Below are 69,301 nucleotides of genomic sequence, written 5' to 3'. Positions count from 1 at the left end.
ATAATTGTAATATATGTTTTTTTTTGTGATCATTAGAATGTCTAGAACATGTTTTATTCATTATTGTGAAAGATATCCCCCAAATGTAAAATATTAATTTATTATATTATATAATTATTATAAATCTTTCATCAAACTTTTTTTTTTTTTTTTTTTAACACATTGTTTAGTCTTAGCCCTAGTAGTACAAAGTAGTAGTAAGGTTGAAATCTATTTTTTTGCAAGTAGAAATTAATGCGGGTCTTTAGAAATAACGATAACACCAGTAAGACGCGCAAACGCGGGAAGCGAACGCAGCTCGTACATATTTGGGTTTTGGACGTATAGCTGCTTTGGGGACTCCTTATATGGTTATGGCTGAGTCATGGTGACGTAATCACTCAGCTCCATATATGGGCACAAAAGCGGGACACACACACACACACACAGACATGATCTGCTAGGTCTCATAGTAAGTGCTCACTGCGTTCGCAAAACAATGTAGAAAAACTAGAAATATACAATGTAGAAATACTACAAATATCTGATTAAGCTCGCAACATCCACAACGTCACACCAGACTTCCCGGTCCTTCATCGCCATCCCCAGTTCCATGTACTATACTGAAGCATGTGCACTTTGGTCAACTAGCGATGACATCATGTGTCCCCTATAGAGCGCCGCAGTCCCTCCCCCTTTCAGAAAAAACGCGTGGCCCAGGAAATGGAAACCCCAATGCATTCTCCCATCGGCACTTCTTATTTGATTTATTTAAAGACGGTTACGCCGCGGACAAAGCCAACTCGGATCGTGACAAATCATGACAATGAACACAATGTTTTGGTTCCGATCTTGTATCCCTGCTAGTGTGCACTAAGGGCATCTTGTATCCCTGCTAGTGTGCACTAAGGGCATCTTGTATCCCTGCTAGTGTGCACTAAGGGCATCTTGTATCCCTGCTAGTGTGCACTAAGGGCATCTTGTATCCCTGCTAGTGTGCACTAAGGGCATCTTGTATCCCTGCTAGTGTGCACTAAGGGCATCTTGTATCCCTGCTAGTGTGCACTAAGGGCATCTTGTATCCCTGCTAGTGTGCACTAAGGGCATCTTGTATCTCTGCTAGTGTGCACTAAGGGCATCTTGTATCCCTGCTAGTGTGCACTAAGGGCATCTTGTATCCCTGCTAGTGTGCACTAAGGGCATCTTGTATCCCTGCTAGTGTGCACTAAGGGCATCTTGTATCTCTGCTAGTGTGCACTAAGGGCATCTTGTATCTCTGCTAGTGTGCACTAAGGGCATCTTGTATCCCTGCTAGTGTGCACTAAGGGCATCTTGTATCCCTGCTAGTGTGCACTAAGGGCATCTTGTATCCCTGCTAGTGTGCACTAAGGGCATCTTGTATCCCTGCTAGTGGGGGGGAAGTATTCAGTGCGGGTGGGTGCCTGTCTGGGTGGGGTCTTCAATTATCTACAACCTTGTGGTCCTGGCAGGACATAAAACCAGCAGTACTAAAGGTCCTGGCAGGACATAAAACCAGCAGTACTAGAGGTCCTGGCAGGACATAAAACCAGCAGTACTAGAGGTCCTGGCAGGACATAAAACCAGCAGTACTAGAGGTCCTGGTAGGATATAAAACCAGCAGTACTAGAGGTCCTGGTAGGATATAAAACCAGCAGTACTAGAGGTCCTGGAAGGACATAAAACCAGCAGTACTAGAGGTCCTGGAAGGACATAAAACCAGCAGCACTAGAGGTCCTGGAAGGATATAAAACCAGCAGCACTAGAGGTCCTGGTAGGACATAAAACCAGCAGCACTAGAGGTCCTGGAAGGACATAAAACCAGCAGTACTAGAGGTCCTGGTAGGATATAAAACCAGCAGTACTAGAGGTCCTGGAAGGACATAAAACCAGCAGCACTAGAGGTCCTGGTGACAGAGGACAAGGGGGATGACAGATTAATTATAGCCAGAGAGATGCTATTGGCTGTAACACACACACACACACACACACACACACACAACCAAACATAACCACAACCACACACACACACACAAACACACAACCAAACACAACGACACACACACACACGTCCCTATAGAATTGTCCCACAGGCAAAGCAGGGCTGATGTTAATGACATTTCACACTAATTGGTCTCCCTCAGACAGACAGACAGATTAAAAAGTTTACATTTGGTTACATTAAAGTTTACCTTAATTGAACTACATTTTCCCCCAAAAAAAAAAAGTATAGTGTAGACAGTAGATGAATTTGAGTAATTATGTAATTTGTTTTACTGGTTTGGTTTTACTCCACTGGCACAGACTGTAAATGGAAAACTACAGAAATCGACATCCATAAATTATCCACATATTTCCCCATCATGCTGCACATATTCTGACCCAAGAGGGCCAAGACCATCACAAACAACAGTCTTTGTATCGAGTTGTGCTTGAAATGTAGGCCTACTGTAATTCTGCAAACTGTAAACTGTAAATATTTCAATCAATCAAACAACAACCTCCTCAATCACCCAACAAGATGACATGCACTGCACTGCATACATTATAGGCTAGTTAATCAATAAACGGGTATATGGACCTGCCTGGGTGGCAATGCATCACGTCCTCAGAACTCAGAATGGAACAACAACCACAAGAGTAGACTGTCTGGACCCTAGCTCTGGTCCAGAGCTATCTGGACCCCAGACCCAGAACCATGAAGCCAAGAGAAAGAAAGGGATCGGCCTAGCCGCAATTTGCAACTCTAGATTTGTTATAATAATGGGATGAATGAATCTAGAGTTGCAATACCCTCCATTGTCTCCCCACTCTGCGTTTGCGACCTGCTCGTCTTAAACGACGTTAAACTCACCAACATTACAGCTGTAGGGCAAGCTTGAATTATCCTCTTTCAATCTGCCGAGCTTGTTTTTCATAACAATCCCCCGTAGACATTGTTGTTATGAGATACTTTCCGTAAAGAAATGCTGTGCAAGAGTTTGGAAGCACTCGTCGTATGTCACTGAACGGCCCTGCGTAACACCTGTTTCGAATTTGCACATAATGCAGGAGGCAGCGGCGCGACCAGTTAACAAAAACGAGTGCTTCCAAACTGCAACACAAAAAGAATCACCTGCAGAGGATGTCTTGACAGAAAGTATCTCATAACATGTCTAATTTTTATGAAAAACAAGCTCGGCAGATTGAAAGAGGATAATTCAAGCTTGCCCTACAGCTGCAATGTTGGTGAGTTTAACGTCGTTTAAAGACAAGCAGATCGCAAACGCAATTGGATGAAATGGGGAGTCAATGGAGGGGACCGTATTGCAACTCTAGATTAATCCCATTATAAAACAAATCTAGAGTTGCAAATAGCGGCTTAGGGATCGGCCCTATAGAATCAGTAGAATGACATGCGTTATGATGCGTATAGCAGGATAGAGAAGCAGAACCATAATAATAGATAAGACAGTGTTGCTGCCCCATATGTACATGCGCCAGCTGGCGTAATGAAAGTAAACGTGACTGTAGTGTAGTGTAACCATGGTGTTGTTGATATAGTGCAGGAGAGCTTGTATCATTTCGTGTATGCTTTTGTATTATCAATGGTGCTTCTTAATGTTATTATTTCTTACCTTTGTATTGTTGTGTCTCAGACAGTCTCACACAGCTGTATCTTTCTAAATCAAACTGCTGTGCTGCCTCTGTGTGTGGGCGACCGACTACTAATTACTATAGCCTCGCGTCACCTGGTTTTCCAACATGGCCCGGGCGACTCAATAATGAAGATATAAATCAATGTGGAACTACGTTGTGAGCTTGTATATCTCATTCTCCGCAGTAGGAGACTACAAATGAACGCATGTAGTCTATAGTTCTGTTTGTTTGGGACAGCTCGGAAACAGCAGCGTTTTGACACAGAGAAATGTTTGTGAAGGTTGAGGCTTGACAGAAAGCAGCCGTCCCTATGCTGCCCTCATGTGGAGAGAGCCTGCAGTTGCAACCTGTAGACAAGCCTGACAACAAACAGCACAGATTGTTTAAACTTTAAAGGGATATTTCACTTAAAAAAAAAAGATTTACTGTTTTTAGACACATATCTGAGACCCTGTAGTGTAGATTGACTGTTTTTAGACACATATCTGAGACCCTGTAGTGTAGATTGACTGTTTTTAGACACATATCTGAGACCCTGTAGTGTAGATTGACTGTTTTTAGACACATATCTGAGACCCTGTAGTGTAGATTGACTGTTTTTAGCTGGATGTTCACCTGCTGTGATGTGAATTGGGATGCCAGGGTTCCTGTATATGTGGATTATACGTTTCTAGCAATTAACACAGTAAAATCCTCAGTGTTTATTTAATTCATCAGAGTGCACAAATATAACCAAATGGACCCCTTTCGGTTACATTTGTACAGTTAGATTTCAATTAACATTGAGGATTTTTACTGTAACCAGAGAGTGAGTAATGATTGTGCTGGTTAAATCAGTCTTTCCCAAAATTAGATTAAATCTGCCTCATTTGTGTCTGTTTCCTACAACATCTATATATATATATATATATATATATTTAAATAAATATTAAAGACATGTTTAAATAAATATTTAAAATAGCCGATTTGTAGATCGGCTATAGTATTTTTTCACAGTTTTTTTAATTGGGCTTACGTGGTTTTGGTGTTTTAACTAGCATTACGATATACTTTAGCTTTAGCTATTGAAAAATAACAGATTTACAAGCCGGTGCCGAACCACTGGCCTATAGTATCGCTTATTACATGGCTTGGTTGAATGCTTGATTCTGATTGGTCAATGGCTGAATTCAGCAGGTCTGTTTGTGAGTACATACAGGTTTAATGTTTGTTTTTAGTTCAGTGTTTGTTTTAAAAACGCCATTAGTACTAACGCCACTAACCCTAACCCTTGACAACGAAGGGAAAATGTACGTCATCTTGTCCCTAAACACAAACATTAAATGCCATTAACAATAAAGAGAATGCCAAATGTGAATCCAGCCTGCGACAGATGTGGCCAGTCGCCGGCCACTCTAGCTCATATGTTCTGGCATTGCACAAAACTAAGATCATATTGGCAAAGTATATTTAAATCACTGTCAGACATTGTTGAAAGACCTTTTGACCCGGATCCACTAACAGCAATTATGGGAGTCACAGGGCCCGGGGTCAAACTGTCTACTTTCCAATATAACATGGTAAAATATGTGACTACTGGCTCGCAGACTGATACTGTTGAATTGGAAACAAGCACAGGTTCCAACTCACACTTCACTTATGAAGGATGTTATGCATTACTTACAATTGGAAAAGATTAAATTTGAATTGAGAGGGAGTGAAGATAGGTTCTACCAGACATGGCAACCCTTTATTGAATATTTTAATAGGTGCACGCTAACCCCTCCAACACAATAGATAGCACAATAGAAAATTGGAAAGAAAGAAAAGGAACTGAGTATTTTTTATTATTTAAAAAAAGAATGTCTAAACTTACTTAATTCACAACATGTTGGAAGTTTGAGAGCAAGAGTGTCTGTCCTGTTGTCTGTTTTGTTTGTCTGTTCACACTTGTCATTGTTTAACTGTTTTTTTGTTTTACACTTATGTCTTTTTTATTATACTGTATGTGGAACATTTACATTGCCTGTTATTTTTTTCATTTTTAATTAACTGAATTACTTATTATCATTGTCTAAATCTGAAATTGTCTTACAAAAATGCCTAATAAAAACAGTATTAAAAAAACCAATAAAGAGAATGTAATGTTTGTTTTACATCACCTATATAATCAACATGAGTTTTGATTACTTTAATATATTAGCGCCCCTCACTTCACACGGGTGTGATTAAGTTCTTACGGACCGTAAGAAATAAGTTCTTACGTAACCGTAACACAGACCGATGCCTAATCAAAGCCTCGGAGCACCAGCTGCGCCCGCTTGATTTACTGCCGTTTCCAGCATGACAGCCACGACGTAAACACACACGCAATGTTCATTTACAGCTGAACAATGTTTATGTTTATTATAATCAAACATTGCTCTGAAAAGTGTTGTTGAAAACCTTTGAGCGAGAAGCTGGAGTTTAAAGTGTAACAACGCCTGGTATGATGGTTACACATGGAAGTCATCTGGAAGTAGAACATCTTTCATTAAACTATTATGTTATACTTTAGCTATTGAAAAATAGCAGATCTATACAAGCTCATAGCGCGGCACCGCCATGAGCTTGTAGATCTGCTACTTTTGAAAAATGGTGAAAATGTTTGAATATATATTATTACAGAGTGAACATTTTAACTCAAGTCTTTGCTTCTGAGGGGTCCCTGGAACAACATGTTTTCAGAGGGGGGTCGGTGGCCAATTACATATTATTTTGGGGTCCTTGACATGAAATATTGAGCACACAGAAACATAAGGTTTTTCAGGATTTTGACGTCAGGCCAAAATGGGTTAGGAAAAAGACAAATCACACCCGTGTGAAGTGAGGGGCGCTCTTATCATTCATCATACGTCACTTTCCGTGTTCAACCAATCAAATCATCCGGAATGTCATTCCGGCCAATCGCAATGTTGTGTCCTCACCGTTTCCGTCTTCAATCTTCCTGCCCTCACTTTTAGTCACACTAACACAGAGTGTGTTCTGGTCACACTCACCCTGAACAGCTGCTCATAGGAGGGTCACACTCACCCTGAACAGCTGTTCATAGGAGGGTCACACTCACCCTGAACAGCTGTTCATAGGAGGGTCACACTCACGCTGAACAGCTGTTCATAGGAGGGTCACCCTCACCCTGAACAGCTGTTCATAGGAGGGTCACACTCACCCTGAACAGCTGTTCATAGGAGGGTCACACTCACCCTGAACAGCTGCTCATAGGAGGGTCACACTCACCCTGAACAGCTGCTGATAGGAGGGTCACACTCACCCTGAACAGCTGTTCATAGGAGGGTCACACTCACCCTGAACAGCTGCTCATAGGAGGGTCACACTCACCCTGAAAAGCTGCTGATAGGAGGGTCACACTCACCCTGAACAGCTGTTCATAGGAGGGTCACACTCACCCTGAACAGCTGCTCATAGGAGGGTCACACTCACCCTGAAAAGCTGCTGATAGGAGGGTCACACTCACCCTGAACAGCTGTTCATAGGAGGGTCACACTCACCCTGAACAGCTGCTCATAGGAGGGTCACACTCACCCTGAAAAGCTGCTGATAGGAGGGTCACACTCACCCTGAAAAGCTGCTCATAGGAGGGTCACACTCACCCTGAAAAGCTGCTGATAGGAGGGTCACACTCACCCTGAACAGCTGTTCATAGGAGGGTCACACTCACCCTGAACAGCTGCTCATAGGAGGGTCACACTCACCCTGAAAAGCTGCTGATAGGAGGGTCACACTCACCCTGAAAAGCTGCTGATAGGAGGGTCACACTCACCCTGAAAAGCTGCTCATAGGAGGGTCACACTCACCCTGAAAAGCTGCTGATAGGAGGGTCACACTCACCCTGAACAGCTGTTCATAGGAGGGTCACACTCACCCTGAAAAGCTGCTGATAGGAGGGTCACACTCACCCTGAACAGCTGCTCATAGGAGGGTCACACTCACCCTGAACAGCTGCTGATAGGAGGGTCACACTCACCCTGAACAGCTGTTCAGAGGAGGGTCACACTCACCCTGAACAGCTGCTGATAGGAGGGTCACACTCACCCTGAACAGCTGTTCAGAGGAGGGTCACACTCACCCTGAACAGCTGTTCATAGGAGGGTCACACTCACCCTGAAAAGCTGCTGATAGGAGGGTCACACTCACCCTGAAAAGCTGCTGATAGGAGGGTCACACTCACCCTGAACAGCTGCTGATAGGAGGGTCACACTCACCCTGAACAGCTGCTGATAGGAGGGTCACACTCACCCTGAACAGCTGTTCAGAGGGTCACACTCACCCTGAACAGCTGCTGATAGGAGGGTCACACTCACCCTGAACAGCTGTTCAGAGGAGGGTCACACTCACCCTGAACAGCTGTTCATAGGAGGGTCACACTCACCCTGAAAAGCTGCTGATAGGAGGGTCACACTCACCCTGAAAAGCTGCTGATAGGAGGGTCACACTCACCCTGAACAGCTGCTCATAGGAGGGTCACACTCACCCTGAACAGCTGCTCATAGGAGGGTCACACTCACCCTGAACAGCTGCTGATAGGAGGGTCACACTCACCCTGAACAGCTGCTGATAGGAGGGTCACACTCACCCTGAACAGCTGTTCAGAGGAGGGTCACACTCACCCTGAACAGCTGCTGATAGGAGGGTCACACTCACCCTGAACAGCTGTTCAGAGGAGGGTCACACTCACCCTGAACAGCTGTTCATAGGAGGGTCACACTCACCCTGAACAGCTGTTCATAGGAGGCTCACACTCACCCTGAACAGCTGCTCATAGGAGGGTCACACTCACCCTGAAAAGCTGCTGATAGGAGGGTCACACTCACCCTGAAAAGCTGCTGATAGGAGGGTCACACTCACCCTGAACAGCTGCTCATAGGAGGGTCACACTCACCCTGAACAGCTGTTCATAGGAGGGTCACACTCACCCTGAAAAGCTGCTGATAGGAGGGTCACACTCACCCTGAAAAGCTGCTGATAGGAGGGTCACACTCACCCTGAAAAGCTGCTGATAGGAGGGACTAGCGCCCCTCAAAGAAGGGTCATAGGAGGGTCAAAGAAGGCGTTCAACAGCATGAAATGTAAATATGTTTTTAATCAACACATCTCAAATATAACAACAAATATATAGTTATATAAGATAACAGCATTGTTGTTTTGGGCACATTTCTATTTTAGTTTTAGTCAGTCTTTGGAATAAAACATTTGGCGGGCCTTGATGCGGTCGTAATGACTGTTTTTACACAAAATAGCCGATCTACAAGCTCACGCTGCGACACACTGGACAACACTGGACAGCTTCTCAAAGTCTTTGTCTCTCAGGGCACGACTCAGGTGGAGAGAAGTGGATTGGGTGGATGTTTATCGGAGGTGCCGTGCCCCGTCGCGGTCCATTTGGTTCCATTTGAACCATCTGGATGTGTGTGTGTGCGTGTGTGTGTGTGTGTGTGTGTGTGTGTGTGTGTGTGCGCGTGTGTGTGTGTGTGTGTGTGTGTGTGTGTGCATGTTTCCTTTTATAGAATAGAAAAGCCAAAAACGAATCTTAAGGTGAGACACCCCAGGTGAAATCATGATTTTTCATTTTTTTTTTTTTTTGCTATTTTGCTTCCTAAACATGTTTTCTTTCAAACTAAAGCAAAATACACATTAAAAATACAGATTTAGATGTTTAGTTGGATAGTTTATTTTAGCCAATGACAGCTCGTTTTTCGGGGTGAAAAGCCACCATCTCTATTTTCATGATTGGTTGTTGGTACAAAGGAAGTGACCATATTTGGATCAGACCACAGTCAGCTTGAGGTCCAGACCTTTCCAATGATATATGCCATTATATGTTGTTGCCAAGGTTTGGATGAGATATTTTGTCTCAAAATAGTGGCTTCAAATAAAACGTTTTGGAATTTTACAATACAAATCTTTAAAGGCCGTTTTCTCAAAATGAGTTTTCCTCATACTTGGGACAAAGAATTTCCACTTCAGTTGAACTCACATACACCAAACTTTCCAGTCTTATTCATAACTATATTCCGCAGACATTTACACATGGATTTGTTGATATATCATTCACAGCCTGATTTACATCACATTTTATACCAAAAAAATGCCGAAAATTGGGTTTTTTATGCCTGTTGACACTATTTTCTGATTTGTGGAGTGATAATTAGAGATATCAAAAATCCCATGTGTAATTTTCTTTGTCTCTAATGTGTCAACAAAATGAAATGATCATTTTGAACCTGGCTTTATCCGATCTTCAGATTTATCGTCCCGAAATGTATGCAAATTAGCGCATATAATGCCTAATTTGCATATTTAAACATATAATTTCAGAAAACTTGTAATACAAAAAATCTTAGTTTTAATATAAGTAATCAACTGGAGAAGTTTCATTGTGATAGCTATTATTTAACTTTTTTTCCCTATTCACCTGGGGTGTCTCGCCTTAAGAAAATAAGAGGGTCTCGACCCACAGGTTGAGAACCACTGTGCTACTTTTACATGTCAACGACCCCAGATGACCCTAACGGTGACCCCAGATGACCCTAACCGTGACCTCAGATCACCCTAACGGTGACCCCAGATGACCCTAAAGGTGACCCCAGATGACCCTAACGGTGACCCCAGATGACCCTAACCGTGACCTCAGATCACCCTAACGGTGACCCCAGATGACCCTAACGGTGACCCCAGATGACCCTAACGGTGACCCCAGATGACCCTAACGGTGACCCCAGATGACCCTAACGGCGACCCCAGATGACCCTAACGCTGACCCCAGATGATCCTAACGGCGACCCCAGATGACCCTAACGGTGACCCCAGATGATCCTAACGGTGACCTCAGATGACCCCAACAGTGACTCCATGGAAACCAAAACATATTGATTATGTAAACACCCCCCCCACCACACCTGGTCCTGATTATTACATTATAATACAACACACTGTCTGTCTGTCCTCACAGCCTGTCTGTCTGTCCTCACAGCCTGTCTGTCTGTCCTCACAGCCTGTCTGTCCTCACAGCCTGTCTGTCCTCACACAGAGACACAGAGGAGTCAGTGTTAACATAGAACCCAGCGTAGAGCGGTTGAGTGAAGGTGGTCTGGGCGGTGTACAGGTGAGTCAGAGTGTCCTCTAACACTCTGTAGAAGGACAGAGTCCCAGCGGGACGGTCCAGATAAACGGCTACTCTGTTGGAGCCAGAGGGACGGATAGGAAGGAAAGTCTGCTTACTATTGTGTCTGACAGAGTAAAGGTCACCACGCTGAGCATCAGCACAGAGCAGACACCAGGACCGTTCATTCCCTCCAAGCTGACCGTCCAGACCGTCTCCTTTCCTCCTGATGTCTCCGTCAGTCACTCCTATCCCAACCCCTCCACTGAACTGTACCTCACTGTAGCAGCGTTCCTCTAGACTCTCTGAACTCAGGACCTGAGGCCATCCATCAAACCTGTCAGGATGGTCAGGATATGAATGACGCTGACCATCCTGACGGGTCACCTTCCTGTTGTTCTCAGACAGAGAGAGGACACAGTGTGCTGTGTTTGTGTCCAGAGTGAGACGCTGGAAATCTGATGAGAAAACAACACAGTACACATTAAATACATCCTTCACTGAATGATACGTGCACGGAGCACGACCACACACACACGCACGCACGCACGCACGCACACACGCACGCACGCACGCACGCACGCACGCACGCACGCGCGCACACACACACACACGCACACACACACACACACACACACACACTTAAATAGCCAACGTATAAAACATGGATAAAGTGTTTAACCCATTTTTGGGCGGGAACCCCTTTTGGTGTTAGCATCATGTTATGCTTTAGCCATTGAAAAATAGCAGATCTACAAGCTCATAGCGCGCCACCGAGTGGCGCGCTATGAGCTTGTAGGTCTGCTATTTTTGAAAAATCGAAGAACGACCCACGATCCACGGACCCCCTGGAACCCTCCACGGAACCCTGGAACCCTCCACGGACCCCTGGAACCCCCCAAGGACCCCCTGGAACCCCCCACAGACCCCCTGGAACCCTCCACAGACCCCCTGGAACCCCCCACGGACCCCCTGGAACCCCCCACAGACCCCATGGAACCCCCCACAGACCCCCTGGAACCCTCCACAGACCCCCTGGAACCCCCCACGGACCCCCTGGAACCCCCCACAGACCCCTGGAACCCTAACCCTAACCCACGGACCCCTGGAACCCTCCACAGAGCCCTGGAACCGTCCACAGACCCCCTGGAACCCTCCACAGACCCCCTGGAACCCCCCAAGGACCCCCTGGAACCCCCCACAGACCCCCTGGAACCCCCCACAGACCCCCTGGAACCCTCCACAGACCCCCTGGAACCCCCCACGGACCCCCTGGAACCCCCCACAGACCCCTGGAACCCTAACCCACGGACCCCTGGAACCCTCCACAGACCCCTGGAACCGTCCACAGACCCCCTGGAACCCCCCACGGACCCCCTGGAACCGTCCACAGACCCCCTGGAACCCTCCACAGACCCCCTGGAACCCTCCACAGACCCCCTGGAACCCTAACCCACGGACCCCCTGGAACCGTCCACAGACCCCCTGGAACCGTCCACAGACCCCTGGAACCGTCCACAGACCCCCTGGAACCCTCCACAGACCCCCTGGAACCCTCCACAGACCCCCTGGAACCCTAACCCTAACCCAAGGACCCCCTGGAACCGTCCACAGACACCCTGGAACCGTCCACAGACCGCCTGGAATCCTCCACGGACCCCTGGAACCCCCCACAGACCCCCTGGAACCCCCCACGGACCCCCTGGAACCCCCCACAGACCCCCTGGAACCCCCCACGGACCCCCTGGAACCCCCCACGGACCCCTAACCCTAACCCACGGACCCCCTGGAAACCTAACCCTAACCCACGGACCCCTGGAACCCTCCACGGACCCCTGGAACCGTCCACAGACCCCCTGGAACCCCCCACGGACCCCCTGGAACCGTCCACAGACCCCCTGGAACCCTCCACAGACCCCCTGGAACCCTCCACAGACCCCCTGGAACCCTAACCCTAACCCAAGGACCCCCTGGAACCCCCCACAGACCCCCTGGAACCCTCCACAGACCCCCTGGAACCCTCCACAGACCCCCTGGAACCCTCCACAGACCCCCTGGAACCCCCCACAGACCCCCTGGAACCCTCCACGGACCCCTGGAACCCCCCACGGACCCCCTGGAACCCCCCACAGACCCCCTGGAACCCTCCACAGACCCCCTGGAACCGTCCACGGACCCCTGGAACCCCCCACCGACCCCTGGAACCCCACAAAGACCCCCTGTAACCGCCCAAGGACCCCCTGGAACCCTCCACAGACCCCCTGGAACCCTCCACAGACCCCTGGAACCCTCCAAGGACACACACACACACACACAGTATCAGATGTACAAGCTCAAAGCGTGGCACGCAGTGATGCGCTGTGAGCTTGTAGATCTGCTATTTTTAAATAGCCAACGTATAAAACATGGATAAAGTGTTTAACCCATTTTGGGCGGGAACCCATTTTGGTGTTAGCATCATGTTATGCTTTAGCCATTGAAAAATAGCAGATCTACAAGCTCATAGCGCGCCACCGAGTGGCGCGCTATGAGCTTGTAGATCTGCTATTTTTGAAAAATCGAAGAACGACCCACGGACCCCCTGGAACCCCCCACGGACCCCCTGGAACCCTCCACGGACCCCCTGGAACCCCCCCACAGACCCCCTGGAACCCCCCACAGACCCCCTGGAACCCTCCACGGACCCCCTGGAACCCCCCAAGGACCCCCTGGAACCCCCCACAGACCCCCTGGAACCCTCCACGGACCCCCTGGAACCCTCCACAGACCCCCTGGAACCCTCCACGGACCTCCTGGAACCCCCCACAGACCCCCTGGAACCCCCCACAGACCCCCTGGAACCCTCCACAGACCCCCTGGAACCGTCCACAGACCCCTGGAACCGTCCACGGACCCCCTGGAACCGTCCACAGACCCCCTGGAACCCCCCACAGACCCCCTGGAACCCTCCACGGACCCCCTGGAACCCCCTAAGGACCCCCTGGAACCGACAGACAGACAGACAGACAGACAGACAGACAGACAGACAGACAGACAGACAGACAGACAGACTCACAGCGTTGAGCTTTAGTCCAGTGTTCTCCTCCATGATTCACACTGTAGGAAGTAGAACAACAATGAATCAAGTCAAAACCTGCTGCTTAATGTCTCACATCGGCCTGTTTTAGTCCCACCAAATATTTACTAAACACATTTTGTCATCATTCTCCCACAGACTCTGTCCAAACATCACACACATTGGTACCATATCTCTGTGGTCATGTGATTAAGACTCTGTCCAAACATCACACACATTGGTACCATATCTCTGTGGTCATGTGATTAAGACTCTGTCCAAACATCACACACATTGGTACCATATCTCTGTGGTCATGTGATTAAGACTCTGTCCAAACATCACACACATTGGTACCATATCTCTGTGGTCATGTGATTAACACTCTGTCCAAACATCACACACATTGGTACCATATCTCTGTGGTCATGTGATTAAGACTGTCCAAACATCACACACATTGGTACCATATCTCTATGTGATTAACACGTATCTCTCAGATTTGGATTAGATTGAGGAACAAAATGCTCTCTCTCTAGAACCATGGAACATAGACACTATCTACTGTATATTAATCTATGTTATAGAAACATGGAACATAGACACTATCTACTGTATATTAATCTATGTTATAGAACCATGGAACATAGACACTATCTACTGTATATTAATCTATGTTATAGAACCATGGAACATAGACACTATCTACTGTATATTAATCTATGTTATAGAACCATGGAACATAGACACTATCTACTGTATATTAATCTATGTTATAGAACCATGGAACATATAGACACTATCTACTGTATATTAATCTATGTTATAGAACCATGGAACATAGACACTATCTACTGTATATTAATCTATGTTATAGAACCATGGAACATAGACACTATCTACTGTATATTAAATCTCTGCTAGAATGAACCATGGATCATATGGTAATATGATATGATAATATGGGAAACTGCATTTATAAAGCGCTTTACATTACAATGTAGTTCACATTCACCCACCGATGGCAGAGGAAAACATGCATGCTCATCGGGAGCTGTTAGGGGTTCAGAGAGTCTTGCTCAAGGACACTTTGACATGTAGCAGCCAGGAGGAGCCGGGAATTTAACCTGGAACCTTTGACGGCCGCTCTACACAAGTCTACTCACTTGACAGTCTCCAGGGCAGCAGACAGCTTCTTCAGAGCAGAGTCTCCTAAGTGGCTGAAGTTCAAGTCCAGCTGTTTCAGCTGGGAGGAGGGGTTGGAGGTCACAGCTGAAGCCAGAGAAGAACAGCCTTCCTCTGTGACTCCACAGCCTGACAACCTGCAGAGAAATACACATTTAACAAAGTGCTGTGTTGATGTTCAAGTAGAGATCCACACAGAGAGAACACACATTCTTTACCCCAGGATCTGCAGTCCACACTGTGGACTCTTCAGTAACGCAGAGAGCTGGAGCAGTTGTGATTCCTGCAGGCAGATGAAACTGAGGTCCAATTCTTTCAGATGGAGAAGATTAGAGCTGAGAGCTGAGAGCAGAACTTCAAATCCTGTCTGTGTGAAGGTACAGCCAGCAAGTCTGTAATTACACATGAAATATCTGGACTGAATATCACAGTTTTGGAGTAAAGACCCCAAGAGATGGAAAGAGAAGGCAGGGATAATGTGAAGTAAATCATCATAATCTTAATCTTCCAACATAGGAATTGTGTGTGTGTGTGTGTGTGTGTGTGTGTGTGCGTGCCAACATGACTACTGTACATACTGTAATCACTGTACCCCATTAGTTCACATAATGATAATCCCCTAGCAGCCATGATGGATCACATATTGTAGTTACTGTACCGTAGCATTGATAATGATAATCCCCTAGCAGCCATGATGGATCACATATTGTAGTTACTGTACCGTAGCATTGATAATGATAATCCCCTAGCAGCCATGATGGATCACATATTGTAGTTACTGTACCGTAGCATTGATAATGATAATCCCCTAGCAGCCATGATGGATCACATATTGTAGTTACTGTACCGTAGCATTGATAATGATAATCCCCTAGCAGCCATGATGGATCACATATTGTAGTTACTGTACCGTAGCATTGATAATGATAATCCCCTAGCAGCCATGATGGATCACATATTGTAGTTACTGTACCGTAGCATTGTGATGTGAGAGTGTGAACTAGACAACACAAACTCTGACCATATTATTATTCTAATCAGTGGGATACCATGATGTCAACTTTATTAACACTCTTATTATTAAGAATCAAACTATAAATAATAAAACAGAACTATTAATAATAATGTGACCTCAGTATCTCCAGATGACAGTTTGGACTCTTCAATGCAGCAGAGAGCAGGTCCATGTATGGATCATCTATGTCATTATAACTGATGTCCAATTCTCTCAGATGTGAAGGATTAGAGCTGAGAGCTGAAGCCACAATCTCATGTTCTGCCTTTTGGAGGTCACAGCCAACAAGTCTGTAAATGTAGATGATGTAAAATCAGTGATCATCAACACAGATTAGATCAAATTCATGTTCAATGAAATGAACTATAAAGTGTAATGTAAATGTACCAATGTGTAGTTGGTCAGATATTTACAGGTCATATAAGAACAGTCTAGATGGTCAGATATTGACAGGTCATGTTTCTATGTCAGTCGTTCTTCGATTAAAATAGCAGACCTACAAGCTCATAGCGCGCCACTCGGTGGCGCGCTATGAGCTTGTAGATCTGCTATTTTTCAATAGCTAAAGCATAACATAATGCTAACACCAAAAGGGGTTTCCCGCCCAAAATGGTTTAATACTACAGTGTGTAACTTGCATTGATTGATCTATGAATGTTCTCTTTTTTTTTTTTTTTTGTTCTCTGTGAGTGTCAGTCAGTTCCATTTAGGCAAAACACACACACACACACACACACACACACACACACACACACACACACACACACACACACACACACTTTGAGACCGATTATTATTATAGTAATTAGGTGTGATGGTAGATTGATTCTAACAGGTTTTCTATCCACATGAATACTAACCGAGCCTTTCTGCTGTTCCTCACAGCTGGGAGTAGTCTGAATCTCCCCCCCCATTCTGATAGTGGTGTCTTGTATTGGTGCAGGTCAAACTCCTCCAGAACCTCCTCTGACGTCAGCAGAATGAAGGCCAGAGCTGAACACTGGCTCTGAGACAGTTCTGTCTTTGATCTGTCCGCTGACTTCAGGTACTGTTGGATCTCCTGATGTACTGAGAGGTCGTTCATCTCCATCAGACAGTGGAAGATGTTGATGAATCTGTCAGGAGAGAGACTCGGATCTTTCATTTCCATCTTCTTCAGGTTGTTGATGACTCTCTGGATGCTCTCTGGACTGTTCTCTGTGTGACCCAGCAGGCCTCCTAACAGACTCTGGTTGGACTCCAGCGAGAGGCCATGAAGGAAGCGGACAAAGAGGTCCAGGTGGCCGTTCTTACTCTTCAGGGCTTTTTCGCTGGCTCTCTGCAGGAAGTCCTCCAAGGAACTGACATCATCTCCCAGGAATGTCTTCAGTACCTTCATGTTCTTCTGTGTGTCTTCTTCTTCTCCTCCTCCTCCTCCTCCTCCTCCTCCCAGGGATGTCTTCAGTACCTTCATGTTCTTCTGTGTGTCTTCTTCTCCTCCTCCTCCTCCTCCTCCTCCTCCTCCCATACTCTTCAGGGATTCTTCAATGGCTCTCTGCAGGAAGACGTCGTCTCCTCCTCCTCCTCCTCCTCCTATTTCCATGGCTCTCTGCAGGAAGTCGTACTTCAGGGATTCTGCGATGGCTCTCTGCAGGAAGACGTCGTCTCCTCCTCCTCCTCCTCCTCCTCCTCCTCCTCCTCCTCCTCCTCCTCCCAGGGATGTCTTCAGTACCTTCATGTTCTTCTGTGTGAAACAGTGCATCAGGTAGACTGCAGCCAGGAACTCCTGGATGCTCAGATGAACAAAGCTGTAGATCTTTCTCTGAGATTGAACGGTCTCTTCTTTGAAGACCTCTGTGCACACTCCCGAGTACAGCGCGGCGTGGTTCACATCGAGACCACACTCTTCCAGGTCTTCTTGGTAGAACGTGAGGCTGCCTTTCTTCAGATGTACAAACGCCAGCAGGCACAGCTGCAGAAGAACATCCCTGTCAGTCTCATCATACTTTGTCATCATCCTTTTTATCATGAGCGATATGAAGTGGCTGTACATCCCGGTCAGGTTCTTGGGCATCTGTCCTCTCTTGCCTGTCTTCACCAGGTCCTCCACAACGGTAGCGGTCATCCAACAGAAGACTGGGATGTGACACATGATGTGGATGCTCTTTGATGTCTTCACGTGTGAGATGATGGTGCTGGCCAGCTCCTCATCATCACTGAACATCTTCCTGAAGAACTCCTCCTTCTGGGGCTCTGTGAACCCTCGTATTTCTGTCACCATGTCAACGCATTCAGGAGGGATCTGATTGGCTGCTGCAGGTCTGGTGGTTATCCAGAAGAGAGCCGAGGGGAGCAGATTCCCCTTGAAGAGGTTCGTCAGCAGCAGGCCCACCGATGATGTCACCGTGACATCAGAGACGACGTCATTGTTGTCGAAGGCGTCAGAATCGACGTCAACGTTCTGGAATTTCAGCGGAAACCTGCTTTCATCTAGGCCATCGAAGATGAAGCCAACTTTCCAGGCAGCGAGCTCCTCTGCTGTGAGCTTCTCTAACGTTGGATGGAAAACATGGATCAGTGAGAGAAGACTGTGCTGCTTATCTCGGACCAAGTTCAGCTCCCGGAATGCGAAGAGAACCAGGAGATCTATATCTTGGTTCTCCAAACCTCTCGCCCAGTCCAGAGCGAACTTACGCACGGAGAATGTCTTTCCGATGCCAGCGATGCCATTGGTCAGAACTCTGCTGCTGGGTGTGTCTCTGCCAGGGAGGACGGTCTTAAAGATGGAACGGCACTTGATTAGGACGTCATAGAGGGTCTTCATGCTGGAGGCGGTCTCAAGCTGCCACACCTCATGTTGCTGATTAACCCCTTCACTCACTCCCGCTGATAGGTGGAGGTCTGTGTAGATGTTGGAGAGGGAGGGATGTTCAGTGACGAATGTCACATGTTCAAGACCGTCCAAAGTGACCCTATAGACCTTTAAATACCCCGGCAGACGGACATCTGATATGAGGAGACAATTAATACATGTTAAACATTATGCTTAATTTACAACTTTACATTGAACAATCCATAGCATTAAAACTACAAAGTAAACTAAAAGTAAAACAAATGAGAAAATTGGCTAAAATAAACAACATTGGATGGTTTTTTTAGTCTAAATGTATGTGTTTATCGTCAGTATTTGTATTTGGACAATGAGACAGGAATACAACGAGTATATTTAATCTGATGAGTCTGCTGCTATTTAAACATTTCATTCATTGAAATAAAAATTTGGTGTAAAATGTGTCCAGTCTTACTGTGTCCAGGTGTGGTTCTGAATTTCTTCTGTCCAGGTGTGTTTCTGAATGTCTTCTGTCCAGGTGTGTTTCTGAATGTCTCTCTGTGGAGATGAAGACAATAGAATATATACATATAGATGAAGACAATAGAATATATACATATAGATGAAGACAATAGAATATATACATATAGATACATATGTATCCAACAGTTAATTGGCGGTGGCAACACTGCTAGTGAGTCTCTCGGCCGATCTGATAAACCTTTTCCTGCTGAAGCTAAAAGTAATTCTAATGGCAGTGGTAATTTGCGTGAGCCAGACAACAAGGTGTGCAATTACTGTCATAAACGGGGCCATTGGAAGTCTGAATGTTTTAGGTTGAATGGAAACCCCAGGACTCATAATTTTGCAGGACATTCGCAACCAAAAGGGGCTGGCGCAGCCGCTCCACGTCCGGTGTCCACTTGTGCTACACCAAATTGCGGCCCAAATAGGGACACGTCAGTTGCAGCACTGGAATCTTACCGCCCGTTCATCATGAAAGGCTCTGTGGCTTTGCTGCAAAATGGAAAAGAAGTGCCAGTAACTACTTTGAGGGACACAGGTGCTTTTGACTCATTTATTCAGGCTGGTGTTCTCCCTTTAACTCAGGATTCTGACACGGGTGACAAGGTGCCTATCCGTGGCATAGATATGAATATTCTGTGGGTTCCCTTGCATAACGTTTTGCTCAAATGTGAATTATTCCAGGGGGAAGCGAAGCTTGCTGTGCGCCCAGCGCTGCCGATCCCAGGGGTGACGGTGATTCTGGGAAACGACCTGGTTGGTGCTCGGGTGTGGGCAACAGTTCCTCCACCGGCAGTGGTGACGTCTATTCCTTTGCTAACTGGGGGGATGGATAAAAGTGAACGTGACTTTCCGGAGGTTTTCTCAGCATGTGCGGTGACACGTGCAATGGCTAAGTTAAAGGGGAACTCTGAGGCAAAAGAATCCGTTAAGTCTAAGTCTGCGCACAGTGCTGTGTGTGTGTAATAAAGACTGTGTGTATGCATCTGACTGCGCACAGTGTGTGTGTGTGTGTGTGTGTGTGTAATAAAGACTGTGTGTATGCATCTGACTGCGCACAGTGTGTGTGTGTGTGTGTGTAATAAAGACGGTGTGTATGCATCTGACTGCGCACAGTGTGTGTGTGTGTGTGTGTGTGTGTAATAAAGACGGTGTGTATGCATCTGACTGCGCACAGTGCTGTGTGTGTGTAATAAAGACTGTGTGTATGCATCTGACTGCGCACAGTGTGTGTTTGTGTGTGTGTGTAATAAAGACTGTGTGTATGCATCTGACTGCGCACAGTGTGTGTGTGTGTGTGTGTGTGTAATAAAGACGGTGTGTATGCATCTGACTGCGCACAGTGTGTGTGTGTGTGTGTGTGTGTGTGTGTGTGTGTAATAAAGACTGTGTGTATGCATCTGACTGCGCACAGTGTGTGTGTGTGTGTGTGTAATAAAGACTGTGTGTATGCATCTGACTGCGCACAGTGTGTGTGTGTGTGTGTAATAAAGACGGTGTGTATGCATCTGACTGCGCACAGTGCTGTGTGTGTGTGTGTGTAATAAAGACTGTGTGTATGCATCTGACTGCGCACAGTGCTGTGTGTGTGTGTGTAATAAAGACGGTGTGTATGCATCTGACTGCGCACAGTGCTGTGCAGTGTGCTTTGTAGTGTGCACAGCGTGTTATACTCATAGACTGTAAAAAAATATGGACAAAGCGTTCCGCGGGTCTAACATGAACGTAAAATGAAGCCTGTCAGTCCTTGCAATGGAAGTCGCCATCTTTCTAGATCCGTTTGGGCCCAGCTGGCCCATTGGCTGGCCCAGACAACGAGGCGGGACTTCCCCCCTTCTTCTCCGTTGGTTTTTATTTTGACTCGAGTGGGAGGGGAATCCCTATCATAGACTGTAACGGTAGCCACGCCCCTCAGAACATACACGACTTTATGGTCATTTTTTAAATTAATGGGACCATAATTTTCCAAAAAGAATATTATGACATTAGAAATGAGACTTTAAACTAGTGACTGGAAGAAGAAAGTATTCATGACCATGTTTATTAAGGTAATACAGTCTAGGTGAAGTTGGGCCCAAATACATGGACTTCTATGGGGCTATGGGTTTTTCTGGGTCCAATGACAGCGCCACAACAGGCCATTATATGAACTTTCATTTCCTTAGTGGCTTCACAAAATATCTGTCTGACTGCCCCCCTGGTTATACTATAGCTATATTTATTAATCAACGTAGTTACTGAACATGTGAGGGTACTATACCCTAGGGGACACGGGGAGAACATGTGAGGGTACTATACCCTAGGGCTAGGGACACGAGGAGAACATGTGAGGGTACTATACCCTAGGGGACACGGGGAGAACATGTGAGGGTACTATACCCTAGGGGACACGGGGAGAACATGTGAGGGTACTATACCCTAGGGGACACGGGGAGAACATGTGAGGGTACTATACCCTAGGGGACACGGGGAGAACATGTGAGGGTACTATACCCTAGGGGACACGGGGAGAACATGTGAGGGTACTATACCCTAGTAGTTACTGAACATGTGAGGGTACTATACCCTAGGGCGGTGTTTCCCAACCTGTGTTTCCCAACATGTGAGGGTACTATACCCTAGGGCGGTGTTTCCCAACCTGTGTTTCCCAACATGTGAGGGTACTATACCCTAGGGCGGTGTTTCCCAACCTGTGTTTCCCAACATGTGAGGGTACTATACCCTAGGGCGGTGTTTCCCAACCTGTGTTTCCCAACATGTGAGGGTACTATACCCTAGGGCGGTGTTTCCCAACCTGTGTTTCCCAACATGTGAGGGTACTATACCCTAGGGCGGTGTTTCCCAACCTGTGTTTCCCAACATGTGAGGGTACTATACCCTAGGGCGGTGTTTCCCAACCTGTGTTTCCCAACATGTGAGGGTACTATACCCTAGGGCGGTGTTTCCCAACCTGTGTTTCCCAACATGTGAGGGTACTATACCCTAGGGCGGTGTTTCCCAACCTGTGTTTCCCAACATGTGAGGGTACTATACCCTAGGGCGGTGTTTCCCAACCTGTGTTTCCCAACATGTGAGGGTACTATACCCTAGGGCGGTGTTTCCCAACCTGTGTTTCCCAACATGTGAGGGTACTATACCCTAGGGCGGTGTTTCCCAACCTGTGTTTCCCAACATGTGAGGGTACTATACCCTAGGGCGGTGTTTCCCAACCTGTGTTTCCCAACATGTGAGGGTACTATACCCTAGGGCGGTGTTTCCCAACCTGTGTTTCCCAACATGTGAGGGTACTATACCCTAGGGCGGTGTTTCCCAACCTGTGTTTCCCAACATGTGAGGGTACTATACCCTAGGGCGGTGTTTCCCAACCTGTGTTTCCCAACATGTGAGGGTACTATACCCTAGGGCGGTGTTTCCCAACCTGTGTTTCCCAACCGGAGCTTTGGTGCTCCGTTTGATGTGTCCAGGTGTTCCTCCTGATAACCCTGATTTGACCCAAATTATCACTATCCCTGCCCCGAAATAGCTACTGAGCTGCAGGCTTCATATTGTTGCGTCGACAACCTAATCAGACGTGCGACGACAACAACAACAACGGCGGAACAATAGACTCTAACGACCATCGGCCATAGGAATGTTAAAGGAACGTTAATGCTAATCGCCATAACCTGTACTCGCCGGTGCTACTTATTGCTTTCACTCCCAGCCTCAACCATGAAGCACGGGCGTTAGCGCGATAATAAAATGCGATGCCACTAACCTTGATGGATAAAGTTATGTATATTATTGTTATGTATGTATGTATATGCATATCTTTTATTTTCTCTGGACTTGTTAACCCATCTAGACTTTCAAGCACCAAACTGCACCAAACTGCAAATGTGTCCATATTTGTATATTGTTTTTGTATTTAATGTTTTGGTATGTGTATAACTGTGTCCTTTGTTCCACAACATGCCTGAGCTGAGCTGTCTGTTTTTGTTTGTTTGTTTTGTTTTTCCTGTCTTGTCTTTGTCATAAAATGTGAAAATCAATAAAAATATTATTGAAAAAAAAAAGAAAAAAAGATTATTGCAAATTTGCAACTCTTTGTATATTGGCATCGACCAGGCGTCACTCAGGTGTTTACAGCTAGTGCAGAACACAGCTGCCTGCCTTCTCACCGGCACTATAAAATATGTTATAGTGTAATAGTGTATATTGTATAGTGTTACAGTGTCATAGTGTTGTATATATTTATAGGAGGGTTGACATACTGTGAATCAGGAGGTCCAGGTTCGTTACTGAAGTCAGGAGGATTTCCTTTAGACCAGTCACTCTTCACAGACAGAAGGCTGGGAGTTGGAGACTCTGCTCTGTGGTGGACACTTCTGGAATCATACAGACAGAAATACCAATACATAAACAACAGAGACAGTGAATAATACTACTAGAAATAATACTAAGTAAATAACATACAGTAATTAGCATAACAGTAGCTTGTATTCCATGTAGTACAAACGGTGCAATGGAATGATTTGCCCAAGCAGATAAAGACAAGTGCCTCAGTATTGAGAAGGCGTTTTTAGAATGGGTTAAAGGTGTCTGTTGAATTGAGCAATTGTAACAGTTATCTCCTTAACACATTCCGACCAGGATTACTGCATGTTTATGTAAGGGTACTATACCCTAGGGGAAACGGGGAGAACATACAAACTCCACACAGAAAGGCCCTTTCGTCAACCCCGCCTCGGGTATGGGCACTGATGACGCAGAGGAGAGAACACGCCCCCAGCGCCCACAGCGGGAATCGAACCCAGGATCTTCTAGCTGTGAGGCGACAACACTACAGACTGTGCCACTGTCCCCCCTCTTGGTTTTATTTTTGATAAAGATTTTAAACTTAATAAACAAATCAGCTCCGTCGTTAAAACTCTCTTCTTCCAATCATCACCACGGTCAAATCCTACCTCCCCCTAAAAACAGCTGGAGATGGTTATCCATGCTTTGATTTCATCAAGAATAGATTATTGCATAGAGCTTGGTCGATTCAGCTAAGAACCATACACCGATTACAGATCTCACCTAGCCTTCGCCATAAAATGAATCCTACTCTATCTCCGCTCTGTCTTAAGTGTAAAACTGAAGAGGGAAATTATATTGACTGTATATGGTCATGTCATAAGATTAAACGATACCGGTTGGGTATCGTGCAGCAGTTGAATGAGATCTTTAATATGGAGTTTGAACCCGACCCTGTGTTTGATTCTTGGGCTGCCCGATGAAAAGATTGTTAACAAGTTCCATACACGTCTGTTTAATCTCTTAATTTATGCTGCTAGGAAAAATATTCTGTTGTCTTGGATTAACGAGAAACCACCAACAAAAAAAGATTGGAACAAAATAATCATGCAGTGCATGCCGTTGGAATTCCTAACCTGCCTGCTACGCTCCACCACAGATACCTTCTATAAATATGGGACCCATATTTGAGATTTGTTGGCCCTCAGTTAGCTACCACCTTGACCATAGGGTTCCTGGACAGAAGCGATGCCACTAACCTTGATGGACAAAGTTATGTATATTATTGTTATGTATGTATGTATGTATATCTTTTATTTTCTTTAATTTTCTCTGGAGTCGTTAACCCATCTAGACTTTCAAGCACCAAACTGCAAATGTGTCCATATTTGTATATTATTTTTGTATTTAATGTTTTGGTATGTGTATAACTGTGTCCTTTGTTCCACAACATGCCTGAGCTGAGCTGTCTGTTTTTGTTAGTTTGTTTTGTTTTTCTTGTCTTGTCTTTGTCATTGTCATAAAATGTGAAAATCAATAAAAATATTATTGAAAAAAAAAAAGAATAAAGATTATTGCAACTCTTTGTATATTGGCATCGACCAGGCGTCACTCAGGTGTTTACAGCTAGTGCAGAACACAGCTGCCCGCCTTCTCACCGGCACTATAACATATGTTATAGTTTATATTGTATAGTGTTATAGTGTTATAGTGTTGTATATATTTATAGGAGGGTTGACATACTGTGAATCAGGAGGTTCAGGTTCGTTACTGAAGTCAGGAGGATTTCCTTTAGACCAGTCACTCTTCACAGACAGAAGGCTGGGAGTTGGAGACTCTGCTCTGTGGTGGACACTTCTGGAATCATACAGACAGAAATAACAATACATAAACAACAGAGACCGTGAATAATACTACTAGAAATAATACTAAGTAAATAACAGACAGTAATTAGCATAACAATAGCTTGTATTCCATGTAGTACAAACGGTGCAATGGAATGATTTGCCCAAGGAGATAAAGACAAGTGCCTCTCTAAACACTTAAAACTTAGGTCAGGATTGAGAAGGCGTTTTTAGAATCCTGAATGGGTCTGTTGAATTGAGTAATTGTAACAGTTATCTCCTTAACACATTCTGACCAGGATTACTGCATGTTTTTGTGAGGGTACCTACCCTAGGGGACATAGGGAGAACATGTGAGGGTACCTACCCTAGGGGACACGGGGAGAACATGTGAGGGTACTATACCCTAGGGGACACGGGGAGAACATGTTAGGGTACTATACCCTAGGGGACACGGGGAGAACATGTGAGGGTACCTACCCTAGGGGACAACATGTGAGGGTACCTACCCTAGGGGACACGGGGAGAACATGTGAGGGTACTATACCCTAGGGGACACGGGGAAAACATGTGAGGGTACCTACCCTAGGGGACACGGGAGAACATGTGAGGGTACCTACCCTAGGGTACACGGGGAGAACATGTGGGGGTACTATACCCTAGGGGACACAGGGAGAACATGTTAGGGTACTATACCCTATAGGGACACGGGGAGAACATGTGAGGGTACCTACCCTAGGGGACACGGGGAGAACATGTAAGGGTACTATACCCTAGGGGAAACGGGGAGAACATACAAACTCCACACAGAAAGGCCGTTTCGCCAACCCCGCCTCGGGTATGGGCTCTGGTGACGCAGAGGAGAGAACACGCCCCCAGCACCCAAAGCGGGAATCGAACCCAGAACCTTCTAGCTGTGAGGCGACAACACTACCGACTGTGCCACTGTCCCCCCTCTTGGTTTTATTTTTTATATAGATTTTAAACTTAATAAACAAATCAGCTCTGTTGTTAAAACTCTCTTCTTCCAATCATCGCCACGGTCAAATCCTACCTCCCCCTAAAAACAGCTGGAGATGGTTATCCATGCTTTGATTTCATCAAGAATAGATTATTGCAACTCTTTATATATTGGCATCGACCAGGCGTCACTCAGGCGTTTACAGCTAGTGCAGAACACAGCTGCCCGCCTTCTCACCGTCACTATAAAATATGTTATAGTGTAAATTGTATAGTGTTATAGTGTTGTATATATTTATAGGAGGGTTGACATACTGTGAATCAGGAGGTCCAGGTTCGTTACTGAAGTCAGGAGGATTTCCTTTAGACCAGTCACTCTTCACAGACAGAAGGCTGGGAGTTGGAGACTCTGCTCTGTGGTGGACACTTCTGGAATCATACAGACAGAAATAACAATACATAAACAACAGAGACCGTGAACAATACTACTAGAAATAATACTAAGTAAATAACAGGACAGTCTGCTAAATGCCTAAATTGTAAATTGTAACAGACAGTAATTAGCATAACAGTAGCTTGTATTCCATGTAGTACAAACGGTGCAATGGAATGATTTGCCCAAGGAGATAAAGACAAGTGCCTCTCTAAACACTTAAAACTTAGGTCAGGATTGAGAAGGCGTTTTTAGAATCCTGAATGGGTCTGTTGAATTGAGCAATTGTAACAGTTTTCTCCTGAACACATTCCTACCAGGATTACTTCATGCTTTTGTGAGGGTACCCTATGGGACACGGGGAGAACATGTGAGGGTACCTACCCTAGGGGACACGGGGGGAACATGTGAGGGTACCTACCCTAGGGGACACGGGGGGGAACATGTGAGGGTACCTATCCTAGGGGACACGGGGAGAACATGTGAGGGTACCTACCCTAGGGGACACGCGGAGAACATGTGAGGGTACTATACCCTAAGGGAAACGGGGAGAACATACAAACTCCACACAGAAAGGCCGTTTCGCCAACCCCGCCTCGGGTATGGGCTCTGGTGACGCAGAGGAGAGAACACGCCCCCAGCGCCCAAAGCGGGAATCGAACCCAGGACCTTCTAGCTGTGAGGCGACAACACTACCGGCTGTACCACTGTCCCCCCTCTTGGTTATTTTTGATAAAGATTTTAAACTTAATAAACAAATCAGTTCCGTTGTTAAAACTCTCTTCTTCCAATCATCGCCACGGTCAAATCCTACCTCCCCCTAAAAACAGCTGGAGATGGTTATCCATGCTTTGATTTCATCAAGAATAGATTATTGCAACTCTTTGTATATTGGCATCGACCAGGCGTCACTCAGGCGTTTACAGCTAGTGCAGAACACAGCTGCACGCCTTCTCACAGTCACTATAAAATATGTTATAGTGTATATTGTATAGTGTTATAGTGTATATTGTATAGTGTTACAGTGTCATAGTGTTGTATATATTTATAGGAGGGTTGACATACTGTGAATCAGGAGGTCCAGGTTCGTTACTGAAGTCAGGAGGATTTCCTTTAGACCAGTCACTCTTCACAGACAGAAGGCTGGGAGTTGGAGACTCTGCTCTGTGGTGGACACTTCTGGAATCATACAGACAGAAATTACAATACATAAACAACAGAGACAGTGAATAATACTACTAGAAATAATACTAAGTAAATAACAGACATTAATTAGCATAACAGTAGCTTGTATTCCATGTAGTACAAACGGTGCAATGGAATGATTTGCCCAAGGAGATAAAGACAAGTGCCTCTGGGCCACATGAACATGTGAGGGTACCTACCCTAGGGGACACGGAAGAACATGTGAGGGTACTATAACCTAGGGGACACGGGGAGAACATGTGAGGGTACCTACCCTAGGGGACACGGGGAGAACATGTGAGGGTACCTACCCTAGGGGACACGGGTAGAACATGTGAGGGTACCTACCGTAGGGGACACGGGGAGAACATGTGAGGGTACCTACCCTAGGGGACACGGGGAGAACATGTGAGGGTACCTACCCTAGGGGACACGGGGAGAACATGTGAGGGTACCTACCCTAGGGCAGGGGTAGGCAACCTTTTTGACATGAAGTGCCATGATATTTTTCCTTGATACTCAGAGTGCCATAGTAATAAATTCCCTTAGTCAATAGTACATTTCCACGGTTTCCACATATTTCATTGTCCATTTTGTGTTGCTACATGTCATGCATATTTCCACATTAGAACAGTTATAAACTCAGTGCAATATGTCCACATTAAAACAGTTATAGACTCATAGTTTCACATCATGACAGAACAGACTCTTTTTGTTTTAAATAAAATAAATTAAAACTAAAAACTCAGTGCAATATTTTCAGAACAGTCTCTTGCTCTCCTTTTTAACTAAAATAAAATAAACATGAGTCATAGATCAGTGCAATATTTTCAGAAGTCTCTCTTTCTCTCTCTCTCTTTAACTAAAATAAAAAAACAGGACAGTGCAATATCTTGTTCAAAAAAAATAAGGCCATGTTGCAGCCTACAGAAAATAAAGAAAGCCTACCAGTCAGTCATTGTGATCCCTGGCCCTGTGTCCCTTTGCTAAGCTCTAGCTGTGAGGCGACAACACTACCGACTGTGCCACTGTCCCCCCTCTTGGTTTTGCTTTTTCATAAAGATTTAAACTTAATAAACAAATCAGTTCCATCGTTAAACCTCTCTTTTTCAATCATCACCACGGTCAAATCCTACCTCCCCCTAAAAACAGCTGGAGATGGTTATCCATGCTTTGATTTCATCAAGAATAGATTATTGCAACTCTTTGTATATTGGCATCGACCAGGCGTCACTCAGGCGTTTACAGCTAGTGCAGAACACAGCTGCCCGCTTTCTCACCGGCACTATAAAATATGTTATAGTGTATATTGTATAGTGTTATAGTGTATAGTGTTACAGTGTTATAGTGTTGTATATATTTATAGGAGGGTTGACATACTGTGAATCAGGAGGTCCAGGTTCGTTACTGAAGTCAGGTGGATTTCCTTTAGACCAGTCACTCTTCACAGACAGAAGGCTGGGAGTTGGAGACTCTGCTCTGTGGTGGACACTTCTGGAATCATACAGAAAGAAATAACAATACATAAACAACAGAGACCGTGAACAATACTACTAGAAAAAATACTAAGTAAATAACAGACGGTAATTAGCATAACAGTAGCTTGTATTCCATGTAGTACAAACGGTGCAATGGAATGATTTGCCCAAGGAGATAAAGACAAGTGCCTCTCTAAACACTTAAAACTTAGGTCAGGATTGAGAAGGCGTTTTTAGAATCCTGAATGGGTCTGTTGAATTGAGCAATTGTAACAGTTTTCTCCTTAACACATTCCTACCAGGATTACCTCATGCTTTTGTGAGGGTACCCTAGGGGACACGGGGAGAACATGTGAGGGTACCTACCCTAGGGGACACGGGGAGAACATGTGAGGGTACCTACCCTAGGGGACACGGGGAGAACATGTGAGGGTACCTACCCTAGGGGACACGGGGAGAACATGTGAGGGTACCTACCCTAGGGGACAGGGGGAGAACATGTGAGGGTACCTACCCTAGGGGACACGGGGAGAACATGTGAGGGTACCTACCCTAGGGGACATGGGGAGAACATGTGAGGGTACCTACCCTAGGGGACACGGGAAGAACGTGTGAGGGTACCTACCCTAGGGGACACGGGGAGAACATGTGAGGGTACCTACCCTAGGGGACACGGGGAGAACATGTGAGGGTACCTACCCTAGGGGACACGGGGAGAACATGTGAGGGTACCTACCCTAGGGGACACGGGGAGAACATGTGAGGGTACCTACCCTAGGGGACACGGGGAGAACATGTGAGGGTACCTACCCTAGGGCAGGGGTAGGCAACCTTTTTGACATGAAGTGCCATGATATTTTTCCTTGCTACTCAGAGTGCCATAGTAATAAATTCCCTTAGTCAATAGTACATTTCCTCGGTTTCCACATATTTCATTGTCCATTTTGTGTTGCTACATGTCATGCATATTTCCACATTAGAACAGTTATAAACTCAGTGCAATATGTCCACATTAAAACAGTTATAGACTCATAGTTTCACATCATGACAGAACAGACTCTTTTTGTTTTAAAAAAAATAAATTTAAACTAAAAACTCAGTGCAATATTTTCAGAACAGTCTCTTGCTCTCCTTTTTAACTAAAATAAAATAAACATGAGTCATAGATCAGTGCAATATTTTCAGAAGTCTCTCTTTCTCTCTCTCTCTTTAAGTAAAAAAAAAAACAGGACAGTGCAATATCTTGTTTAAAAAAATAAGAGCGAGGCCATGTTGCAGCCTACAGAAAATAAAGAAAGCCTACCAGTCAGTCATTGTGATCCCTGGCCCTGTGTTCCTTTGCTAAGCTCTAGCTGTGAGGCGACAACACTACCGACTGTGCCACTGTGCCCCCTCTTGGTTTTGCTTTTTCATAAAGATTTAAACTTAATAAACAAATCAGTTCCATCGTTAAACCTCTCTTTTTCAATCATCACCACGGTCAAATCCTACCTCCCCCTAAAAACAGCTGGAGATGGTTATCCATGCTTTGATTTCATCAAGAATAGATTATTGCAACTCTTTGTATATTGGCATCGACCAGGCGTCACTCAGGCGTTTACAGCTAGTGCAGAACACAGCTGCCCGCCTTCTCACCGGCACTATAAAATATGTTATAGTGTATATTGTATAGTGTTATAGTGTACAGTGTTATAGTGTTGTATATATTTATAGGAGGGTTGACATACTGTGAATCAGGAGGTCCAGGTTCGTTACTGAAGTCAGGAGGATTTCCTTTAGACCAGTCACTCTTCACAGACAGAAGGCTGGGAGTTGGAGACTCTGCTCTGTGGTAGACACTTCTGGAATCATACAGACAGAAATAACAATACATAAACAACAGAGACAGTGAATAATACTACTAGAAATAATACTAAGTAAATAACAGGACCATAGCCCTTACCCTACCGCCTACCCCCTTAGATAGCATTTCTGTAGACTTAGATAGCATTTGATACAGACTTATAGCATGTTATGTAGACAGCACTATAATTGCATTGTATGTAGTCATAGCACGCCATAGTACTAGGGCTGGGCGATTAATCGAATTTTAATCGAAATCGCGATTTTTGGATTTGGACGATTTAAAAAAAAGTTAATCGAAAATCGTTTTTCCCTTTAACTAGGGCATTTACGGTAAATCTCTCTCGCACCTGCCTGCAGGCTGCCGGGCTACCGTAGTTACTTCCTCCTCCCTCTGCCGCGCAGAGAGAAAAGCAGCGTTAGCATGTCTGCCAGGGGGAGCGATAGGAACAAGGATTTAGTTGCTAAAATAGGCTAGACAATGTCTGTCGTCTTGAAATGACTCGGCTTCTCCGTTTCGGATGTGGAGCAAACTACTCAGCGTTGTAAAAGTTGTGGATGCACACGCCGCTGTGCTTGTGTATGTTTTCCGGGTGCTGGAGCAGGTTGGGACGCTCGTGTTGCCTTCTCTCACAGGCACAGACTTTTTACGGGGACAGGTTTTAGTTCCGACATAGTGGAGGGTCGGTCCCTGTGGGAGAGTAGTGTGGGAGACGGCAGCACGCATGGAGAATGGACAGGCATAGTGGCGAGAGTAGCTCTGGTCCATAGCCCTGATGCTAATTCTACCCTAGCATTAGGGCTATGGACCAGAGCTAATCGGGCGAGTGGGACAGCTTTAATATCAATACCGTGTCCCGACCTACTGTCCCTTATTATCGTAAAGTTGGGTAGTGTACACTACTGTTTATTTTGCATCGAGGAGCCAATAGCCATGTGTGTCTGACTGTACGTCGTCTCGGCTAAAAACAAAGGGAAAGCCTGTCTTATGTTTCGCCGTACGACCTGTTGCATCAGCGTGCAAAAAAATAGCTGATCTGCAAGCTCACGACGTGTCGCCTCCGCAACACGCTGTGAGCTAGTAGATCGGCTATTTTCAGCACACGTAAAAATGGAGGATGAGACGTTCAGAAACTTTTGCCGTGACAGTACAAGCATCAGCTGTCACAAGTTGAAGAGATGATCATTATTTTTCACATGGCCCATATGACGAGACAGAATAAAAATGAAAAAGGATTAGGCCTACAGATTCAGTGGCATTTCACATTGCAAAGGGTGCAGGAAGAGTGGGCACCTAAACATTAAATTGGCTATTTTTTAAGAATTAATTTGGACATTTTGTAAACGTTTTCACTTTAATCCCAAAGGGGATTTATCTTTCTTTGTTTAAAAGGATCCCTGGCCAGACAAATATGCCTTAAAACACTATACTTGCCCTCTATAACTAAAAATAAAAACACCTTCAATATTGGTATTTCTTTCATAAAATAAAGTTGGGTAGTGTACACTGTTTATCTTTCACTCAATAGGAACTGCTCCTGTCCAAGTTGAGGTTGTCATATGACATACTGTATGTCCATGTGTGGTCCAGCCCCAGGGAATGCATGGCATGCACATGCTAATAAAAAGTATTTAAATATTGCTTTGATGCTCATATTATTCTTAGGAAGTATTAAGTTGTTTTTATTAGCATATGCATTCCATAGGGCTGGACCACACATGGACATATATCAACCTGCGATGGGAGCAGTCCCTATTGATTGAAAGATTATCCATTTATGAAAGAAATTAAATAGTGTTTTTATTTATTTTTATTCATAGAGGGCAAGTGTAATGTTTTAAGGCATATTTGTCTTTAGCCAGGGATCCTTTTAAGTTTTGGACTTTATTCCAATAGGAAAATTCACATTTGTTTGCGTAGTTAAAAAAAAAAAAAAAAAAACATTTTGAGACAATGTATTTATTTTACTGAAAAATAATCGAAACCGAAACCGAAATCGAGGTTTCAGAGAAAATAATCGAGGTTATTTTTTTGGGCAAAATCGTGCAGCCCTACATAGTACATATGTATAGTTTATATGTATAGCTTCATTATATAGATATTCCACTGTTACTTTCTTAGCTTACGCATGTTTCATGATAAATGGTTTTTATGTGACGTATTCCCATGCTTTTTTGTTCTTGCTTAATGTAAATCGCTCTGGATTAAGAGCGTCTGCTAAATGCCTAAATTGTAAATTGTAAATTGTAACAGACAGTAATTAGCATAACAGTAGCTTGTATTCCATGTAGTACAAACGGTGCAATGGAATGATTTGCCCAAGGAGATAAAGACAAGTGCCTCTCTAAACACTTAAAACTTAGGTCAGGATTGAGAAGGCGTTTTTAGAATCCTGAATGGGTCTGTTGAATTGAGCAATTGTAACAGTTATCTCCTTAACACATTCCGACCAGGATTACTGCATGTTTTTGTGAGGGTACCCTAGGGGACACGGGGAGAACATGTGAGGGTACCTACCCTAGGGGACACGGGGAGAACATGTGAGGGTACCTACCCTAGGGGACACGGGGAGAACATGTGAGGGTACCTACCCTAGGGGACACGGGGAGAACATGTGAGGGTACCTACCCTAGGGGACACGGGGAGAACATGAGGGTACCTACCCTAGGGGACACGGGGAGAACATGTGAGGGTACCTACCCTAGGGGACACGGGGAGAACATGAGGGTACCTACCAAACGGGGAACGGGGAGAACATGCAAACTCCACACAGAAAGGCCCTTTCGCCAACCCCGCCTCGGGTATGGGCACTGATGACTCAGAGGAGAGAACACGCCCCCAGCGCCCACAGCGGGAATCGAACCCAGGACCTTCTAGCTGTGAGGCGACAACACTACCGACTGTGCCACTGTCCCCCCTCTTGGTTTTATTTTTGATACAAGATTTTAAACTTAATAAACAAATCAGCTCCGTCGTTAAAACTCTCTTCTTCCAATCATCGCCACGGTCAAATCCTACCTCCCCCTAAAAACAGCTGGAGATGGTTATCCATGCTTTGATATAATCAAGAATAGATTATTGCAACTCTTTGTATATTGGCATCGACCAGGCGTCACTCAGGCGTTTACAGCTAGTGCAGAACACAGCTGACCGCCTTCTCACCGGCACTATAAAACCATTTCTGCCCCTCCCCATTAGATCTGCTCAGATAGATGCTATATAAATAAAGTTTGATTTGATTTGACTTGACTTGGAGTACACAATTCAGACACCAGATGGAGCAGTTGGTTGTAAAGGAGTTAATGTTCCAACCTTTGATCAGTAGAGTGGTGTCCATCTTTGAAGTCAATAAGTCCATGCATGGACGAGTCACTCTTCATGGAGACACAGCTGGGTACAGGAGAGACTGCTCTGTGACGATCAACCCTGTTAAAGATAAAGACAAAGAAAACTTTATTGTCCATTACATTTACCGGTACATAAAATGTAAATGTGTCTTTGGCACACCGGCAGTCAGTTACAACAATCACACATTACATAAAACACACAGATGCATTAAAAAAATACTATTTAAAATGCATTCACATAAACACAGCAACAGTGATCATGAACAGTGGGATTCAACGAGAGGATTTAGTTTATTTATAGCGAGTCATATCAGGCGTGGGCCGTGCAGAGAGACTCAAACCAGGATGTATCAAATAGATATAATACAGGTAGTTCTTCTGACCAAGCAATTGGTTGCAATAGGCTCTCCGGCCGTGCTGAAATTAGCACGACAGCACACCTAGCCGTAATATATTTTTAGAAAGGATCAGATTATAAATGTATCAGTTGTGCATCAGAGCAGCAGCAACATTGTCTTAGGAAACAATTTAAAGAATACATTACATGTTCAACTCGACTTCGTCTCGTTCAATAATCATAATTCAATAATCACGTTAAACCACACCCTCTCGTGTAATATTGCTTAATTAAACGTCATGCTATAATTATCCATACTAAATGCCTCCAAGCACCATTTGTGTTGTTTTTACTTTTACTGTCCACTACTGTCGTATAGGACCTTATATGTGACATTAATTTGCGTATTTATTGTATGTTGATTTTCTTGTATTTTATGGTATGACATATTTTATATATTTGTCCCTGTATTATATTGTATTTTGTTATTTTGCAATAGTATTTGCAAGGAATGTCACAGAAGCACTGTAACTTTAACCCATTTTGGGGCGGGAACCCCTTTTGGTGTTAGCATTACGTTATGCTTTAGCTATTGAAAAATAGCAGATCTACAAGCTCATAGCGTAGGTCTGCTATTTTTGAAAAATCGAAGAACGACTGACATAGAAACATAGCTTTTTCAGAAAACTGTCAGGATGTAGAAGACATTTTTTTAATCTGATCTCAGGTCAGAATGGGTTAAGAGTCACATGACTATGCAGCTGCTATCTGTTAAGATGATTACGTGCTGCTTTCCGATTGGTTGTTCTATACCTATGAAATGTATTTAGTGATGTCAGCCTATTCCGAGTCAGGTCGAAAGAGCCAAACGTCGTTGCGTTTGACATTAAATAAAAAGCTCTTGAATCAGCAGGTGACAGTGTGCGGGTTTGCAGAGGTCTCCCCTTCAAACAATGTCATTGGACAGTAGAATAAGCAATACGTTATCTGAAACTAAAACTGACTGATGGCAGGCAGAACATATTAAATCAGTGGTTGGGCAACTTTGACGATGGAGAGGGCCACTACATTTCCACACTCACTCCAGAGGGCCACATTGCTGTTGTAGCAAAAATAGTAGATCTACAAGCTCAAAACGCGTCGCACTGTGACGCGTTTTGAGCTTGTAGATCTGCTATTTTTTGCTATATTAGAATTGAAATCTTGATTTTCTTTTTTTGCTATTTTTTGAATTGGAATCCTGAAAATGTACATTTTTATGTCATTTCAAATGCCTCTAATTGCTTGTAATTAAAGCGGAATTGTAAACAGCTGAAACCAAAATTATCTCAGTATTCTGATATGTACCTGAGGGCCGCATTAAGTGAAGATGGGGAGGCCGCATGTGCCCCCCCCCCCCCCGGGGCCGCCAGTTGCCGTAATTATACATTACAATAATTAAACGTATAATTATAAATCTTGACTTGACTTCGCAGCGCCCCCGTTGAGGGCTTTTATGGTGGGGTAGGGGAAATAGCCCATAATGCGAGTGCGCTCCCGGTGTGCAACTGTGGATTTCCCAAACGAACCCAGTTTGAAAAAAGTAGCCGGGGCGCTCGGATAAAAATGCTTTTTATTAAACAACGCAACGAAAGGTAATGTTGTTCCTGAATGCTTGATCTGCTGTGAGAAGTTATCATATTGAATGAATGCTCATTATCAAACATGTATTTATTTAATCATTTTAAACCCCTTATCCCTAAACTTATTTTTTTTTACTATTTTGCTTAACATTTTTGAATAATTTAAATGGCCAGTCTACAAGCTCACAACGTGTCAATGTAGATTGGCTAGTTGAACTATTCAAAAATGTTAAATGGCAAAATGGCAAAGAAGTTTAGGGATAAGGGGTTTAGCAGTGACTGAAATGGAGCCCCTTATATCTAAACCACACCGAAGAGTCGGTTCGGGACAAAAGTTCTCTCATTGGCCTCACTCACACCTTTCGATCTAGCATGCAACATCGATGCAAGCTAGATGCAAGTGTCATGGCCGCCCCGATGCATTTCCAATGGAAGTAAGAAAGGAAAGGTACTATGTTTTTACCCAGGGTAAGGGCCGATTCATACTCCTATTTTACCGCTGTTTCGGCGCTGTAGTGCCGAAATGATTTCGGCTCGTCAGAAATTTTCAGTAGCACCGAAGAGCCGACTTTAGGACGGTACCCGCCCCCCCCGAACCTCAAATGACGTCACATTGTAGGCTCTACAGCGCCGAACCGACTTTTATTCGGCTCTAAAATAGGAGTATGAATCGGCCCTAACTGGACTAAGCTCAAGAACTTGTTTACAACCAGGCCCTGCTCATAGAACATTTCATGGTAGAGGTTCAATGCCTTGCTCAAAGGGCACTTCAGCGGTGGTAATTGTAATGTTCCTGTTCTATTTGATGTTTTTAATGGTGTGTTGTTTCTTTTGCTTTTATTCACTGCTGTAGCACTTTGAGATTCTTGCGAATGTAAAGTGCGTTATAAATAAAAACCATTATTATTATTATTATTATAAATGAGTGAATTCAAACCTTTCATCGCTCGGGTCGTCTCCGTCAGAAGCAGAACTCCCACTCATTTTCTCCATAGTGATATATTGTATTATCAGCTACAGTCAAATGTCGTCACAATCCAGTATTTAGTAAAGAGAACTTTTCTTCAATCATTGACAGCTAAAAAGTTTAAAACCTGTCAAGTAGACTTAGGACTAGTATACCTAGTAGTCAGTAGACTTAGGACTGAGTAGACTTAGTACTCAGTAGACTTAGTAGTCAGTAGACTTAGGACTGAGTAGACTTAGGACTGAGTACACTTAGTCAGTAGACTTAGTACTCAGTAGACTTAGGACTGAGTACTTTTTACTTGCTTGTAAGCTATGCTCCTCTAGAACCCACACTGTCTGTATGCCAATAATGTCAACCAGCGGTGGACAATTAAGTCCTCCGTTACAAGTAAAAGTATTTTTTTTGTGTGTATAGTCCACGTTGGTGTTTTCCTAACATTCCCTGACATTGTTGTGATTTGTTTTGTCTAGTATGAAGCTAAATGAATGGGACATTCTCCTCTGGCTCCATGCAGTGCTGCTCATCTCCTGATGACTCCTGGTAGAAAAGAGAAGATGAACAATATTTAGTGAATCATTTTAATCCATGTTGAATCTACAGTCCATATCTCTCATATCATAGCACTCTAAATTTAAAACACATTAACCCATTCTGGTTGGTGTTTTAGGGCGCACCGGAGCGCACTCGACCTATTGGTTTGCATTGCAGTGCGCGCCCTTAAGCATTATGTTATACTTTAGCTATTGAAAAATAGCAGATCTACAAGCTTGCGAGTGCCGCGCTTACGAGCTTGCAGGTCTGATATTTTTGAAAAATCGAAGAGCGACTGACATTTTTAGAATCTGATCTCAGGTCAGAATGGGTTATAAATCAGACCAGTGTGTGTGTGTCCAGTGGAAACCTCGTATGAATCCGATCTCAGGTCAGAATGGGTTAAACTATAAAAGTGTGCTCTGTGCCAGGCCAGGTTTTCTACCCTGGGCACACACATTCTGGAAGGCAGGTGTAGACAATTGGAATTTGTAATGGTACAGTATATTATTTGACTGACATGACTTCACATAAGTATAACTATTTCTGTGAGTTTTGGACACAAGCTGTAGTTGTATTTCAACATATTTTATTTACCATCCCTGTTCATAATAAATCCATAAAAAAATGCATCAAAACCTGAGGGCTCTATTGCGGGCTAAACCCCTTATCCCTAAACTACTTTGCTTTTTTGAAAAACATTTTTTAATAGTTCAAATAGCCGATCTACAAGCTCACAACGCCTCGATGTACAGTAGATAAATGCACATACATACATTTGGAGCATTGTCATGTTGGTAGTTGACAGTTAACAGCACACAACTTTGACCACTTGGGTGCGCACTTGAGTCTGTTTTCTTTTTTTGTCTGTCTCAGACTAATCATTGTGTATATTCCTGCACTATACCTGCATCGAGTGATCTTGGTACACAGAAGTTGATCTATTGAAGATTCTGACCTTCAAAGTACATCATTTTTGTTTTGATTGTATTGCTGTATTGTTGTATTGTTCTTTCTGCTTTGGCAATGTAAACGTATGTTTTCTCATGCCAATAAAGCCCTTTGAATTGAATTTAATTGAATTGTCTCAGTAATAAACTATGACATTCAGCCTACTGCTCAAGTAGTGTTGTTTTCGTCGGCTAAAACTGAGACGAAAAATGTTCATCGACTGCCTTTTTCCACTGACGAAAGTGAAAAACAGACAGGAAATATGTGTGAGTGTGTGAGTAATATAGTTTATAGTATGCATAGTTATCAGTAGGCTATTTGCACTGAACTTGGTACACAGTGTTGAAATCAAACACAGAAAATGGCTACTGCTACTGCAGCAGTAAACTAACACGCAGACGTGTTTACACAATTTCCAAACACATAATAACCAACTACAAAGGCATTCTGCAAACATCACATACTAAATTAAATATACTCTTTGAACCGATTAACTAGAACTTCAAAGTACTTACAGACAATATATGTCCAATTAAGGCAAAAGCATTAAAGAATAATTATCAGCGGACCATGCGCACGCAGCTCACTGTTCCGTCAGTACTGGGAAATGAGTTTCGTTTTACTGGAAATGCTCTGCTGAAGTTTCGTTTCACTTTCAGGGACTCACTTCCACCACTGGAGGGCAGTAAAAACCGTAAGAACTGTTACAATACACTTCACCTTTTAACTATTAACTTAATTAATTAAATGACAGGATTATTAAACATTTTTAAACTATGCATTTTAACCAAACTGCCATTCCAAAGGCAGCACAACAAATAAAAAGTAGACTAAAATGTAAGAAGGGACTAGTGGACAAGAGATCCAGTATAAGTTACAAGCTCACAACACGTTGTGAGCTTGTAAATCAGCTATTTTCAGCAATGAAAACACTACTACTACTACTACTACTATGCATAAATTAAGTTTAAATAAGAAGTAAGGCAAACCAAAATGTGCACACAAATAGATGCAATTAAAAAGCAATTTTCCTTTTAACAATCATTGTGAAATCACAGCAATCTGTTAATAAAGCATTAAAAAATAAAATAAAAATGAATTCCCTGCTTACTGAAATAACCATTATATGGCAACCTTTTTGGGCCGTGCACTGAAAATAGCCGATCTAGCGCGACACGTTCTGAGCTTGTAGATCTGATATTTTCAGCATGCAACCAAGTGCAAAATTACTTTTACTGGATCTCTTGTCCACTAGTCCCTTCCTAGCATTTTAGTCTATGTGAAGCCTTTACCACTATGCTAAACTCAATGAAGCACGGGCGTTAGCGCGATAATAAAATATTACTTTATTCTCACTCATTCCGCGCCTCCTCTCTCTCTTTCTCCCTCCCTCTCTCTCTCTCTCTCTCTCTGCCTGTCTGTCTGCACCGGTCTGCACGCGACACGCGTGAGTTCAACAGCGGCGGCGCGCTCACTGATCAACCCCGAAAAAAAGGAAACTGATTTCAACATCGGCTGTACATAAGTTTCCCTGGAGCTTTTTACAACTATGATGATGCATGCTGTGCATTGCTGTCGCTGAATCCACGGAGACAGCAGACACAACATAATATGGGGGACTGCGCCTCGTCCCCGACCCCAAACACGGTAAACTTGTTGAAAAATAGCTTCCAATAGCTTGTTATTTTGCGTGGAGTAGCGCTGTGTGCAGGCCATAGACTGTATGCAGGCCAGGCTACATACATGATCACCTCTGAGTAGCGCTGTGTGCAGGCCATAGGCTGTATGCAGGCCAGGCTACATACATGATCACCTCTGAGTAGCGCTGTGTGCAGGCCATAGACTGTATGCAGGCCAGGCTACATACATGATCACCTCTGAGTAGCGCTGTGTGCAGGCCATAGACTGTATGCAGGCCAGGCTACATACATGATCACCTCTGAGTAGCGCTGTGTGCAGGCCATAGACTGTATGCAGGCCAGGCTACATACATGATCGCCTCGAACAAAATACATCTCCCACGTGAAACCTGGTATATTCTTCGTCGTACGACGTGGTGTTGCGTGCTGAAAATATCAGATTTACAAGCTCACAACGCGTCGCGTCCACCACACGTTGTGAGCTTGTAGATCAGCACATGGAAATATGCAGGCTGAGACCTTTAGAAACTTTCCCCTTCACAATAAAAGCATATCAGCTTTCACATGTTCATTCCATATAAAGAAAAGACAGGAGGAAAGTGGGCAAAGATCATGAATTCGGTGGCATTTCACATTGCAAAAGGGTGCAGGAAGAGTGGGCAGTGGGCACCTCAGTGTTAAATATCCTTATTGGCCATTAGGTTGAACATGCCCATGCAGAAGGTAAGGGGTGTGTCTCATTTCTGTTTCATATACAGTAGCCAAATGATAATAACGATATGGAAAAATGCACTATAGGTTTATTCATTATAATATTGTCCTATAGAATGTGTGAGTGAGAAATATAACATGTTATCTGCTTAATTTAAGGCATTTATGCTTCAGCCAAGAAAGCCTTTGCTAGCCTTGGTGATGAGGTCATGTATTAATACAGCGCTGAGGCGCTATACAAAAAAAAGGTTGGTGCTACCTAATTTGTGGTGGCGCTACCAACTGAAAAGGTAGGTGGCGCCAGTGCTACCTACCTAAAGTTAGTCTGGAGCCCTGATTGTATACAGTATAAATATTTACAGTGTATATATTTATATCTCTCTCCCCAGCCCGGGGGTCGAACCTCGACCTCCCGGTGTCAGGGCGGACACTATAGTCTAACTGAAGGTGTGTGTCACCTTCACTCCCTGAAGGTGTGTGTCACAGTGTGTGTGTGTGTGTGTGTGTGTGTGTGTGTGTGTGTGTGTGTGTGTGTGTTTACGTGGCTGTTACGCAGCTGGTGCTCAGAGGGTTTGATTAGGCAACTCACCGCTGAATTCAGCGATTGACCAATCAGAATGAAGCATTCAACCAAGCCATGTGATAAACTGGTATAATGTAGACCTGCAGCAAGTCATGAAAAATGTTTGTTTGAATCTTTACCCGTCATGAATCCTGTCCGTCCATGGTTCTGGGTTCTGGTTCTGTTCTGTAGACTCTGGACTGGATCATAGAATGACTTCTGTGTCCTGGTTGGATAAAGTGGAGATGGGCGGAGAGACAGAGAGAGAGAGCCAGAGAGAGACAGAGAGAGAGAGACAGAGAGAGAGAGAGAGAGACAGAGAGAGAGAGCCAGAGAGAGACAGAGAGAGAGAGACAGAGAGAGAGAGAGAGAGAGAGACAGAGAGAGAGAGAGAGAGACAAGCAAAGAGAACCGGTTGTCAAACTGGTTGGTTACCTGTTTCACACAAACAACAGATCACGCCACGTCTACACAGAATGACAACAAGCCAAATGACGGCCCTTCCCACACTTAGAACGGTTGTATCTGCAGGTGTGTCTCGTCATTACCAAGCTAGATTTAGCTAGATTTCAATTCAATCCGTCTCTCTGTGTCTTACTTTGTTTGAGCACATAAAATAACAGTTAAAAAAACGATTAAAAAAAATACAAGTATAGTATACAAGACTGCATGGTGTATTTGAATTGCAAATTTTTATTTGCTACTTATTTGAGTGTGTGTGTGTGTGTGTGTGCGTGCGAGCGAGTGTGTGAGAGAGAGAGAGAGAGAGTGAGTGAGTGAGTGTGAGAGAGAGAGAGAGAGAGAGAGAGAGACAGAGAGAGAGAGAGAGAGAGAGAGAGAGAGAGAGAGCGCGTCCAAGCGTGTTTGAACTGTGAACACATGCAGAGTAATAAATACTGTGTTGTTCAAACTGTAGGTCAGTAATTATACCGTCTGTATCAGAGGTCAGTAGTTATTCTGTCTGTATCAGAGGTCAGTAGTTATTCTGTCTGTATCAGAGGTCAGTAGTTATACTGCCTGTATCAGAGGTCAGTAGTTATTCTGTCTGTATCAGAGGTCAGTAGTTATTCTGTCTGTATCAGAGGTCAGTAGTTATTCTGTCTGTATCAGAGGTCAGTAGTTATTCTGTCTGTATCAGAGGTCAGTAGTTATTCTGTCTGTATCAGAGGTCAGTAGTTATACTGCCTGTATCAGAGGTCAGTAGTTATACTGCCTGTATCAGAGGTCAGTAGTTATACTGCCTGTATCAGAGGTCAGTAGTTATTCTGTCTGTATCAGAGGTCAGTAGTTATTCTGTCTGTATCAGAGGTCAGTAGTTATACTGCCTGTATCAGAGGTCAGTAGTTATACTGTCTGTATCAGAGGTCAGTAGTTATTCTGTCTGTATCAGAGGTCAGTAGTTATTCTGCCTGTATCAGAGGTCAGTAGTTATTCTGTCTGTATCAGAGGTCAGTAGTTATACTGCCTGTATCAGAGGTCAGTAGTTATACTGACTGTATCAGAGGTCAGTAGTTATTCTGTCTGTATCAGAGGTCAGTAGTTATTCTGTCTGTATCAGAGGTCAGTAGTTATTCTGTCTGTATCAGAGGTCAGTAGTTATTCTGTCTGTATCAGAGGTCAGTAGTTATACTGCCTGTATCAGAGGTCAGTAGTTATTCTGTCTGTATCAGAGGTCAGTAGTTATACTGCCTGTATCAGAGGTCAGTAGTTATTCTGTCTGTATCAGAGGTCAGTAGTTATACTGACTGTATCAGAGGTCAGTAGTTATACTGTCTGTATCAGAGGTCAGTAGTTATTCTGTCTGTATCAGAGGTCAGTAGTTATTCTGTCTGTATCAGAGGTCAGTAGTTATTCTGTCTGTATCAGAGGTCAGTAGTTATTCTGTCTGTATCAGAGGTCAGTAGTTATTCTGTCTGTATCAGAGGTCAGTAGTTATACTGCCTGTATCAGAGGTCAGTAGTTATACTGCCTGTATCAGAGGTCAGTAGTTATTCTGTCTGTATCAGAGGTCAGTAGTTATTCTGTCTGTATCAGAGGTCAGTAGTTATTCTGTCTGTATCAGAGGTCAGTAGTTATACTGCCTGTATCAGAGGTCAGTAGTTATACCGTCTGTATCAGAGGTCAGTAGTTATTCTGTCTGTATCAGAGGTCAGTAGTTATTCTGTCTGTATCAGAGGTCTCAGTAGGATGTTAAACTCCGGAATGATTACAATCCATCTGATAAAAGTACTGGACATAATCCGTTTTAATGAAAGCTAGCATAACAAAACTCACACAAAAGGTCTAGTGAATTTGTATCGCTGCTGTATAATTGAAAGTGTCTTAACTGGCTGTATCACAGTGTGGTACGGTAACACGACCGCTCAGGATTGCAATAGGTTGCAGAGGACCGTTAAAACAGCAGCTAAAATCATCGGCACTACAGAATTACCACAGTCTCCATAACATCTACACCACTCGCTGTATGAAAAAAGCCCACAACATCATGGAAGACACCAGCCACCCCGCAAATACCCTGTTCAAACTACTCCCTTCCAAAAAGCGCTACCAGAGCATCACATCTCGTACCGCCCGTCTCAGTAACAGTTTTTACCCCCAGGCAGTCAGGCTGCTGAACAGCTGACCTCGAACTGTATTGCACTTCACTTCACTTGCACTTTTCTTTTCCTGTCTTTTTCTTGCACTATAGATGTTTGTTTATGTCCTGTGTATGTAAGACTGAGAGTGCTCTGAGCAAAATAAATGTCATTGTATGCACTCTGTATCTATACACATGACAAATAAACCTGAACCTGAACATATACGCTGAAGAAGTTAATCGACGTCGATACATAATATACTGTTAACTTACCTCGGATTGACTTTATCTTTTTATCCCAGGTGTAAAAGCGGAACACAGCGGTGGTGGGTGGACTTCCTGGTTCCCTGTGTGTGTCAAACAAACAGAAAGAGAACAAAAAGGGTCATAGTTTACTGAGGCCCGGGAACCCCTTTTGGTGTTTACTTTTAGCTATTGGAAAATAGCAGATCTACAAGCTCATAGCGCGGCACTCGAGTCGGTGCTTGTAGGTCTGCTGTTTTAGAAAAATAGGCAAATCTTTAAATACCGGTATGTATTCTTTTTTTTTCATCCCACGATTTTGTAACTAATTTTTCACCCCTGTGTCAATCATCTAATGTGATCCTGGGCTCTACACACCCAGAGCAACCTAGTCCCCATATATGGGGGACAAGGGGAGAGCAACCTAGTCCCCATATATGGGGGACAAGGGGAGAGCAACAGACTTGAACTCATGCTTCCTTCATGCCTGAGAGTCCAAGTTGCTCCTTTACACCTGACAGTCACAGGGGGGAGGTTCCCCTCCATCAGGCGCCCCGGCTAGCCAGGGGGAGGCAGTTTATGTATTCTTAACTCAAATCTTTGCTTCCAAATCACGAGCGCATATATTGGGCAACACGACCAGCGCAAAACATGATGTCAGCAAAACTGCTCAAAGTGTTAGTTCAGATTGTTGGACTCAAAGCATTTGTATTGTATTGTTGACCTATTTCTACCAGAGAGCAACTTTGGTTCAACTTTGACCCCTGCTCTGTCAGATGCAACTATAATATGTTGTTGTGCTGCTGGGGGCGTAGACTAGTTCTCTTCTTTAGACCAAATGCACGTTATCTCAGAGGATACTGATGCACTGATACATGGACACAACAAAGAGTTCCATGTGACAGAGGGCTCAAAGGGTGAATTGTTATGTTCATATCAAATAAATAAACGTAAACATAAATTAGATTTTCCCTTATATATATATATATATATATATATATATATATATATATATATATATATATATATATATATAGACCATAGGGCAGGGGTGGGCAACTGGCGGCCCTGGCGACCTTCACATAATGTGGCCCTCAGGTTAATATCAGAATACTGATACTGTATATTGGTTTCAGCTGTTTACTATTCAACAACATGCAAACATGACCCGCTTTTATTACTTCAGTCTAAAGTAGTAGTCTTAGTAGCTCATTGCTTCAACCCAAGTATAATTAAATGCATTTGAAATTGCATAAAAATGTTAATTTTCAGGATTCCAATTCAAAAATAGCAAAAAAATCAAGATTGCAATTTGAATATAGCAAAGATTGTAGATCAGTATTTTTGCTACGACAGTAATATATGGCCCATATATTAATATATGGCCCATATATTAATATATGGCCCTAGGGAGTGAGTGTGGAAATATAGTGGCCCTCTCCATCGTCAAAGTTGCCCAGCCCTGCCAGGGGTGGGCAACTTTGACGATGGAGAGGGCCACTGTATATTTCCACACTCACTCCAGAGGACCACGTTGCATAATTGTTGACGTGGCAAAAATAGCCGATCTACAAGCTTGTAGATCTGCTATTTTTGCTACATTTGAATTGAAATACTGGAAACAGAAATTGGCATTTTCTCTTTATTGGAATCCTGAAAAATTCAAATGAATTTAGTTATGTTAACTTTGTGTGAACTAAACATGTTGGGAGCATGAGCTGCATTAGCTGCATGAACATGTTATGTTAACTTTATGAACTAAACATGTTGGGAGCATGAGCTGCATGAGCTGCATGAACATGTTTGGAATTGTAAACAGCTGAAATCAATAACACATATTCTGATATTAACCTGAGGGCCGCATTAAGTGAAGCTGGGGGCCGCATGTGGCCCCCGGGCCGCCAGTTGCCCCATGTATACCGGCATAGACCTATATAAGGGAAAACCTTATATAACAATTAACAATTAACAATTCACCCTTTGTCAAGTCAAGTCCCGCCCATGGGAGTTAAATGCTGCAATTTATAAAAGTAGGTGTTCATTACATTGAGCATGACCTATACTTACATCACTGAGGTAGGAAATAGGAATACAAAAATGTTACGGTCACCTTATAGGTGAATCTGGCTCGGCCTCTGAACTGATAGGTCAACAATATACAAATGACACTAGCTTTGTGGAAGTGATACTTTTATTTTTAACCGTGACCCGCCCCCACCCCGTAAACCATTTTGGTGTTTTAAGCATTATTTATGTTATACTTTAGCTATGGAAAAATAGCAGCTCTACAAGCTCATATAGCGCTATATGTGAACAACTATAATGGGCTTATATACAGTTTACACAAAATGGTAGCCCCTCTCGGAACCCTCCGTAAAGCTTTGGACTTTAAGCTTTAAAAATGTCAGAAACTTTACTACCATTGGGTTCTGCTTGTGGGGCTAACAAAATGGCTGCTCTTGAAGAAGGCCTTGTTATGAGTTCTGAGTGACGCACATACATTATACGTTGTGTAAATAAAACGTGATAAATATAAACCCTTGCTCCGTTAAGTTTGTAAGCCTATATGGAACATGTATTTTAAGGATATATAGGCTATGGCTTATAGTTTAGTATACAAGGCTCCAGACCTCCCAAAACAAACTGGTCAGGCTCCTACTTGGCCTCACCCCCCGAACCCACCTCACCCCTGCCCACTTTGACAGGCTGGGATGGCTTAGGGTCGACGACAGAGTACAGCATCTTGCAATGGGTCTGGTCCACAAGATTAGATACACCACCAAGATACCCATGTACCTGTCTAAATACTTCCTTAATGTAAACGAAGTCCACACCCACAACACCAGAGGCAGTGCAACAAACCATGTACAACCCAGATTCGGCACAAACAAGGGACTAAATTATTTTCGCTCCTATGCGACCAAAATGTGGAACGCCCTACCAACAGTCATTAAGACATGTGAATCCCTTGACTCCTTCAAAACTGCTCTCAAAGGGCACCTACGGATGGCTGCAATTCGAAACTGGCCTCTGTAAAAGCTGAATGTTTATCTGGATTGTACTATGTTTTTGTATGGACGTGGTGTGTGCCTGCACATATGCACACATGGCATCAACGCATGGTGTTGTGTGCAGGCGCCCTACACTCTGTCTTTGTACTATGGATTGTACTATGTTTTTGTATGGACGTGGTGTTGGGTGCTTGCACATATGCACACATGGCATCAACGCATGGTGTTGTGTGCAGGCACCCTACACTCTGTCTTTCGTTTTCTTTTCTTTTATCCCCCTGTTCCCCTCACTGTATATATATATTTTTCCCTTTTCGCTTCCTATATGATGAATTCCTGTTCTGTTCTTTAACTACATAGAAGTGTCTATTTGTTTGTCTCTAAATGTTTTGATGAATTGAACAATGTGGACCCTGTTGTAAACAAGTGTAAGGCTTAATTGGGTCGTCCACTCACAGTTAACAGTCTTTGTATTGAGTTTGTGCTTGAAATGTACTGTAATTCTGCAAACTGTTAATAAAGATTTCAATCAATCAATCAATACATTTCATACATGCATGTATACAGTATAGGCTATTGTTAATCACGTTATACAGTGAACAGTCAATACTAACACAGTCCTTAAGTTATAAGCGCCGGTCCGGTCCAGCGCGCCCTGATCACAGCTATAAACTATAAGGTTTAAAAGTAGCTTGTATATATTTTAGCTACCTGTAGCTTAATTGTTGAGCAGAGCAGAGAGGACTCAGTCTCAGAGGAGGACAAAAAGATCGGTGAATGTTCTGTCTGTTTGTGTTTGGGGCGAGTCAGGGAACTAGGGAGGGAGGAGGAGACACGTAATGTAATCTGAGACTTCCTCATTCCTTGATTCCTCCCAAACTAGAAGAGCAGATCTACAAGCTCACAGCGCGTCGCGCCGCGCCGCGCTGTGAGCTTGTAGATCTCAGTAAAGGCTGGCTGGCTGGCTGGCTGGTTGGCTGACTGGCTGGCTGACTGCCTGGCTGCGACGGACGGTTAAAAACGACCTGCAGCACACAGTCATATATGATGAATTCCTGTTCTGTTCTTTAACTACATAGAAGTGTCTATTTGTTTGTCTCTAAATGTTTTGATGAATTGAACAATGTGGACCCTGTTGTAAACAAGTGTAAGGCTTAATTGGGTCGTCCACTCACAGTTAACAGTCTTTGTATTGAGTTTGTGCTTGAAATGTACTATAATTCTGCAAACTGTTAATAAAGATTTCAATCAATCAATCAATACATTTCATACATGTATGTATACAGTATAGGCTATTGTTAATCACGTTATACAGTGAACAGTCAATACTAACACAGTCCTTAAGTTATAAGCGCCGGTCCGGTCCAGCGCGCCCTGATCACAGCTATAAACTATAAGGTTTAAAAGTAGCTTGTATATATTTTAGCTACCTGTAGCTTAATTGTTGAGCAGAGCAGAGAGGACTCAGTCAGTCAGTCTCAGAGGAGGACAAAAAGATCGGTGAATGTTCTGTCTGTTTGTGTTTGGGGCGAGTCAGGGAACTAGGGAGGGAGGAGGAGACACGTAATGTAATCTGAGACTTCCTCATTCCTTGATTCCTCCCAAACTAGAAGAGCAGATCTACAAGCTCACAGCGCGTCGCGCCGCGCCGCGCTGTGAGCTTGTAGATCTCAGTAAAGGCTGGCTGGCTGGCTGGTTGGCTGGCTGGCTGGCTGGCTGGCTGGCTGGCTGGCTGGCTGGCTGACTGACTGGCTGGCTGGCTGATACTGCGACGGACGGTTAAAAACGACCTGCAGCACACCTAAATGCTCAGTATGTGACTGACTAGTACGGACGCGTTCGGAAATACCACACCGGAGCACACTCGCCTATTAGTTTGAGAGAGAGAGGGGAGGGGGGAGAGAGAGGGGGGGGGGGTGAGGGGGAGAGAGAGAGAGAGGGGGGTAGAGAGAGAAAGAGAGAGGGAGAGAGGGGAGGGGGGAGACCCGGGAGAGAGAGAGAGAGAGAGAGAGAGAGGGGGGGAGGGGTAGAGAGAGAAAGAGAGAGAGGGGGGAGAGAGAGAGAGAGAGAGAGAGAGGGGGAGGGGTAGAGAGCGAAAGAGAGAGAGGGGGGAGAGAGAGAGAGACCCACTGACCCAGTGACCCACTGTTTGAAAACATGACTAATGACAAAAAACTCCCATATCTGTTGGGTGAAGAACAACAATATGGCTGCGTCCGAAATCATTCCCTATGCCCCATATAGTGCACTACTTTGAGGTTCCGCCATTTTGTTATAGTGTCCGAATATGTAGTGAGCATTTTTGCACCCTAATCAAAGAGATTCTATATAAAGAGGCGACACTCTCATTAAACCCCATAGTAACAACCAGCGCCCAGTGCCTCCGCCATATTGGTGTGATGACGCAACTTCCGGTTGCTCTAAAAAACATGGGTGCGTTCGCAAATGCTCACCGGGAGCTCATTCTCGTATTAGTTTGCATTGCACAGTGCGCTCTTTCCGAACGCTTCCAAAAAGAGTCTTTGAAGTCATTCTATTCCACTTCTAAGATTATCCTCTCCCGCCGCCATCTTGGTGTGATGACGTCAAAGCGCTACCGATGCGCCATCTAGTGGTGATTCCAAATATTTGAGAGTGTCGCCTCTTTATATAGAATCTCTTTGCCCTAATGTAGTGGACTGAAGTATCCCACAATGCACCGGGAATTGTAGGGAGCATCCGATGGTCACTACAAAAACACAGCGAAGCAAATCTGCCCCATAATGCATTGCGCAAGCTCGCTCTTGAGCGCACATGCACGCGTTTGCGCACGTGCGCTGCTTCTGCATGCATGCGCTCATTGCGCTCCAACTCAGAAGATGCAGAAGTTGTACCAGCGAAAGAAATCAACACAAATGTACTTTTTAAACTTTCGTTTTCCCCTCTTTTCTTCCCTGGCGGATCTCGAAGCTACAGATCTCGAGACAAATGATCTGTGCATTTATTTGAAATTGTTTTATTTTATTTATAATAAATCTACTCATTTGCAATAGTATTACTAATCTGATTCATTGTATCACCCAGGCCCAGCGCATGACGTTAGGAGAGGAATCAGTTGCTTGCTGTAGAATATATTTGTGAGATTCTTTATCACAAACGTAGGATACATGCATGTGAGACACATATTAATTGTGTCCGAACATATGTTTTATTAATATTCATTAATTCCTGCCATGAAAATATAAAAAAAAAGATGCTATCTAACATTATTTCATTGAATTGCGATAAATGCATTAAAACTTCATTGTGTAGGCAGTCATTTATTGGACTGCTGTTTCTGTTAACACCAAACGTCCGTATTGTGAGCAGAGCTTGTAGATCGGCTACTTTTGGTAATTCTTTACCAAAAGTACCCAAGTAAAAGTATACAAGCTCACAACACGGACGTCGAGCGTTGCTTATAGATCGGCTATTTTTGCCGTATCCCCCCCGCCCCGGGATTAGCGGGGGTTCATGTGGTTAAGATTCAATCATGCTGCTGATATTTTCATATTATTGTCAAGGTTGTGCACTGTTTTCATATTGCTGGATAATGGATATAGCCTAATATTAATGTATTGATAATAATCATAGTACCATTAAAATAACCTTTTTATCATAGATATATAGGCCTAAATGCCTGCAAACATATTTTCATTAACTTATTTTTTCTTTATTCATTCATGAATTTAAAAATAACTTTACAAGCTGTCCTTGCAGGGAGGTGACAGCCTGCAGTCACTTATTTGATACAGTCTGTTCCTAGCGGAAATTCAGCAGCAGCGTTTTGATTGGTTTCTTGTTGTCAGTTGATTCTTCATATCCAAATGAGTGAAACGGCCGGGATGATTTGTTTATTTTTCAAACAGTTCTTTATGAGGCGATCTGAAAAAACCTAATGGGGATTTCATGCAAATAAAAAGTACATGAACCCGCGGAACTACAGCGCCCTCTATCGATATTGACGTCAGAGTCGGTGCTCCCCATACAGGGAGTATTGTCCGAAATCATCACTATGGGAGTAGGGAGTAGGGAACAACCCTAGCAATTCGGACGCAGCCTATGACTACATGTCACAACATGAGGGACAAATAAAAAAGCAACACTAAATGTGACCATTATCTTCACACACACACACACACTACACACACACACACACACACACACACACCACGGACACTTTAATACTGTACATTTTGATCATTTGCATGTTGTATTGTGTAAGCCAATGTTCTATTTGTATATTGATATTGTTTTGTGTTATATTTTGTATAGTTATTGTAGTTATACATTCATATCAATAAAGCTAATTGAATTGAAATTGAATTGAGAGGGAGAGAGAGAGCCCTTATTGGCCCCCACATAAACCCCTACTTGATACCAAACAATCAAGTTATAATCTTTTCAAAACAACAGGTTCTCTTTTTAACCATTCTTGATTTTAAACATTAAACGATTAGGGTTTTAACAATAGTGTTTTTAAACAAATACCTACATTAAATTATTGTAAACACTAATGTATTAAGGTCAACACTTTAAATATTTTTAAGAGAACATTATTATCTTACAGCAGTCTCAGCGTCAGTATCCAGATGATAATTATGTTTTGCAGCCAATTATTTCTACCACAACCAACCTGACTGTTAAACTACTGGGACTCGTAGTCTACAACATGGCTGCCCCCATTTGGAGGAAAAGTGTAGGAATTCAACGGCACAGTTTCCTTGTCAAAATGGAAGAGGGGAAACTGAAAAGGAGGGAACAGACTATCTAACTAATAAATCTCCTTTATTTCTTATACTTGTATCTTCTTTCTGTTAAATTTATTCACGCATTGTTGTATAATTTCTACAGAATTCTTGTTGATTGTTTAAATGGGGGCCGTTTGCACCAAGAAAGATTAAATAAAGTTTAGTTTAGTGTTAGGGATTTGTTGATCAAGGATTAATTTTAATTCGAGTTGTGTTGCACCACTTAATTTTAAGCATTGCTCAACAGATCTGTGATTAAATCCTTAACCTGTGATTAAAATCCATTAAACTGTGATTAAAACTTTAAACTGTGATTAATTCATGGATTAAACTTTGTTGTGTGTCCGCCATCTTGGTTTTGCGCTGTAAATAAACAGCAGCAGTCGTGAGCATCATTAGCATTACTATTTCATTCATATTTGAGAATGTTTAAATTATAGTGCCTGCAGCAAAAATATATATAATAATAAAAGTTGTCTCGCTCGCTAAAAAAAACAACAGACGTATGGTCACTCCGTGGTGCGTGGTAGGTTTATAGATCTGTTCCGTCGATCACACACACCACCACTTCCTCCGATAGTTTCCCAAACAACAATAAACATGTAGAGGTATGCTGCCATGTTGTTTTCAATTAAACCTCCTCTCCTGCTGGTTTAGAATTAATCCCTTATTGATACTTAAATCAAAGTTTAAAGTAGTGGTGCAACAGGATTGACATTAATCCAGGTTTACTTTGAAAATTAAAACCAAAAAACAAAACCAAGATTAAAAGGATGGTTTAAAACTAAACCGGATTAGTGAAAACTAGGTTTAAAGTTTGGTGCAACTGGATTAATAGATAAACCTTGATTTAAACCAGATTAAGGCTTAATCTTTCTTGGTGCAAATGGCCCACACTGCTTTAAAATACACGTCTATTTATGTTTCTTTGTAAATGTAATGTGGTCATTGTCCCCCACCTAGTGGACTCATTGTAGAACTACACTTTTAACTATACAGCGTTAATCTGACGCATCAGAAGTGACCAGACCACGTGGCTTGGCCTGTCCTTTGCATCGCCAGTCTCTCTCTCTCTCTCACACACACACACACACACACACACACACACACTCACACTTTCCCCTCACTGTATATGTTTCTTTTCCCTTTTTACCTCCTTTATGATGAATTCCTGTTCTGTTCTTTAACTATATAGAAGTGTCTATTTGTACGTCTCTAAATGTTTTTGATGAATTGAACAAAGTGGACCCTGTTGTAAACAAGTGTGTAATGCTTAATTGGGTCGTCCACTCACAGTTAAGTTAACAGTCTTTGTATTGTATTACTGTAATTCTGCAAACTGTTGATACATATTTCAATCAATAAAAACAAAAAAGCCATTTATTTGAACTATAACGTAAACCACCTGATCATAACGATAACTGCCCACGGGGTTGGTTGTACAGATAAGAAGCAAGGCAGAGACGTGGTTTTTAAGCAAAGTACAAAAAGGCTTTATTCAATTAGCAGATTGTTTTATGCATTTGGTCTCAAATATAATGGGAGTATATATGGAGGGGGGGCTAGGGGGCGCTGTCACCAGGGACGTGCAGAGAGTGGTAGAGGGGCAGGGGCTAAAATCCCCTTAGAGGGCACTAATTTGGACACAAATAGCAAAAAACAGCAGATCTACAAGCTCACAACGCTTCTAGCTGCGATGTGTTGAGAGCTTGTAGATCAGCTATTTTCAGGGTCGCATCCCAGCACTCTTTAGCTAGTGGAGATGCAGGTGTTTAACGACATGGATTTAGAGACAAATTAGTTCCAACGCAAAATGCTGCGTTCAAGTTGCAGGAGACTCCGGGGAAAAAAATTAGTAAATGCTGCATTCACGATGGTCTGGAGAGGGCAGTTGTTTTACAGACGGGGTAAAAGGGCAGGGGCTGAAGCCCCCTTTGATGTCTACGTGTACACGTCCCTGTATGGGCCAGTGCTGGGGAAGGGGGGTAGATGGGTGGGCCGGCTGGCCCAGGGGAGATGGGTGGGCCGGCTGGCCCAGGGGAGTGGCACCCCAATATCTCTCATAGCAAACCACAATGAATTAAATCATAGCAAACACAAGGTTTACCAAAAAGCACATGGGGGCCACAAAAGAGTGTGGGCACCCCCTGCTCTATAGGCTGTACAGCTCATAGCCTCATACGTGCGTGCTGCGTGCACTGACACACACACACACACACACACACACACACACACACACACACACACACACACACACACACACACACACGCAGGCCTAGACGAGCTGCCTACTCATCACACATTCTGCAGGGGATGTGGTCACGCTGGCTGTGCTGTACTGACTATAGCTACACTCTACCGTGTTATGTGTGTGTGCGTGTGTGTGTGTGTGTGTGTGCATGCCATGTGCATGCTCCATGGGGCATAGCATAAGCGTGTGGTTTGGGCATTTGTAGAGAGACATTTAGTTTCCTTGTTTAACAATGTGTCAATGTGGTCAGCCTGACAGCGCTGTGTGCTTCACTGCACACAGAACCACATCTAAGTGTTGGAGACAGCACGGTGTAAAGAACATTTTAAAACCTCCACTGCTTGTAAAACAATCACTAGTTATGAATGCATTTACGTAAACAAGCTTGAATGAATGCTTCAGTACAATGATTATAACTATAGTTCAATAATTGAATATCTGATCTCAAAATCAATGATATCAGATAAAGGGCCCCCCCCCCCACCCCCACCCGTTATACCTGCAGCCACCAAAAGAACCTGGAAATCAATAGTTTTTTGTAGCCATTTATTAAATATATATATATATATATATATATTGTATGTGTAGCATGGTGGTATGAATTAGAATAGCCAACAATGACTCTGAAGGGATTAGGCCCCTAGGAAATAGTTTTGGGGGAAAATCTATATAGTGAACTATAACGTACAGTAAACCACCTGATCATAACGATAACTGCCCACGGGGTTGGTTGTACAGATAAGAAGCAAGGCAGAGACGTGGTTTTTAAGCAAAGTACAAACAGGCTTTATTCAATTAGCAGATTGTTTTATGCATTTGGTCTCATCATCATCATCATCAGCAACGCTTATGGAATACTTTCATTGCCAAAAGGAAATACTTTGTTTTGTTTAAGTAGCCGTGTAATTAGTGGGATAATGCATGAGGTGGTGGTTGAAATAAACACCTGGGCCTGGGCCTTTCTGTGTGGAGTTTGCATGTTCTCCCCGTGTCCCCTAGGGTAGGTACCCTCACAAAAACATGCAGTAATCCTGGTCTCTAAACTGCCTCCCCCTGGTCAGCCGGGGCGCCTGATGGAGGGGAAAGGAACTGGTTGGAATAACGTGTTCCTTCCACACGCTACGTCCAACCAGGGAAACTCCCCCCTGTCAGGTGTAAAGGAGCAACTTGGACACTCAGGCATGAAGGGAGCATGAGTTAAGTCCGTTGCTCTCCCCTTGTCCCCCATATATGGGGACTAGGTTGGCGGAGGGTGTGTAGAGCCCAGGATCACAGTAGATGATTGGCACAGGGGTGAAAAATGGGTTACAAAATTGTGGGATAAAAAATATATTATAGAAAAAAAATAAACACCTGGACTTGGTCTCTGTGTTCAATCATCCTGCCGGGCGTTACTGCGACCACCGCAGCCTCACACATTAACCCTTGCATCCCTTATTAGAGAGCATTTTACACAGACTTAGTTTTTAGCATTTCATGTAGACATCATGATAGTACTTTAAAGTAAACATGTACAGTTTCATTATTCCACTGTTACGTTCTGCATGTTTCATTGATAACTACTTCTTTATGTATATGTGATGTATTGTATGTATGTATTGTATGGGATGTATTGTATGTATGTTTTGCATGTGATGTATTGTATGTATGTATTGTATGTGATGTATTGCCATGCTTTTATGTTCTTGCTTATTGTAAATCGCTCTGGATTAAAGGACCACTTCACCACTTTTCAACCTATCTTCATATAATAGGTCCGCACTAATAATCATGATAAAATGGCACGATTCTTTTCTACTCAGTCTGTGTCTCATAGGAGGGCTGTGGGCAGTTTAGAATCATCATTAGGCAGATCTTTTTTTAACATTTTTGTTTTTTACATTTTCTTTTGATTTTCATTATCGTGAGAACGATGCATTTTCGCATTGCAACTTTTCAGAACTAGAAAGCCTGTAGTTTCTATTAGCTTGTATTCGCCATCGATGATGTCACTGGAGGACGGTTTCTGAACTGCCCACAGCCCTCATATGAGACGCAGACAGAGTAGAAAAAAAAATATTATTAGTGAGTACTTATTATATGAAGATAGGTTGAAAAGTGGTGAAGTGGTCCTTTAAGAGCGTCTGATAAATGATTACATTGTAAATTGCATACAGTAGCAGTGGTGTTATTGTCTAACTCTAACTCCTGTACTGTACACAGCCACGTTGGTGCGATTCACAGCAGCATAATGGCCTCCTCCCTTTGATTAACAAACAGAACAACAATGAAACAAACAAACAAACAAAAGAAGAAGATAATCATGATCAGAGCAACAACACCCCAGTGTGGACTTCGTGGCCGGGGGGAAAACTTTGGAAGATATTAAGGTAAAATAATACTAGATAAGAATTATTACAACTTACCACTGTGTTTGTAGGAGACACTGGGGAGCCACGGGATTGTCCTATAAAAACCAAATACACATAAAGATGATCAGATTATCAGGCTGTATTCATAAGGTTTATCCAGCTGGACACATTCAGGAGGACTGCTGTTTCTTTAAGCCATGATTTTGTAACCCAGTGTCAATTATCTAATGTAATCCTGGGGCGCTACACTTCCTCTACAACCTGGGGAGAGCAGCGGACTGACCTCATGCTTCCTTCTATGCATGAGGAGTCCAAGCTGCTTCTTTTCACCTGACAGGGGGGAATTTCCCCATTCTTTTTATTTACTTTTATTATTTTTTTTAAGTGTTTGACAATCATCAAGCTGTAAAGACACAATGAGACAGTAACATGTTGACATACTACTACAAAAATGCATAATCGACAAATTATTATTGATTAGCGATTCATATCATCTTGATGCAACATTGCATGTTTGCTAGTGAGCAAGGAAATATCAGATTGCTGTTGGATGTTAAATGACACTAATGACGAAATAGATAGATAGATTGATAGAAGGAACTGTTTGTGCCAATAACCTTTTCCTTTAACATTTTATGTTATGTTATAAAACATGATAAATGTAGTCATCATGGCCTCATTAATATGACAAAACAAAACTAGCGATTGCTAAGTAAAGATCACACTCTGCAGAAAGTATTCATACCTCCGTGATCTTTTCTCCATGACCTCCATCCAAGGAGCAGAGTGGACATCCACAGGAGGACATTAGAAACCACCAACACAATGATGACACCAACAATGACGGTTGGATTGAAGTGATGTGGACGTTCACGTTCTGAAATGATTAGTGCACGTTCTGAAATGATTAGTGCACGTTCACCAGTTCAGATGAGAACATTGAACGACCACCATCATTTCTACTGACACTCTGCACGTGCAAAACATAATACTTGACTTTTTGTAAACAACCTATTATTACTGATGAATCTGGACCTGCTGGCTCTGTGTGCATGCAGGTGACAGGAGCAGGAGTCAGGACAACGGTGGACTGGACTCACCCTCTCAATGAATCAGGCAGAGAAGTTTCCGTTCAGTCTTAGATTTGTACCACAGTTTTATTGATACAAACAGACTCAGCTTACAAGGCCGTAGGATCAAAGGCCCACATATATGGAGACATATACAAGCATAGTCCAACTCAAATTCAACTATCGTTCCTATATGTCACACCGTTTAACAAAAGTGTATAGCCTTTATAGGCCTACTGTGAAACTTGGAACTCCCTCCTCACGGGGGGTGTCAGTATTTTACTGTTAATTGCTCCCCTAATAAAGGCTCTGTTTTCTCAGGTTGCCTCATAAATAACTCTAGTATCTTCACTGTGAGCAAGTTAACCAAATTAGCAATAGTCTGTACTTAGTAACAGCTGTCTCTGTAGTCCTATTTGTGACCTCTTACCCAGGTTTCTCTGCGTGAAACACATAGGCTGAAAACCTATGTGTACAATTATGACATGTTATTAGGCATAAGCTATCAAAATATACATCATTACCTAAACATAATTCACCGTATGTACATTTATTTACCTTGGCCATTCAGTGTCGTTCCATTTCCAGAGGTCTCTCCCACAGAGGTCTCTCCCAGCTCCTCTCCTTTGGAAGGTAATCATCATTACAGTTATAATCATGATCGCCCATGTCTGTGTACTTCAACGTGAGACACAGTGTACTCGATATGTATTGTGTACTGCCTGATCTGTAGCATACTGTATAGTTAGGCTACGAGAGACATCTGAGACAGCAAGGTCAGCCTTGCTGCAGTTAGCGGTTATTATGTCTGATATCTTGTTGTCACGTCATTACGATCCAGCACTATATATGTTCCCTGTCAGAACCACACACCACCCAGCCTGGTTCTGTCAGAACCACACACCACCCAGCCTGGTTCTGTCAGAACCACACACCACCCAGCCTGCACACACTACCAGTCTGTCAGAACCACACACCACCCAGCCTGCACACACTACCTGTCTGTCAGAACCACACACCACCCAGCCTGGTTCTGTCAGAACCACACACCACCCAGCCTGGTTCTGTCAGAACCACACACCACCCAGCCTGGTTCTGTCAGAACCACACACCACCCAGCCTGCACACACTACCTGTCTGTCAGAACCACACACCACCCAGCCTGCACACACTACCCGTCTGTCAGAACCAGACGAGGGTCCAGTATTTAGAGTTTACAACAATTACTAACTGTTCTTTTCTGATAGAATAACATTTACTTCATATCCTTCAAACCTAAATTATACTACAGAGAAAAACATACCTTGTATCTCTAGGAAGGTTCCTGTTCCAACCTCAAGGAAACCCACACCCATTACTCCACAGATGTACGTTCCAGTGTCCTCTGCTTTCATATTCTTTATTTTAAGATAAGCTGAATTAACTTGGTTGTCTGTCTCTACAACAACACGACCCTCTTTGTCACAAGGATAAATGCCGGTGTATTTTGATATTACACATTGTTTAGCTAAAGTATTCGCTGCTGTCAATTTGTACCATACATAATGTGTACTATACGAGAGTAACGAGACTTCAACGTGACATTGAAGGGTAACTTCCTGGCCCAGCTGCGCTGCCTGGTGTGGAAGTGGCTGAGAGATACTCGCTTGTTGAGCCACACCTGAAACACATACGTTAAAAACATTTACAGTATGGGGTTTGAGATAATGTTATTTTGGACAATGTATTGTTCTGCAAACTCGAGTTTCATATAACAAATGTATACGAGACAAGTGAGTTATAACTCCCATAAATATTCAGTATACATTCAAAACGATCCTCTTACATTTTTATACATGTAGTGTATATGGAATCATACAGATGCAACTCTATTGCTGTGAATACTTACAGGAGCAGATTAGAAGAAACGCTACAAAGTATTCCATCCTTGTCCTTCTTTGGTCCACTGCTGTCACTGCTGTGTGCTTCACTGTGACTGGCTGCTGGTGACTCTATTGTCATTGTGTGAGTTCCTGTCAGCTCGTCTGATTGCCTCAGCGGCTTCATCCTGCACTTCATTTGATTGGCTGCTCAGAACCAGGATGTTGTATGAAACACACACATAGTGGAATCTCTGTATGGATGTTTTCAGAAGCTTTAAATGACATTAACACGTCACGTGATAATAAGGTATGAAAGTATCTACAAATCAAGATGCATGTTTGAAATGACAGATATGGCTTTAAAAGTAAAAGGACAGAATTAGAACAACGAACTGGATGTCACTTGCAGGACATTTAAGACAGTAGAAGCTTGGATAGACCAAAGAGGAAAAGTCCACACTGGCAAAAGAGAAAAGACTGAGACAGTCCAAGACATATATTATGAACCAAAAAAAATGAAATGTTGAAATGAAAATATATAAAATATACAGTACACATTGCAATAATGATATTGTTGTGGTGACAAATGGAAACAAGCCATAGCTTTCTTGGGTTATAAAATCCTCTTAGCAGACCTTGTATTGAACTGTAGGCTACGTTCCTATGCTTTTTTCCGCAAACTGTTTATAAAGTAATCAATATATGGAGGTATATATGCAGCTAAAGGCTGGGCTCTCAACAGTTGGGCGATCAATTTAGAGACAAATCAAAAGCAGTTGAGCTGCTTATAAGTTGTTAAAATAAGTGCAGACAAATTGAATTTGATTTAATTCATGGCTCTATAGTTGATTGACTTTGAGACGTTTCCTCAATGTGGACGTGGTGCAACAGGTGCAAGTTGCAACGACCTTTGCAGGAAACCATGGCATCGCATTTATTGCACTTTGCGTGCTCAGCCTCAGAGTCATTTCCCTCTCCGTTAACCACACTCTCTCCGCGGTGGTGAGCGCTCGCTGAATGCACAGAACAGAACAGTGGTATCCGCCCCACTCACTCACTCACTCATCACAGAACAGAACAGTGGTATCCGCCACACTCACTCACTCATCACAGAACAGAACAGTGGTATCCGCCCCACTCACTCACTCACTCATCACAGAACAGAACAGTGGTATCCGCCACACTCACTCACTCATCACAGAACAGAACAGTGGTATCCGCCCCACTCACTCACTCACTCATCACAGAACAGTGGTATCCGCCCCACTCACTCACTCACTCATCACAGAACAGAACAGTGGTATCCGCCCCACTCACTCACTCACTCATCACAGAACAGATGATGACCTGGGGATCGAACCCCGACCTCCCAGTCTCAGGGCGGACGCTCTAACCACAAGGCCACTGAGCTGGGGATCGAACCCCGACCTCCCAGTCTCAGGGCGGACACTCTAACCACAAGGCCACTGAGCTGGGGATCGAACCCCGACCTCCCAGTCTCAGGGCGGACGCTCTAACCACAAGGCCACTGAGCCGTGGATCGAACCCCGACCTCCCAGTCTCAGGGCGGACACTCTAACCACAAGGCCACTGAGCCGGGGATCGAACCCCGACCTCCCAGTCTCAGGGCGGACGCTCTAACCACAAGGCCACTGAGCCGTGGATCGAACCCCGACCTCCCAGTCTCAGGGCGGACGCTCTAACCACGAGGCCACTGAGCCGGGGATCGAACCCCGACCTCCCAGTCTCAGGACGGACGCTCTAACCACGAGGCCACTGAGCCGGGGATCGAACCCCGACCTCCCAGTCTCAGGGCGGACGCTCTAACCACGAGGCCACTGAGCCGGGGATCGAACCCCGACCTCCCAGTCTCAGGGCGGACGCTCTAACCACGAGGCCACTGAGCCGGGGATCGAACCCCGACCTCCCAGTCTCAGGGCGGACGCTCTAACCACGAGGCCACTGAGCCGGGGATCGAACCCCGACCTCCCAGTCTCAGGGCGGACACTCTAACCACAAAGATTTTAAACTTAATAAACAAATCAGTTCCGTTGTTAAAACTCTCTTCTTCCAATCATCACCACGGTCAAATCCTACCTCCCCCTAAAAACAGCTGGAGATGGTTATCCATGCTTTGATTTAATCAAGAATAGATTATTGCAACTCTTTGTATATTGGCATCGACCAGGCGTCACTCAGGCGTTTACAGCTAGTGCAGAACACAGCTGCCCGCCTTCTCACCGGCACTATAAAATATGTTATAGTGTAAATTGTATAGTGTTACAGTGTTATAGTGTTGTATATATTTATAGGAGGGTTGACATACTGTGAATCAGGAGGTCCAGGTTCGTTACTGAAGTCAGGAGGATTTCCTTTAGACCAGTCACTCTTCACAGACAGAAGGCTGGGAGTTGGAGACTCTGCTCTGTGGTGGACACTTCTGGAATCATACAGACAGAAATAACAATACATAAACAACAGAGACAGTGAATAATACTATTAGAAATAATACTAAGTAAATAACAGACATTAATTAGCATAACAGTAGCTTGTTTTCCATGTAGTACAAACGGTGCAATGGAATGATTTGCCCAAGGAGATAAAGACAAGTGCCTCTCTAAACACTTAAAACTTAGGTCAGGATTGAGAAGGCGTTTTTAGAATCCTGAATGGGTCTGTTGAATTGAGCAATTGTAACAGTTATCTCCTTAACACATTCCTACCAGGATTACTGCATGTTTTTGTGAGGGTACCTACCCTAGGGGACACGAGGAGAACATGTGAGGGTACCTACCCTAGGGGACACGGGGAGAACATGTGAGGGTACCTACCCTAGGGGACACGGGGAGAACATGTGAGGGTACCTACCCTAGGGGACACGGGGAGAACATGTGAGGGTACCTACCCTAGGGGAAACGGGGAGAACATGTGAGGGTACCTACCCTAGGGGACACAGGGAGAACATGTGAGGGTACTATACCCTAGGGGAAACGGGGAGAACATACAAACTCCACACAGAAAGGCCGTTTCGCCAACCCCGCCTCGGGTATGGGCTCTGATGACGCAGAGGCGAGAACACGCCCCCAGCGCCCAAAGCGGGAATCGAACCCAGGACCTTCTAGCTGTGAGGCGACAACACTACCGACTGTGCCACTGTCCCCCCTCTTGGTTTTATTTTTGATAAAGATTTTAAACTTAATAAACAAATCAGCTCCGTCGTTAAAACTCTCTTCTTCCAATCATCGCCACGGTCAAATCCTACCTCCCCCTAAAAACAGCTGGAGATGGTTATCCATGCTTTGATTTCATCAAGAATAGATTATTGCAACTCTTTGTATATTGGCATCGACCAGGCGTCACTCAGGCGTTTACAGCTAGTGCAGAACACAGCTGCCCGCCTTCTCACAGTCACTATAAAATATGTTATAGTGTATATTGTATATTGTATAGTGTTATAGTGTTGTATATATTTATAGGAGGGTTGACATACTGTGAATCAGGAGGTCCAGGTTCGTTACTGAAGTCAGGAGGATTTCCTTTAGACCAGTCACTCTTCACAGACAGAAGGCTGGGAGTTGGAGACTCTGCTCTGTGGTGGACACTTCTGGAATCATACAGACAGAAATAACAATACATAAACAACAGAGACAGTGAATAATACTACTAGAAATAATACTAAGTAAATAACAGACAGTAATTAGCATAACAGTAGCTTGTATTCCATGTAGTACAAACGGTGCAATGGAACGATTTGCCCAAGGAGATAAAGACAAGTGCCTCTCTAAACACTTAGGCCCTCATTTATCAACCGTGCGTACGCCAAAATATGGGTGCACGACGAAATTGCCGACATTTTCGACATTTACCATTTCCGGCAAAGCTTGAAATTGAACTTGACAACGTTCAAAATCCACGTCTGCTCCGCAGCTGGCGTACGCTTTTTCCTTGGCTGTTTTTCTGTCTTACACAAGCGGAGCAGCATTGTCTGAACTGCTGACACGCTGTCACAGGCATCTAAACTTATATTTTCACTCCTAAAATGTTAATATAAAACGGTATGTGTATGTAAAAAAAAAAAAGGGAGAGATTTCCAACTTTACAAGTAATTAAAATCGCGCAATTAAAAACAATATAACATGTTTACAATGTATTAGTTTGTGCTTAATCAAACAGTGCTTTACTGGCCTTGTTATGCAAGTGATTTTGGAGCGCATGCGGTGATGCGGCATATGTGATTATGATATTATAAAAAAAAGGCATAAATGGACTGCACGCCTTTATTTCCAAGTGACAATGACAAGCATACAGCTTGCCTATTTGTAGTAAGTACTAGCAGGCTATAGGCGTAAGGGGCTTAATCATTCACCATTTAAATAAGTGCTTAGACAGGTTTTGACAGTTTTGACAGTTCAGATAAAAGCGAGATCATTTTCGGGGGTCGGGAGGACGGGACGTGCGTCGCCAACACATACCAGCACACATGCAAGCGGCAAGCCTTCATCCATATGTTTATGATTCGTTCATCAATGATCAAATCACTACATAAACGTTGATTATGACTGCCTTGACGACATGATAGCCTATCTCTCATGCAGGCATCACTGAGTCACCCACAGGACTTTAATATCACAGCAGTGCGCAGTATCACGCCTTCGCCGTGCACTGCGCACGAATGGGTAAAATGTATATAGGCCAGCCTACAAACTAATTCCATTCATGGCGATGCGATGTCGATGTACGTGTCATGCAGGTGCGTGCGTGGACATGACAGCAAGGCAAGCGAGGTGAGAGGGAAACAGACAGGGTAGGCCTACAACTTTATTTAATTCATGCAGGTGTTCGTTCTTTATTTATTTAACAAGTGTGTGTGTGTGTGTGTGTGTGTGTGTGTGTGTGTGTGTGTGTGTCACTGTGTGTGTGTGTATGACAGAGGTGGGTGAGGCGGGCAGCAAGGCACGGGAGAAACCTTTTTTACATGGTTTCCATGGTTCCCACAGGTCGTATTTCATGTGTTCAGTCGCAAAAACGAGGGCGAGGCTTGATTTCATAGGGCGTGCCAGATAGATTTCAGCCGTCACAATTATTAACGTCAGAACGAAATTAAGGAAGGATCAGCTGTTTGCGATCACTTTATAAATGCCGTGGCGACGTGGGTGTACTACGAAACCTGCACTCGAATCTGTGGCAGATTTTACACTCGATTGATAAATGAGGGCCTTAAAACTTAGGTCAGGATTGAGAAGGCGTTTTTAGAATCCTGAATGGGTCTGTTGAATTGAGCAATTGGAATATTGATGGAAGGACATAAAACCAGCAGTACTCGAGGTCCTGGAAGGACATAAAACCAGCAGTACTCGAGGTCCTGGAAGGACATAAAACCAGCAGTACATTTTCACAAAAAGAAAAAAGTATAGTGTAGACAGTAGATGAATTTGAGTAATTATGTAATTTGTTTTACTGGTTTGGTTTTACTCCACTGGCACAGACTGTAAATGGAAAACTACAGAAATCGACATCCATAAATTATCCACATATTTCCCCATCATGCTGCACATATTCTGACCCAAGAGGGCCAAGACCATCACAAACAACAGTCTTTGTATCGAGTTGTGCTTGAAATGTAGGCCTACTGTAATTCTGCAAACTGTAAATAAATATTTCAATCAATCAAACAACAACCTCCTCAATCACCCAACAAGATGACATGCACTGCACTGCATACATTATAGGCTAGTTAATCAATAAACGGGTATATGGACCTGCCTGGGTGGCAATGCATCACGTCCTCAGAAGTCAGAACGGATCAACAACCACAAGAGTAGACTGTCTGGACCCTAGCTCTGGTCCAGAGCTATCTGGACCCTAGCCCCGCAAGCAGAACCCGAATGTAGTAAAGTTTCTGACACTTTGATTACTTTACACATTGGGTCCTGCTCCACGCTGGGCTGACGCCAGTTACGCACACACAAATACAATGTAAACACGCCATGAGAAACGAATCTGCGCGCTTTTACCATGTTTATTCATGTGTTGACATACGAATGTGCGAACTATAAGTACCTTACATACCATACCGACACATCTCCTGTGTCACGGAAGCCGTTAAGTATTTTTAATCCATGATTGATTAAAAATGTCGCTTCTTCCTACCTTGTTTATTGACACCTCATTGTACCGCCTATCTGGCTAGCTAGTGGTGCTACAGCTATGACGGAGCAGATCAGAGGCAGGGACGTAGCCCGCAAAGCCAACCGCACATCGGGAGGCGGTACAATAAACGGTAAATAAACAAGAAGAAATCAAAGCGACATTTTTAATCAAACATGGATTAAAAATACTTAACGGCTTCCGCGACACAGGAGATTTTATCAGAGGTATGTAAGGTACTTATAGTTCGCACATTCATAAACAAACACAATAAAAAGCGCGGTAATAGCGCGCCGATCGAAGAAAGGTTGAGTTTGTTTATATCCGCGTTCCAACAATCGCATTGGAAAATCTTAGCATGACCAGGGACCCTACGTAAAGCGACAATCAAATTTCAAATTTCTATCTGGACCCCAGACCCAGAACCATGAAGCCAAGAGAAAGAAAGGGATCGGCCTAGCCGCAATTTGCAACTCTAGATTTGTTATAATAATGGGATGAATGAATCTAGAGTTGCAATACCCTCCATTGTCTCCCCACTCTGCGTTTGCGACCTGCTCGTCTTAAACGACGTTAAACTCACCAACATTGCAGCTGTAGGGCAAGCTTGAATTATCCTCTTTCAATCTGCCGAGCTTGTTTTTCATAACAATCCCCCGTAGACATTGTTGTTATGAGATACTTTCTGTCAAGACATTCTGTGCAAGAGTTTGGAAGCACTCGTCGTATGTCACTGAACGGCCCTGCGTAACACCTGTTTCGAATTTGCACATAATGCAGGAGGCAGCGGCGCGACCAGTTAACAAAAACGAGTGCTTCCAAACTGCAACACTTAGAAAAAGAATCACCTGCAGAGGATGTCTTGACAGAAAGTATCTCATAACATGTCTAATTTTCATGAAAAACAAGCTCGGCAGATTGAAAGAGGATAATTCAAGCTAGCCCTACAGATGCAATGTTGGTGAGTTTAACGTCGTTTAAGACAAGCAGATCGCAAACGCAATTGGATGAAATGGGGAGTCAATGGAGGGTACCGTATTGCAACTCTAGATTAATCCTAGCCCCTCTCGGAACCCCCTGGGTCAGCCCAATCCGAACCGAACCGGGCTGACCCGTAGGGTTCCTGGTCACGCTAAGATTTTTCAATGCGATTGTTGGGACGCGGATATACACAAACTCATAGTTTAGTCGATCGGCGCGGTATTACGACGCTTTTTATTGTGTTTGTTTACGGATGTGCGAACTATAAGTACCTTACATACCTCTGATAAAATCTCCTGTGTCGCGGAAGCCGTTAAGTATTTTTAATCCATGTTTGATTAAAAATGTCGCTTTGATTTCTTCTTGTTTATTTACCGTTTATTGTACCGCCTCCCGATGTGCGGTTGGCTTTGCGGGCTATGTCCCTGCCTTTGATCTGCTCCGTCATAGCTGTAGCACCACTAGCTAGCCAGATAGGCGGTACAATGAGGTGTCAATAAACAAGGTAGGAAGAAGCGACATTTTTAATCAATCATGGATTAAAAATACTTAACGGCTTCCGCGACACAGGAGATGTGTCGGTATGGTATGTAAGGTACTTATAGTTCGCACATTCGTATGTCAATACATGAATAACCATGGTAAAAGCGCGCAGAAGTCCGTCTCATGGCGTGTTTACATTGTATTTGTTTGTGCGTAACTGGCGACAGCCCAGCGTGAAGCAGGACCCAATGCAGTAAAGTCATAAAAGTGTCAGAAACTTTACTACATTCGGGTTCTGCTTGCGGGGCTAGATTAATCCCATTATAAAACAAATCTAGAGTTGCAAATAGCGGCTTAGGGATCGGCCCTAGAATCAGTAGAATGACATGCGTTATGATGCGTATAGCAGGATAGAGAAGCAGAACCATAATAATAGAGAAGACAGTGTTGCTGCCCCATATGTACATGCGCCAGCTGGCGTAATGAAAGTAAACGTGACTGTAGTGTAGTGTGTGTAACCATGGTGTTGTTGATATAGTGCAGGAGAGCTTGTATCATTTCGTGTATACTTTTGTATTATCAATGGTGCTTCTTAATGTTATTATTTCTTACCTTTGTATTGTTGTGTCTCAGACAGTCTCACACAGAACTGTATCTTTCTAAATCAAACTGCTGTGCTGCCTCTGTGTGTGGGCGACCGACTACTAATTACTATAGCCTCGCGTCACCTGGCTTTCCAACATGGCCCGGGCGACTCAATAATGAAGATATAAATCAATGTGGAACTATACGTTGTGAGCTTGTATATCTCATTCTCCGCAGTAGGCGACTATAGGCCTACAGTGAAACTACGTGAGCTTGTATATCTCATTCTCCGCAGTAGGAGACTACAAATGAACGCATGTAGTCTATAGTTCTGTTTGTTTGGGACAGCTCGGAAACAGCAGCGTTTTGACACAGAGAAATGTTTGTGAAGGTTGAGGCTTGACAGAAAGCAGCCGTCCCTATGCTGCCCTCATGTGGAGAGAGCCTGCAGTTGCAACCTGTAGCCAAGCCTGACAACAAACAGCACAGATTGTTTAAACTTTTAAGGGATATTTCACTTAAAAAAAAAAGATTTACTGTTTTTAGACACATATCTGAGACCCTGTAGTGTAGATTGACTGTTTTTAGACACATATCTGAGACCCTGTAGTGTAGATTGACTGTTTTTAGACACATATCTGAGACCCTGTAGTGTAGATTGACTGTTTTTAGACACATATCTGAGACCCTGTAGTGTAGATTGACTGTTTTTATCTGGATGTTCGCCTGCTGTGATGTGAATTGGGATGCCAGGGTTCCTGTATATGTGGATTATACGTTTCTAGCAATTAACACAGTAAAATCCTCAGTGTTTATTTAATTCATCAGAGTGCACAAATATAACCAAATGGACCCCTTTCGGTTACATTTGTACAGTTAGATTTCAATTAACATTGAGGATTTTTACTGTAACCA

At 43.7% G+C, this 69,301-nt stretch overlaps 3 protein-coding genes across 3 annotated transcripts; all 3 read right to left on the bottom strand.

Moving 5' to 3' along the window:
* Positions 1 to 8,737: 8,737 nt before the first annotated feature.
* On the bottom strand, positions 8,738 to 26,906 carry LOC308311029 (NACHT, LRR and PYD domains-containing protein 3-like; the record flags this gene model as incomplete). The annotated part of the gene is made up of 11 exons (XM_080757526.1): positions 8,738 to 11,232; positions 13,830 to 13,870; positions 14,996 to 15,151; positions 15,233 to 15,406; positions 16,146 to 16,319; positions 16,890 to 17,401; positions 17,741 to 19,014; positions 19,314 to 19,396; positions 23,617 to 23,730; positions 25,385 to 25,498; positions 26,761 to 26,906. The coding sequence occupies 11 exons, from the start codon at positions 26,904 to 26,906 to the stop codon at positions 10,661 to 10,663; spliced, it is 3,360 nt and encodes a 1,119-aa protein (XP_080613652.1). The 3' UTR covers positions 8,738 to 10,660.
* Positions 26,907 to 27,897: 991 nt separating this feature from the next.
* Positions 27,898 to 48,726, bottom strand: LOC308311028 (uncharacterized protein; the record flags this gene model as incomplete). The annotated part of the gene is made up of 8 exons (XM_080757525.1): positions 48,599 to 48,726; positions 44,907 to 44,980; positions 42,196 to 42,281; positions 37,628 to 38,197; positions 34,697 to 34,810; positions 31,269 to 31,382; positions 29,444 to 29,557; positions 27,898 to 28,057 (listed from the first exon to the last, which is right to left on the bottom strand). Exons 4-8 carry the CDS (start codon positions 37,681 to 37,683, stop codon positions 27,898 to 27,900), a joined length of 558 nt encoding a protein of 185 aa, XP_080613651.1. The 5' UTR covers positions 37,684 to 38,197; positions 42,196 to 42,281; positions 44,907 to 44,980; positions 48,599 to 48,726.
* Positions 48,727 to 55,697: 6,971 nt separating this feature from the next.
* Positions 55,698 to 63,797, bottom strand: LOC308310698 (uncharacterized protein). The gene is made up of 8 exons (XM_080757079.1): positions 63,681 to 63,797; positions 62,517 to 62,630; positions 60,217 to 60,394; positions 59,632 to 59,988; positions 58,887 to 58,952; positions 58,004 to 58,135; positions 57,313 to 57,353; positions 55,698 to 57,149 (listed from the first exon to the last, which is right to left on the bottom strand). Exons 3-8 carry the CDS (start codon positions 60,251 to 60,253, stop codon positions 57,075 to 57,077), a joined length of 708 nt encoding a protein of 235 aa, XP_080613205.1. The 5' UTR covers positions 60,254 to 60,394; positions 62,517 to 62,630; positions 63,681 to 63,797; the 3' UTR covers positions 55,698 to 57,074.
* Positions 63,798 to 69,301: the final 5,504 nt, after the last annotated feature.

Source organism: Protomyctophum bolini, assembly GCF_963924005.1.
Source record: "Protomyctophum bolini genome assembly, chromosome: 23".
NCBI lineage: Eukaryota > Metazoa > Chordata > Actinopteri > Myctophiformes > Myctophidae > Protomyctophum > Protomyctophum bolini.
The sequence above is the reverse complement of the archived record's forward strand: the minus strand, read 5'-3'. Positions and strand labels throughout refer to the sequence as shown.

Excerpts from the sequence above, each read along its gene's own strand:
- LOC308310698 (XM_080757079.1), bottom strand. The coding sequence starts at position 60,253 with ATGGAATACTTTGTAGCGTTTCTTCTAATCTGCTCCT. Across the intron at positions 57,354-58,003 it reads ATGGAGAAAAGATCACGGAG|GACAATCCCGTGGCTCCCCA; the intron begins GTATGAATACTT and ends TGGTTTTTATAG. Across the intron at positions 57,150-57,312 it reads TGTCTCCTACAAACACAGTG|GGAGGAGGCCATTATGCTGC; the intron begins GTAAGTTGTAAT and ends TGTTAATCAAAG.